This window comes from Solanum verrucosum, unplaced genomic scaffold (genome assembly GCF_900185275.1).
Source record: "Solanum verrucosum unplaced genomic scaffold, falcon-dt-bn FXZP01000015.1, whole genome shotgun sequence".
NCBI classification, from domain to species: domain Eukaryota; kingdom Viridiplantae; phylum Streptophyta; class Magnoliopsida; order Solanales; family Solanaceae; genus Solanum; species Solanum verrucosum.
Window position 1 is genome coordinate 2,334,771 of NW_026020070.1, and position 72,089 is coordinate 2,406,859.

At 35.3% G+C, this 72,089-nt stretch overlaps 4 protein-coding genes across 8 annotated transcripts in view; 1 reads left to right on the forward strand and 3 right to left on the reverse strand.

The window, feature by feature from the left end:
• Positions 1-5,439, forward strand: part of LOC125823851 (alpha-ketoglutarate-dependent dioxygenase alkB) — a 10,795-nt gene extending 5,356 nt beyond the window's left edge. The window contains exon 7 of the mRNA XM_049503224.1: positions 5,130-5,439. Within this exon, the coding sequence (XP_049359181.1) occupies positions 5,130-5,269 (140 nt within the window). The 3' untranslated portion in view covers positions 5,270-5,439. The remainder of the gene's footprint in view (positions 1-5,129) is intronic.
• A 358-nt stretch (positions 5,440-5,797) lies between these two features.
• LOC125823838 (probable receptor-like protein kinase At1g80640) lies at positions 5,798-8,291 on the reverse strand. The gene is made up of 9 exons (XM_049503215.1): positions 8,144-8,291; positions 7,838-8,055; positions 7,624-7,756; positions 7,489-7,552; positions 7,319-7,415; positions 7,144-7,246; positions 6,391-6,509; positions 6,224-6,313; positions 5,798-6,120 (listed from the first exon to the last, which is right to left on the reverse strand). The coding sequence occupies exons 1-9, from the start codon at positions 8,247-8,249 to the stop codon at positions 5,968-5,970; spliced, it is 1,083 nt and encodes a 360-aa protein (XP_049359172.1). The 5' UTR covers positions 8,250-8,291; the 3' UTR covers positions 5,798-5,967.
• A 13,249-nt stretch (positions 8,292-21,540) lies between these two features.
• Positions 21,541-33,379, reverse strand: LOC125823849 (uncharacterized). Its single transcript, XM_049503223.1, has 2 exons — positions 33,057-33,379; positions 21,541-21,750 (listed from the first exon to the last, which is right to left on the reverse strand). Exon 1 carries the CDS (start codon positions 33,325-33,327, stop codon positions 33,064-33,066), a length of 264 nt encoding a protein of 87 aa, XP_049359180.1. The 5' UTR covers positions 33,328-33,379; the 3' UTR covers positions 21,541-21,750; positions 33,057-33,063.
• Positions 33,380-35,878: 2,499 nt separating this feature from the next.
• LOC125823846 (uncharacterized) lies at positions 35,879-42,046 on the reverse strand. 5 transcript variants are annotated; one of them, XM_049503218.1, is made up of 8 exons: positions 41,818-42,046; positions 39,743-39,935; positions 38,956-39,098; positions 38,724-38,820; positions 38,514-38,624; positions 38,111-38,386; positions 36,825-37,162; positions 35,879-36,340 (listed from the first exon to the last, which is right to left on the reverse strand). In XM_049503218.1, exons 2-8 carry the CDS (start codon positions 39,894-39,896, stop codon positions 36,122-36,124), a joined length of 1,338 nt encoding a protein of 445 aa, XP_049359175.1. In that variant the 5' UTR covers positions 39,897-39,935; positions 41,818-42,046; the 3' UTR covers positions 35,879-36,121. The 5 variants fall into 5 exon arrangements, with proteins under 5 accessions (XP_049359175.1, XP_049359176.1, XP_049359179.1 ...); XM_049503219.1 differs by having other exon boundaries at positions 41,814-41,841; XM_049503222.1 differs by lacking the exon at positions 41,818-42,046 and having other exon boundaries at positions 38,111-38,380; positions 38,514-38,621.
• Between the last annotated feature and the right edge of the window lie 30,043 nt (positions 42,047-72,089).

The window sequence follows — 72,089 nt, forward strand, 5'->3', positions numbered from 1 at the left end:
TATTTACAAACCGAAAACCGATAAACCGAACCAATAACACCTAAAACCGAACCGAACCGACCGATGCGCACCCCTAAACATAAGTCTCAATAAGCTATCTATTACTACAAGGAAGTGATTGGGACGTAACTCATACATCACATACAAGTTTGAAAATTGAAATAAAGAAAGCAATAAAAGTGTCTCGGTCCTCGAAACATGAGGACTCACCAATCCTTGAGTGCCAAAGATCAACTAGCCACGAGTGTGAGAGGTAGGAGCGTCTGGCCTACATTAGTGAAACAATGTAGGCACAAGTATGCATTAGTACATGGAACGTACTAAGTATGATAGCAATGCATAAAAGTTATGAAATCATGCTAAAAAGGACTTATGACATGCAATGACCAAGCTAAATCAGAAGATAAGAAGGGTTAGAAAACATAAATCATGATCATGGTCAATGCAAGCTAAAGATCTTTAAATCACTATGAAGATACTTTAAAAGTAACCTTAGTTCATATTATGGGAAGTTTACCATGTAACCGACATAGACCATGTGAGCTATAACATGGAATCCAGTGTCTACCCCATATCGAGAAGGGGTGCCCTTACTTGCCAAGGTAAGAACCATAAATCTGAGCTAAAGTGGATCCACTAGCTAATGTCTATCTAAGACAATCATCCTATGGTGGCACATAGTTATGGGATGAGCAGATTGCTACTAGAGACCCGGCCTCTACTAATGGGAAAGCCTCCATCTCAATATCCTTTCGGTGCTAAGCAAAAATCCTACGGAATAGTCATCAATCTTATTCATTTCATCATCCATGGAAGGACACAATTTAGCAACTAATCCAAGCTAAAGTTCATTTAGAAGAGCTCCTTAATCTCGATTCAACTTAGGTGAGTAAACCTTTCAACCTTATTAATCATTTTGTGAGAAACCCTTTTAGAACAACAGCATTGATGTTTTACTCTCAAAATATCCTTAAATCATTTATATTAATTTCATAAAAGAACATGCATATCTTCATAAATTCATCTTTCATAGTTCATAATCTTCATCATATGATTATAGTCTAAAAATCATGGATCATGCATGGGTTCATATGAATTCAACTTTGTTAGAATAGGAATAGGTTTATACAATCCTATTAGAATAGGAATAGGTTTATACAATCCTATTAGAATAGGAATAGGTTTATACAATCCTATTAGAATAAGAATAAGTTTATACAATCCTATTAGGATAGGAATAGGAATAGAAATAGAAATAGGAATACTAAATAGTATCCTACTTGGTAAAGGATTGTATTCTAGGGTCTATAAATAGGGTCTCAATGTAATAATGTAAACAACAACAATTCAATAATATTCTTTTCCTATATTTCTCACATGATATCAGAGCCTCTACGATCTTGGTAAACGATCAAAGTGATTCCGCTGCCGGCGGGCGGCTATTACTCATATATGCCGCCCGTCTGGCCAACAATTATGTTAGCAAAAGTTGGGTCACCATGTATCTTTCCGGTGACTATTTTCTCATATTTGATTTATTTAAGCACTGTGTCATCATTCCGGTGACTACTTTCTTATATCTAACTTGTAGCACCGTGCCATCTTTTCAGTGACTACTTTTTTATATCTAATTTGTGTAGCACCGTGCCATCATTCCGGTGACTACTTTTTCATATTTAATTTTTGTAGCACCGTGTCATCATTCCGGTGACTACTTTTTCATATTTAATTTGTGTAGCACTGTGCCATCATTCCAGTGACTACTTTTTCATATATAATTTGTGTAGCACCGTGACATCCTTCCGGTGACTACCTTTTTTTGCATATCTTATTTGCGTAGCACCGTGCATCTCTCCGGACTACTTTTCATAATTAATTTGTGTAGTACCGTGGATTTTACCGAACTACTTTCTCATATCTGAGTTGCATAGCATCATGTCTTTTTAGTGACTCCTCAGATTTGATTTGCATAGTTCCATTCGTCTTTCCGGTGACTCCCCAAATTTGATTTGCGTAGGGTTGTGCCATCATTCCAACCATACCTATATAATTTCTCTTTTTCATTAGGGTTGTGCCATCATTCTGACCCTACCCATATTATTTCTCTTTTTCAATGGGGGTCATTCCATCAATTCGAACTATCCTATATAATTTCTATTTTCTAGTTGGGTCGTGACATCATTCCAACCCTAGCCATATAATTTTATTTCTTAGATTGTGACCACTTTTATCCATCAAATCAATACTCCGGCATATAAGCATGTTCCGGCCAATTTTTCGGTGACTTTCTTGTTAAATATTGACACGTCTATTGATTCCAACATGATCCATACACTTTATACTAGATTTTGAGCACTTCCGGCGACCGTTGCATTGTGAAGAAGTCTATATGGAGCAACCACCTAATTTGTTGCTCAGGGGGAGTTTAGTAGCCTTGTATGTTGATTACGTAAGTCACTCTATGGTCTGAAATAGTTTTTGCAAGCTTGGTTTGGGAAGTTCAACACTGTAATTTTATCACTCTCTGTTTTATCGGCATTATGCATCAAATTCAGTATTTCATGAGAAGACCAAGCCCATTGAGATTGATTGTCAAATTTGTGAAGTCGAGTGATCAACTTGCAGATATCTCACCAAGCCCCTCATCGGTCCTCATGTTAATTACATTTGTAACAAGCTAGGTACATGAATTGTATGCACTAGCTTGAGGGGGAGTGTTAGAATAGGAATAGGTTTATACAATCCTATTAGAATAGGAATAGGTTTATACAATCCTATTAGAATAAGAATAAGTTTATACAATCCTATTAGAATAGGAATAGGAATAGAAATAGAAATAGGAATACTAAATAGTATCCTACTTGGTAAAGGATTGTATTCTAGGGTCTATAAATAGGGTCTCAATGTAATAATGTAAACAACAACAATTCAATAATATTCTTTTCCTATATTTCTCACAAACTTAAAATCATGTAATTACTTCAATTCATGCATAAAAAGATAGAAAACAATTAATTGAATCATGATTGATAAGAACCCATGAAGATTGGATAAAATCCTAACTTTCATTTAGAATCTAACTTTAAAATTGGAGAATTTAGGAACCCTATGGAGGAAAGGACTCCATAGGTGAATACTAACATACCTTAGTAATCAATGCCCACAATCTATGGTGGATTGGAGTTCTTCAAGCCAAACCCTAGCTTTCTCCTTCCTTAGCTTTTGAGAGGAAATTTAGGGGTGATCTTGGAGGGAATTTAGGAGAATGGCTAGTTTTTAGGCTTAAAGGACTTATATAGGGCTTAGGATAAGGATCAAAACAACCTAGTTTAGACACTAATCACTTAGAGAAAAGACCTAAAATCCTATAAAATAACTGCCAACCCCTTCTTACGGTTTGGACCTACGGTCCGTAGGACTTTCTACGGACCGTACTGGTCAACCCTAGAAAAGTTCAGAAACTTATAAAATTGGACCAACTTTGACGAGTCTGGTCTACGGCTCGTAGAACCTTCTACAGTCTGTAGACCCCAACTGTTGAACTCAACTTGACCCTCAAAATTTCACCAAGTCTGGGACCCACCTATGAGACCTATCTACGACTTGTACAAAGGTTGACGGGCCATCCTGGTCAACCGTCGAATGTCGAATGAGGTACTGAAACCTTATTTTTCCCAAAACTCTACCGTAGGTCTACGATTCCCTATCTACGGCCCGTAGGACTTCCTACGGTCCATAGGTTGGACTCGTAAAATCAGTCTCAGACAAATTTGCTGCATTATCCTTTTCCTTTCGACTTTCCAACTTCCGAGGTGTTACACTAATCTTCCGAAGCCGTGACATGAGCAGGTGGGGTGCCCTCAACCTTCTTCAGTTCTTAGTTTTCTTGACTCGACTTGCACTAAATCATCCCTTCCTGCCCGCTTTCGTCCAAAGCTCTTCCTACACATATAATACGTAATGGGCTCAAAATCCCCCACCAAAAATGTAATCTGCGCAAGTATGTACAAGATATGAGGTAATAATCAATGTAATATAAGCTTAAGCTTTGAGCCAAATATCAATATGTAAACAACTTTGGTCCAATTGTTATTTTGGGTAGTAGCTCAGAATGGGGCTAAACGACTTTGGTGCATTTGCTATTTTGGGTAATTACTTATATCTGGGGCTAAAATGTGTTCTTTATGTTTCCTAATAGCCAGACCATGTAAGAATCCCAATACCATTTCAAGTTAAAGCTGAAACAACGAAATATGTATTGATAATGGGCCCTTAGTTTCTTTTTTTTACATTGGAAATGCTAAACATTTTTCTGAAAATGTAACACTTTTCGACGACCCTACTGTCAAAAAATCAAAATATTTTTCAACACATCGAGCTTTCTACGGCCTGTTTGTCGAAAAGGTAAAATAATGTATCAGATATTTTAATTTTTTGACGGATCACCATCGAAAGAAAAAATAAATAAATTCTAATATACCGACAATAAGGTCAACGAAAATCTTTTGGTACAGAAGGTCATTGGAAAGTGTTAAATCGTCAGGTTTTTTATACACAGAGGTTATTGAGAAATGCCATTGAAAAGTATCAACTAAATCTTACTCTCATTGAAGATTCATTTCTACAAGCTGGTTTCTATCTCTGTATTTTTGATGACTTCCTCTGTCAGAACTCTAGCAGTGTGCTTTTTGAGTTTAACAAGGGAGTAAAATGCCTTAAGTTAATGATATAAGATTACTCTATTGGATGTGGCAAGTAGGCACTGTGATTTTTATATGTAGTATAATTGCTTACTGGAAGTTCTCATTGCTTAGTGTTGCTAAAAAATATAATTTTGTTTAAAACGAGGGGGTGATTTTCAATTTTCCAAGGGATTATTGAAGCAATGAGCTTTCGGAAAGTGTGCTCGAAAGAATGACTAGCAAAGTGATTCAATAGAGAACTGGTCGATTCATTGAATCTTTTCGCTTTTGAAAACATTGTCAGGGTTATATGTTTTGTTTCCCATTTGACCTTTATAGAAGCCATATTGTTTCGGTTTGTCGGGAGGTGTGCTGGAAATGAGGAAAAAAAAATGCCAAAACCCTTTATACTTTTTGAAATGCACTGTTGATGGTTGTGCTTTGCAGGTGTCCCTAGGATCTTCACTGATAAAGAAAATGCTGAGATATCCTCCCTTGAATTGCTGTTTTCTGATGAAGAGGATTCTGCTTTGTTGGAGTACATTAAGACTTCTAGAATCAATATCAACATTAGACAAGTATTCTAGACTGAGTTCTCTTTTGAAAGTTTTGTAGAGATGTAATAGGAAGTAACATTACATTGCATAAACATGAGAAAATGTTTTCCTCTGTACCAATTTACACCCAAAATTTTGCAAAGAATTCTCTCATATTTGTGGATATGCTGCCTGCTTTGTTGAGATTTAAAACCTACCCCGACAGCCACACTCGTCATTTGCATTTTCAGTTTACTTGTTCTCTTAACGGTTAATCCATTGGATCTCTGATTGTAACATGAAAGGTCGTGTAGCATGTGAGGGTAGAAAATGTAGTTCCTGAAAAAGAGATTCAAATTTGTGGATAAAGCTTGCTCATATGGTTTAGTCTAATAGTGTAGAGAGTTCAATCCTAAAACATATAATAAGATAATTATAACAATCATACTGATGGTTTGTCCAAATTCTCATCTTAGATTGTGAACAAAAACTTTGGTGATTTAACCCTCTGTGGATAAGCTAAAACTCTAAACACTAAATCATGAAGTAAACAAAAACTCTATACATTAAATCATCATCTTCTATAGAAGTACAAATATATGATGTATTAAAATTGAATAAACAATTATTTATACCTAACACATGGTTAATAGTATACATCCCCTGGGGTGAGTTGTATTATAATAGCCAAAAATGTGTAGAGAAGTGATGAGGCGAATTGCAGACACCATATATAATTGGAATTGGAATCAGCTGTCAGAAGGCGGCAGCTGTTGTGTAGTAACTCGGAGCGTCCCACCTAATTCAGTGGGAAGAAGGGGGATTAAGGAATGTAATACATCGGTTATTAGGGGACGATAGCTTGGCTCTGGCTGAACACATAACACAGCAACTGCAGCAACCTACACATTACCACCCTTCAGTCTCAATTTCAGAGCTCTGAAAATAACAAGTTTTCAGCTAATATTGAACCCTAAATGAAATCCAACATTAAGTATGATAAACCTGATACAAATGCTTTAAATCCATTGTATTTTGTATGACAGGATCCACAATGTTTGGAAGCTTTGATCTATCTGTCAGCTGAGGCATGGCCTACAATTCCATAAATACTTTTAGACAAGTTCTATTTTCAAAACATAAATTAAAATAGATCTCAAACCATTACTTACCCATGTGACTATAGACTGGCATTCAGTTGGTTCCTCTTTTTCTACAGGCCTTCTTCCCAATAACAGCTCCAAAAGTACGACTCCAAAAGCATAAACATCACTTTTATCACTTAATTTTCCTATAAAACAAAGAAAGAAATTCCCAACTCTTTCACATTGATTTGAGAGACAGAAGAAAATGAAAATCAAAGTGGCACTATTTTAAAAGGATCTCAATTGGTTAAAGTAGTTATAATTATACCTTCTTGTTTTTGACAAAGAGAGAAGTATCGAAAACACCTCTAAACTTGGCGGAAATTATTAGTTTCATCCTCGAACTATTGACAGCCTTAAAAATACTTTTTTACTTGACTAACTGAACTTAAATACAACCCGATCTTGCAACATGAGTGAAATACACCCCTAAATTTTTGCCAAGCTTACGATATTTTCAACACTTCTCTCAACTTTTTATTAAGAGTTTCATGCTCCTACACGAGTTTGAGACACTTGCAATGTCATGTGGCAAATCAAGGGGGATCAGGGGTGGGGTGTATTTTAAGTTTAGTTAGTCATGTAGAAGGATGTTTTTAAGGCTGTCAATGGTTTGAGGACGAAACTAATAATTTGCATGAAGTTCAAAGTGTTTTCAATACTTGTCTTTTTACCACTCTTTCAACCTTTTGTTGAAAAGTGATTGTAATTTCTATAGAAAAAGGAAATGATAGGATTTGTAGAGTAAGTAAAAGCTGAGAGAGAGTTGATAATACATACCATCTAACATGTATTCAGGGGCTACATAACCTAAAGTTCCAGAAAGCTTGATATTATTTTTGTTTTGAGCCCCACCCAACACAGCAAGACCAAAATCTGACAGCTAAAATTAAACACAACACACCATTAATAGAGGGAAAACTAGTACTAGTATAATTTTTATATAAAGTTTTACCTTTGCATTGAAGTTGGAATCTAAAAGAATATTAGATGATTTCAGATCTCTATGGATCACTGGGGGATGGCACTGCTCATGTAAATACTCTATTCCTCTGCTCAAACAGTTATGTTAATATCATCAAATGTCAATCATTCAAATTACTCCTAATAAACTAACTAGTCTACCTTGCTGCATCAAGGGCAATTTTTATTCTGCGGTGCCACGTTAATGCTGATCCACGGGAAGGCCCTATCAAATCAAGAAAATGAAAACTAGTAGAGTAATTAATTTTCATGAGTTAATTCAAATTTATTAATTACCATGTAATTGAGTTTCTAGTGATCCATTGTGCATGAGTTCATACACAAGCAATCTTGTTTCACTGTGGATGCAATATCCCAACAATGAAATAATATTGAGATGTTGCATTTGACTCAGCAACTCTACCTCAGTCTGCAAATAACAATTACTTAATATTTTTGTGAGAAAGAAAGAGTAACAAGTTATAAATTGTTTGATAATGATGGTAGCTACCTCGAATTCTTTAATGGAATTTTGGGTTAGTTTCTTGACTGCTACATACAAATTGTCTTCCAATTTAGCTTTGTATACACATCCGAAACCCCCTTCACCTAAAATCTCAGTTTCTTGAAATTTGTTGGTGGCTGATTCAAGTATGTTGTAGTCCATTAAAGAAACCAATGTTTTCCTGGACTTGGAAAAATTTAATTTACACATCCCCTTCACAACATCTTCAGAATCAAAAATCATCATTAATTTAAACATAGGAGTATTATATAATTATAATTGTGTGAAGAACTGTATGTATGTAGTAGGTACCTGAGGTGTGAAATCTTTTTGTGTGATAAATCCAGAATAAAATGATTAGTCCCAATGCAGTAGAAGCTACAATGAGTGCTATCAACAGCCTTCTATTTTGATCCATAGGGTGGGTGTGTGCTTCTTCTCACTTCTCAATTCCCACTCCAACCTCTGAATAAATAAATAAATATATAAGTCAAAAGTATAAAATTGAGGACTAAAATGGGTTTGATTAAACAAGGGTGGGTCCATAATTTATGTTTTGCATCAAACCAGAACAAACAGATAATTGGGTCCACCAGAAACAAGATAAAATTTATTTTATTCTTTCTTCTTCACTCCACTCTATAAAATTTGAACAAGGATAGACCATTATCTTTTTGAAAAGATAACTGTTTCAGTCTTGGTCTGGAGCCCAACAAAAAATAATACTTGCTCCTTATTTGCTCCATATTAATTACTTGATCATTTATTATAGAATTAATTAGTATTTTTTTTTCATTTTATCCGTATAACAATTAATATACAAATTTTGAAGATATCAGAATTTCTTTTTTCAAAAACTAATTAATATGAATTAAGGATAAAATAGTAAAGTTGATCGATAAGAATGATTGCACATCCGCAAATGAGTCTCTAGTGGGTTTTGAACCCACATACTCTGAAAAGAAGGCACTCGTTGGGCAATCAACCATCTACCTATTTATTATGGTGGGTTCGTAGACAATAATTATATATTTTTGTATTTGATAGTTTAATATGAATATAAAATTTATATACAAGTCCGCTATCCGCTCGCGATAGACAATTTATGATGTTTGTTAGGATTTAAACAAGGAAATTGAATTTATTTTGTTTTGTGTCTGATGGCCTAATGGTGTGCGTAGAAAATTGGGACCACAAGGCCAAAAGATAAAAATCTCATCTTTGGGATATGAAAATATCACAAAAGTTTCTCTTATGATGATGATAAAAAGGAGTTCTTAAAAGTTCATTGAACTATAAGAATTTATCTAGTAAAGTCATTAAATTTTGTTTTATATCAATAAAATCACTTAACTTAAGATATTTATTTACAAAAATCATCCAACTACATTTATTATTAAAATCAATTTAATATAACAAATTAAATAATTTTTTAGGCCATGTAAACATGAACCCCATAAATAAATAATTTTTTAAAAAGCCATTTTATCCTATTTACCAATGATTCAGTTCTTTGTTTCCAGTTACAAATGAAAAAAAATAAAATTTGGGTGTAAAATTCATATTCCACTATCACATTGCAACCAGCTAGCAACATAAATGTAATGAAATTCTATAAATCACATCAAGGAATTGAAAATAAAAACTACACGTTATTACTCATTAATTGTTTTGGGTTATACACTATATTACTCATTTGTTTATATTATAATTAAATTAATATGTTTGTATATGGAGACTGGAGTATCTAATCAAAGTAATCAATAGATGATTACTTTAGCCAAAAAAAACGTTTACGAACAGTGGCGCAAAATGTAGAAAATGAATATTGAAGCAACGTGGATATGATGCAGGCTTTATGTGTTGCGAGTTGAAAATATAAAATTTCAATTTGTGAAATTCATATTTACATGGCATATAAAATAATTTTATTTGTTATGACAAATTTATTTTGATAATAAATTAGAAAAAAAAAACATAATGTGTTTTTGATCATTTATTACGTCTTGTTAAATTTATTTAATGATAAATGTTATTGAGTAATTTTTGAAGATAAAAGCTTTAAGTTGAGTGATTTTATTGATATAAAATGAAGTTCAATGACTTTACTTGATAAATTCTCATAGTTCAATGACTTTTTAAGATATTAACTTTGATAAAAAGACAAGCAAAAAATCAATCTTTTCTATCCTTCATAATCGCCTACTTTTTCTATTTATAATTCTGTTTGCTTTTCTTTAACGTGGGTATATATATTCTGATTTTACATACACAACTGATCATGACTCTAAAAGAAAAATGACATATCCTTATCACTCACTCTATCATATTAAAAATGACATATCCTTATCACTCACTCTATATATTTATAAAAGGGATTTGAACTTTAACTTGTCAAATGTTATCATATTAAAGGGATGGAAAAAGTGAACAAGTAAGCATCCAATAAAGCACAAAAAGTAGTGTACCTATGCTATAGCATATGTTTAGTTTGTCTCCACAAAACTAAGCAATATAATGCAACACTTATAAATTATGCTTTTCGAAAAGCAAGCAATTAGGAGACTCTCACTTACCTACAAATTAAATGCTTCTTCTCTACTCCCTCCATATATATATATATATATATATATATATATATATATATATATATATATAATAGTCTTAAATAGACACACTATTAATAAAGGGCATTTTTGTTTATTTCATATAATAAAGTTTTTTGAGTTTATCAAGTAATGATTTTGTGATAGTGTGTATGTACATGAAAGTGAGAGATAAAATTAGTTATTTAGGCAAGGATTAGAAGGGGAATAGGTGGATTCATAAATCATAAACATAATGAAAGAGAAATTAACCGATGGAGTAAAATGAAATCAACCAATTTGTACGAAATTATAATCAAAATGATATATACCATGCAGATGAGTTTAGAGATCATGTATGAAAACATAGTAATCAATCAAAATGATGCATGGATGTGGTGCCACAATAAGTAGTGATGAGTTAATTGTTTAAATTACAACAGCTTCTTAAACCCATTAATTACAAGTAGAAAGCATAGAGAGAGATATTTTAAGTTTTGAGAATGGAGAGGTAATGGTAGTATCCTTTTGTTTGACAAATTAAATTAAAACAAAAGGAGAAGAAGAAGAGAGATACCTGAAATTACAACATGGTTACTGAAACCCTTCTTTAGTTCCAACTATAAACAAAGACAAACACAAAATAATTTATTTCCCCAAATTGATAACTTTTATCCTTTAAATTTCTTGCACCATTCCCACACTTACCTTCTAAATTTTGTGGAGTAAAAATTTTCAAAAATAAGAAAGGCTTATAAATTTTGTGGTCTAAAACACACTTTAAAGTTAGTGTGACTATAATTTTATTAATGGTAAATGGAGAATATTAAAGTTGATTTATTAGAGAATTATAATATATATATATATATTATTTTTTTTTTTTTTTTTTTTATGACTGATTAAAAATAAAAATGTATTATTAGATATAAAATAGTAGTAACTTTTAACAAATTTAAAGGAGTAAAACGATTAGGATTAAGACTGTTTCAAACTTATCCGAAATAGAAGGGGACCATTTTTGTTAGTAAGTCTATCTAATTCACCTACCAAATCTTACCTGTCTTTCAACCCAATCTTCTTCTTTTTACATTTTAAAATTGAGTTTTTTTTTTCAATTAAATTTAAATTTTCATTAGAAAGTTTAATATTGAAGGGTAAAAATATAGGTGACTCTCTATTCAGAAATAAGAGGGACACGAATCCGAGAGTTCTGATTAAAGATAAAGAAGTACTTATCAGTTACCACTCCATCACTCGGTAAAAATTGAGTTGTACTTTCTCATGCCATTAATGTCCACACTCCACACTCAATTCATTCATCTTGATGCCACTCATATCATATCGTTAAATCGATATGTATTTACACCCACAACAATTACCATGAGATACATAATATTTCTTGATAATGAATAAATTTCAATAGAGATTGATTTCCTTTTCAATTAAGTTGCATTCAATTTGAAAATATTGAATTATTTTGTTATTCGCTTCTTATATTTATTTAAATTTCAAATTAAATAATTTTAATGGTCGACGTAAAACTTTGAATTGCTAATCTCTAATCTATCTTTATGAATGCATGGCATAAGGGAACTTGTTTTATCCACTTTAAATCTCAAATATATTAAAGAGTAATCTATGGAGCAAATTGAATTTAGTCTCATGTATGCCTGCAACATTGTGGTTTGAGAGACTAGAAACATGGCTACACTTAATTTCTTACTTATAAGTGTAGCCATTAATAGGTATTTTTACTTATATAATTTTATAAAAAGGTGTAGATATTTTACTTATAAGGTAGATCAACTTCAATGACAACATAGTTTAATGTACGGACAAAATAAAAGAAGCCATATAAAAGCAGACAGTCACATGTTAGGTAGAGTATAGGTTCATCTATATGCACTAAAAAATTATTAAAGGAACTTCTTTAAAAAAAAAATCTAAAAATGGCCAAAGGTTTTATTATTAAAACCAAAAATGGTCATAAATGTCCTTAAATTATAGTATAAAATTAAACAAAAATATTGTGCGTCAATATTTTGATTCGAAAATACTCTTGATGTCAATATTTTGACCTAAAAAAGCTCCTATTATTACTTTTGGGTAAAAAAATGCCCGTTCCCTAATTAACATAGCATTTTTTTTCTTTTTAAACACATTTTCCTAATAAAATATTGCTCTTAAAAGAACTTTTTTTTCTTTTAAAATCCCTTTTACTAATATAAATTGGAAACTAATTTTTTCTATTCTTAGAATTACCTCATATACTTTTTAAACTGATATTATAGGTTTAAATCGAGTAGACAAGTGGCGATTATCCATGTCCCGTATAACACCCTGTACATTTCAACATTATACGACTAAGTTAATATTGATGAAAGTCTTTAAACTCGAGAAGTAAGGTGGTTATTAAGCTTAAATTTTAGAGTTGAGTGTTAAGTTTAAATTAAAAGATTAGAATTTGGAAAATGAGATAAAATAAGTGAGGTGCTTGCTCGGCTAAATTAACCTAGCAGGTGACAAGTAGGTGCATCACCTACTTAGACTTTTTGACCAACTTAATAAGAGTAAGTAGCTGCATCACCTGCCATAGCTAAATAGATTTAATAAGAAGAAGTAGTTGCATCACCTAGTTTGACATTTGAGCAGCTTAAAAATGGCCAAGTAGGTGGATCACATACTTGGCAATTTGTGGACAAAAATGAAGAAGATAGAGGCGGTGGAGTGCCAGCAATTATAGGGTCATATTTGGCTCATTTATGTCGTAGTTCTTGCATAGAAAAAAATGAATTTATCTCCAGCACTCTCTCTTTCCCTCAATGATTATCACAACCACCTCAAAAATACTCCATGGGTTCTTGAAGAAACCCTCTTAATTTTCATTCAAGGTAAGTAGAAACCTTATGGTTTAGCTTGATTGTCCCATCAGATTTCATGTTTTTCATGTTTAAATATGGTGCAGACCTTTCCCTAAGTTTTCTGCTCGTGTATGTTATTAAGAGAGTTTCTCTTCTTATTTTGTTCTAGTGTGAAGGGTGATTAAAACTCTTGAAGGAGTACAAGTTAAGAGAACAATTTTCCATAATTTGAGGTAAGGTTACTGCCCCATTTTGTCTCACTATAGATATCAGATTGGGTGAGATTTCTCTACGTATTTTACTACAAATTCATGAAACAATGATCGGAAGCAGTGATTCAAAGTTTTATTGATTATTTTGGAAAGGTTTGGGGTTGTCTATACGTGGTGAAGTTTGGAGAAGTACTAGGTGGATGGTTGGGTTTTTTAGTGGTAAAAGGCATGGTTTTATTCCTAAATATGGTAGTGAGAGTGTTGTTTGTAAGTATGAGGTTGTTGGGTGTTGAAACACCATTTATGAATTGTAGAGCTTTATGTTTGCTAGGTGTTCGACAGAATGTCATAGTGGTGCATTACTTGACCTATTGACCCGATTGTGATGTAATCAATATATTTTGTAGATTATCATTTGTAATATTGGCTAGCCTTAAGAGAAAGTCATGTGAAATGTTTTAGGGAAGAAATGAAGATATACCATTTGAATTGTGGGTTGTGTGGGCGTGCTGCCCCTTAGGTGTGTATTTACTATTTTGAATGTTGTAAATCCAGGTAGTGTCGGATGACCTCAAGGGAAGGTCATGAATGGTGTAAACATGGTGATAAAGGAATTAGTGAAAAGAACACCCATTAGTAGAAGGGTTTTGAGCTTGCTGCCAGACTACAGTTTTGATAAATCGAAGTGATCCAACCTTGTTTATTAGCTGTTAATATTAGCTTTATTCTTGCCATTAATGCAGAGTAACGCCTCAAAGAAAAGGTTGATTCATGGTACCACATAGTATTGGTCGGGAGATAACATATGTAAGGCTATTTGATCTCATATCTTTTGGCATGAAGTCCTATATTCTGTGTACCAACAAATTTAGATCTCTAAGTGATCCTCATGGTAAAAGATACAATGTGAGGGTGTACAATCTCCAATGTAGCTAATGGTATTCCTTATACAGTCCAAGTCTCAAAATATGTCAGACTACTTCTATACGTGTTCATTATCCAATATTGGTGTGTTTATTCTTCCAAGTACTAGTTACAAAGTTACTTTAAACATAAGTTTCATGAGTTATCCACCAAGTCAAATGAAGTTCATTGAGTCAATTAGATCCTACATTATACATGTTACAGGTTTTTATATGTCAGATGCATATTATGTCCATTGTTCATTTTATGTCCCCTTACGTGGAATGTACAACCCTTATTTGGGTTCTGTCACAGGCTTCATTAATTTAGATGTTTATGCACTCTTTCATTTGATATCATGTACTAAGTGTTTAGCTATCATATCTTATATAGTCCCTACCTCTACATTTGAGAAGTTACAGTCTCTACTAAGTGCTAAGTTATCGTATTCCCCCATGCGAAATGTCCAAGCGTGTTTCAAATCCCAATCTATATTATGATGGGTGGCAGCCCAGGAGCTAAAAGTCTAGCATTGGTCGATCCCGATTTGTATTTATGAGGAGCGCATCCCAGGGGTTAAAATGTCTAGCATGGATCATCCTCTCCTACCACTGATCAGCTGGTCATTGTGTCACATGCTACAAAGTCTATAAAGAAAAGATGAGTAAACTTAAAGCCAAGAATGTAATATACATGATTCCTCAAGTATAGCCAAAGAATGTAATGTACATGATTTCACAAGTATAAGCAAAGGTGAATGTAATGTACATGATTCCTCAAGTATAAGCAGAGAATGTAAGGTATGTGATTCCACAAGTATGATCAAAGGTTGACTCTTATCCTTATCTATACAGAATAATTGTGCATTTGTACCTGATTTCAGTTGAGCTCTTATTTTACATATGGTTACTTTATGCCTTACATATTCAGTACATTCTTTTGTACTGACGTCCCTTCTGGGGGATGTTGTTTTCATGCCACAGGTACAGGTACTCAAGCTAATAAAATCTCTCAATATAAGCATAGGATATTCAACGACCTTTGGTGAGCTCCAGGTTGCTTCAAGGTTTTTCCGAGTCTCTAGTATATTTTTGAGATTATATATTAGTTAAGGGGTATGATGGGGTCCTGTCCCGTTATAAGCTAAGTGTCTATCTTTTAGAGGGTTTGTAGACCAATGTCAAAGTGAAGCGTGATTATATCTTGTTTTCTAGTAATTAAGGCATCAATGACCAATCAAGTATATTTATTTTGGGCCTATCTATGTTGGTATTTTATCAGGATATTTTACGTATACTCATCAAAGATTTATAACTTCATTTGTTGCATGTATGATAAGCAAGAGTTATATGTTAGTTCTCTCGGGCCTTTAGGGCATCTGGTGCCTGTCCATCTCAATGGGACTTGGGGTGTGACATCCCGTAAACTATGTGTTGGGGTGTGACATCCCGTAAACTATGTGCCAACATAAGATTGTCTAGATAGACATTAGCTAGTGGATCCGCTAAGCTAGAAGTTCATGGTCTTACCTTGGCAAGTTGGACACCCATTTTCGTTGTGGGAGACAATGGATTCCATGTTAACAGCTCACATGGTCTTACATGTCGGTTAAAGGTAATTCTCCCACATTAATGAATCAAGGTTACTTCTAAGTATCTCACATGAGTTTTAAGACGATTTCTACTTGCATTGACCATGTTTTATGACTATATTTTCTAACTATTTCATATCATGTTTTAATTTGGTTATTGCATACTATGAAAATGTCCCTTTATCATGACGTTTATGCTTCATGCATGGCTATCTTACTTAGTACATATTTGTACTAACGCATACTCTTGCCTAAATTTTCCCCAAATGTAGGGACTGACCATATAGATTTGCACTTCCGTGGCTAGGGATCTCATATAGAAACTTGAAGATTGGTGAGTCCTCATGTTTCGAGAACCGAGTTTGATTTCCCTTTTGTCTTTACTTTCAGTTTTGGATCATGATGTACGGGCTACGCCCCGATCATTTCTTATGTACTAGATGGCTTTGAGACGATGTTTAGACTTCCGCTTTTCTCTATAAAACTTTTATATGTTGAAACTGTCTTATAAATATCTTTATTCTATTATCTTGTATGATGAATGATAAGTGGCTTGTATGGGGTATCTCGGGGTCTTATACGCCATGTTACGCATAGGGGCTACCTAGGGTCGTGACAATAACCCTCCACGAGCCGTACAAATGCCCATAAAGGGCAAGATTCCTGAATTCTGAGAGCTTGGTTCAACGTACAACGGTACAAGTATATATTTTTAAATACTTTGTCACTTGAAAATCAATCAATATATTTATTATATAAAATAAAGAAAGATTTTTGAAGTTTATCCCAAAGTCGAAAAGAAAAATTAAGTTTGTTTCAAAGTCAATTATTTTTGGACCTCTAAAGTTTGAAGCCTTGTAAATAGAAGGAAAAATTACGTGGATGGATATCTTTTAATAAATAATTACTGATTTTAGCGATATTTTATATCTATTACTATTTATAGCAATAGATAGCAATACTATGTTAAATTTGTAATATGTATTAAAAGTGAATTATGTATGCAATATATATGTATTATAATTATTTTCTTAAATATATTATGCTTGTTTGGTAAGAAATTGACACATTGTAATTATAACGCATGCATTAGGTGTGTGTATTAGTAGTACCTTGTTTGGTATACTTTTTCTTGACATGTATAACTAATGCAAGTATTAGTTATACACTCTTTTGTGTATTTAAGGGTCGTTTGGTAGAAAAATAAATAATGCAGAGATTAGTAACGCAGGGATTAGTAATGCAGGGATTAGTAGTGCTGGGATTAGTAATGCAGGTTATATTTTTTATCAAGTGTTTGGTTTATTGCTTCCCAACTCATCTTGTGTTTGGATTAAAAGTCTACAAAAAGCTTCTTTTCAATTATACCCTTGAATTATTATGAAACTTTCTATTTTATATAATCGGGACAAGGTAGCTAATTGCCGGACAATATTATTTTTCTATGGCAGTCTAACTAGCTAAGAGAAGAACAATTTTGTTGTCATGTTTGCAATTTTCTCACTTGAATTATTAGAGGGTAAATAATTATATTGTCATCTTAATAAATTAATCACTTAAGAAACGTTAGTTTTCAATTTAGAATAGATAGACCATCTACTTTAAAACCGCAAAAATGGTAAACAATAGTAAAATCGAATAAACCATCTACATTTATACATAAAAATTGCAAGTTGTAGTTTTAATTCGTATGCAATTTATAAATTGTTCAAAATACAAATAATTAGAAACCACATATAAATCAACAAATAATATATTCAATTAAGATCACAAACGCCATGTGGTGATATATTCATGACCTTTACTAGTAAATGTTAAACAAACCACATTTTAAATATTATATTAATATGCATTGCATTTATTTATCGACAAACAACTTTCTAAATAATAAAATTTCTAAGCAAAGTTTTTTAAAATAAATTTACTAGTACAAATATAAAATCAAGAAAATAAATAAAATGACTCTATATTTTTGTCTTTACATAGATAATCTCATGGTATTAAATCCAATGTATTACTAATACCACCAAATGCAAGGTATTAGTAATACATCCTATAATACCATGTAGGGTGTATAACTAATCCATGGATTAGTTATACTTAAGCCCAAAAATTCTACCAAACATAGTACTAATTAATATCATACATAATACATGGACTATTTCTTCTAATACTTCCTACCAAACGATAAGTAAGGGTCGTTTCGTAGAAAAATAAATAATGCAGGGATTAGTAACGCAGGGATTAGTAATGCAGGGATTAGTAATGCAGGGATTAGTAGTGCTGGGATTAATAATGCAGGGTATATTTTTATCAAGTATTTGGTTCATTGCTTCCCAACTCATCTTGTATTTGGATTAAAACTCTACAAAAAGTTTCTTTTCAATTATACCCTTGAATTATTATGAAACTTTCTATTTTATGTAATCGGGACAAGGTAGCTAATTGCCAGACAATATTATTTTTCTATGGCCGTCTAACTAGCTAAGAGACCAATTTTGTTGTCATGTTTGCAATTTTAGGTATTAGTAATACATAGCATTTAACATTTGCATTAGATTAAATAATTACAAAACTACCCTCAAAGCCTTTTTAATACATTTTCTCTTCTTTTCATTTTCTTTCATGTCATATGTTATTATTTCTATTTTTATTTGTTTTTCAATATTTTTTAATTTGTTAGTGTCTTAATAGACTTTATGGCCTCTTAAGTATCTTCTTTTTTTTAAATCTAATTTAACATAGTTAATCGAAAATTTTACTATTGTGGCGATAATTTGGTAAAAAAATTATTTGCCAACTTTTCACAAAAATAGTTTGACTCAAATAGTACAACTATTTTAATATTATTTTAAAAAAAGAATAGGAATTAATGATGTTTTAGTAAAGAACTTTGTTGTAAGGAAATGTAAAAATAAATAAAGTGTGAAGGGTATTTTTGTAAACATATATTTTTAAATATAAATTATGCAAGTTTTGTTATTTCTAATACATCAAACCAAACATTGTATAAGAAATAATGCTTGCATAATTAATGCAACCACTACTAATGCAAGCATTACTAACCCTATTTTACATTATTCTTATACACTCTACCAAATGACTTAAAATGTATGATAAATGTATTATCTATCAATAAAACTTGTATTGCATGTGAATAATAAATAATTCTTTGTAATATGTATTAAAACTGTATTATAAATGTATTAAAAATGATCAAGTGAAAAAAAATTATTGCTATAAATGGTAAATATTTTTTTAATATAATATATTTATGTAAGTTTGCCCTTAGTAATTATATCTGCACTATGACCCAATTTTTTTTTTAAAATAATCATGTAATCATAATTCTTATAACAAATATTTATAGTAATTAATAGATATAGTTACAGCATGTTTAAGAAAGAATTTTGTATTAAATTTAAAAAAATCGTTGATTAATTCTTAACTCATTGAGAATGAAGATGGTAATTGAACTCATCGCTTCATCGCTGATCTTTGTGCATTTGCACCAAAGTAAATAATTTAACAATAAGTTATATTCATTAAACAGGTTTTTTTGTATCTTTTGATTATTTGATTTGTTGTTGTTTTTTTCTTTTAGAAAAAGGTGGGTCATGGGAGTTGTATATTATTTTGTATCAAATAAATTATAAGGAAAAGATGAAGTTTTTGGCTAAAATCATCCCTGAAGTATGACTTAAACCTAAAGTACATTTTTGTGTTATATAAGTGGACAAAAAACATTCTTGTACTATCAAAAAAGTTGCAAGATTCATCCTTCTGTCTATTTTTTTTTTTTTTAAGAAAATCACGCCACCAACAAAAAATGTGCCAAATCGAATGAAAATATATACACATTGTTAAGCAAGTCAAGTTGGGTGATTTTTCTAATTTTTAGAATTTGAGGGTTTAAATCATATTCAGACAAAATAAATTCAAATTTTAAATATTCTTTGCAAAAAGTATGGTCAAATACAACTCCAACTTCAAAATTTTCAAATAAAGTAATTATTTTTTTTATTTTCATAACTAAACACCTACGTAATTTATAAATTTCCAGCATTTCTATACATTGTATAAAATGTGAATTGCATTGTATATAACATCATACATACTAAATATTTTATTAAAGAAAATCTCTAACTAGTTTGAGCGTAATATTTTTAAAATGATTTTTTTTACATAATCTTTCTAACCATCAAAATCTACTATATAAATATTTCAAAACTTATGTATTGTGGCAAGTCAATTTACTTGATGATGCAAAAAACATATAAACTAACAACACACTAAATATCAATTATGGGAATGAAAGATTCATTTTCTATCTATATCCTCGTTGTGGCTAAGACATAATCAAATTAAATTATTTTTTATTGGTTCAATCAGTTTATTAACAAAAAAAAGTAGACTGAAGCATGATTTTTGTTATTTTTTCGATAGCATAAGAATGATTTTTGCTCACTTAGATAATATAAGGATGTACATTAGATTTGAGTCATAGTTGAGGAATGATTTTAGCAAAAAAACTCGGAAAAGATGTAATGGAGATAGATTACAAGGAAAAAGTCTAATGGATGTAGATTTTTTAGGTCACCCTATAACAAAATGACAAGTAATAAATAGTATTGTTTTAAAAAAAAAATGAGATTGTTAATTTTATCTATGAACTTGACGCAAATCATTAATTTCGTCCCAAAACTATTTGACCGTCTTAAAAACACCCCTCTACTTGCCTAACTAAATTATAAAACACATAAATGTTACGTCAACAGAAAATTCCACATGTAGGCTTGTGAGCAACACAATTATGTGTATGACATGTGCATTTAACTTGATTTAGTAAAATAGATGATTGTTTTTAAGACTACCAATAATTCAGAGATAAAACAAATTATTCATGTCAAGTTCAATAGTATTTTCAATACTTTTGTCTAAAAACAAATGAGGGTGCAAAATAATCTCTCCAAGACGTAATAAAAGGTTGAGTGAGCGTAGTAGATGAATGAAGGGAGAATTTTTAAAATTCAGATGAGGTGAAGGCATGTGGTAGAACTAACTACAACTTCTGATAGTAATTATTATCTCCAAAGCAAATAGTAATGATCACCTTCCACGCAACATCAACCCTTTCTTCTAGTGGAATAAATATTATAGGTTACTCACAAAGTAATGCCTGCTACTTATTTCTTCATAGAAACAACATGCTTCAACAAGTAATGTGAGAAACTTATATATCCTCATCTATAACATTTCGCTTCCCCTGTTCACCATTATTCTTTCACCCTCAAGACTAGAGGTGGTTACAGGACCCAAGATTTTCGCCACCATCATCTGTAGTCGCTCGTCAAGGCCATACTTACATGTAATAACTACTCATGAGTTTGATCATGTCCTTCAAACCTAAACAATTTGTCTTTGTGGAAATTAAAGTTTTCTAACAACTTAATTGACTAAATTGTACCTTCTTTCTTTCTTCTCTTTCAAATACTGCTGCACACATTCAACTTTTAACATCATGAGATAAGCGGAGCATCACACACAGCCTCGCAGGTTCTTCAATTTAAGGATTCAAATGCAACATTAAAAAACCAAAATGTTATACCCTTGTGAAAACAAGGTGCCTTAGACATCATTGTTTAACATTACAATTTATTCAATTGTTCCAACAGTCAAGCACGGAGAATGCTCGGAAACAGATAATATGCATTAAAAAAATTCAGGTGCTGTAAAAGAGCTTCTTTGCTGACCTCTCCTGGCTATCCTGCAATTAACACCATAACTTGAACTTTAATGTGCTTGCTAATAATGTTGCCAATCATAAGTTAATACAACAACTACTATGCCTAAACCTTGTTAGGTCTTCCATGTGAATCCTCATTATCATTACATCCCATGCCCCATATGGACCCGATTCTTTATAATATTCGGTAAATTGAGGTTCTTTAACACTAGAGGTTCTCAATATTTCCAAGAAAATCAAAAGCCACTAACAAACACGGGAACCCTAGAGCAAGAGTAGCATCATGACTAAACCTTAGTTCCAATTAGTTGATACCATCTAATGGATCTTTCGCTTCCTTTTAGGTAAATTTTTTGCTAGATTTGCATGGAATCCTACAAATTATAAGTAACTTATTTCCATTTGATTTTAGGTCTACACCTGCTATTATGGTTCTACTAATGTTTCAGGTTAATTCTACTAATGATTAGGAACCTACAACTACACAACAAAAGTGTGCTTTTGAAGTGTCTTTGGAGGTTTGGACAGAATTAGGCAGGTACTGGAGGAATACAATCAAAGCTAAACATGGTATTCTTGATCATTGGAGGCCAACGAGGGGCAGGGATACACTTGGTGTAGGGGTCTGGAAACACATCTCCAAGATGAGAAAACAAAGAGGAAAATAAAAGAATGTAAAAAAAAAAAATGCTCCCAGACACAAATACCGAGATAGTTCTCTCTCCTACTTCCTAGGAGGGTAGAACCACCATTTCCGGTGGCCTCGGCACCGGAAAACTTCCTTCCCTTACATCAGTTAACACCTTACGTGGTTAACCATCAACCCTTTCTTTCTCTCTCCTCGTCCCATATCATGAAAAACAACATAATGTACTTTGCGATGGGATTCAAATCCTTTGACAACTCGAGAAGCTGTGCTCGCGGAGAAAGCTGGTATGACTGGATTGAACGTGGAAGAAAAAGGATGAGCAGGCCAAGTTTTAGTCAGAACACAATGGAATGGCTGCGCAGGACTCTCAAAGAAGCTTCAAAGGTCAAAGGAAATTCTGTTTGCAGATGGAAACGACAGGATCTATCAACACAGCTCTTTTGTGCAAGAAATTTCAACAATAGGGGGAGATATACAAGTATAATCAGCGTACAGGGCAAAAATAGAGCAGTATTAATTATCCCAGAAACAGCATTCAATGTAGGTTGGTGGGATTTGGCAAACAAAATTGAGAAGTTCATTTATTACAAAAACACAAGGATAACCAATAAAACTCCCACATTGGTTGACAAGAAGATTCCTTATGCTGAAACACTCAGGAAAAGTAAATGGACCTCGAGGGGGATAGAGGCTGCAACTACAAAACAAGATGGAGATATAATCCGTATTGATAGTGACACCAATTTATCTCAGAATGAGACCTTGAGCAGGAGCCTTTATGGTCAGGTTACAACCAATGGGTCCGACTCACCGACCCTTTCGGAGATTCGCAGATGGGCCAATTCGAACTGGAACCAAAGCCATGGTCTGAACATCTATGACATGGGAAAAAATTGCTTCCTTTTTGAGTTTGCCTCCATGGAAGCTGCAGAACATGTACTCAGAGGTAGCTGGTCGTGGAAGAAACAGAGCTTGCAACTCCAATGGTGGACACCAACTGTAGGTGCTATCCAATCTAGAGCAGCCATCAAGCAGACTTGGGTCAGACTGGTAGGTTTACCCCTGCACTTGTGGTCAGACAAGGTCTTTAAGGCGGTAGGGGAATATTGTGGAGACACAACTCCGAAATCACCTAAAATGGGTGAGAATTCTAGTGAAGGGTGGAGGAAATAGCATTCCGAAAGAAGTGAGAATCGAATTCGAAGGAATAGGGTATATCATCCAAATCTGGAATGAGGCGCCAGTGAAATTCTATGTCGGAGAAGAGAAGGAGATTGTCGGACCGGCTGTTGTGGGTAATTCTTTGAACCAGAGGATAATATCAGGCTTTGAGAAACCTTTTCCTGCACTGGAAACAGCTGTACAGACAGAGGAGCATGTGGGCAGCTCAAATCTTTTTGATCCTAACACGTGACTGGTCACGTGAATGCCCTTTTAAAAACTCAAAAAAGGTCAAACAAGATTTGGGCTTGGACCCGCTGGTCCATTCTAGCAGAAGTTATTTTAAAACAAGTGGGCCCAAGGCAAAAAAGATCTCAGACCCATTCCAAATTGAGATTGAAGCAAACATAACAACACCAAGGGTGATAGAGGCTGAATTAGTACTCAATCCAGGAACCTTTGCTGAGGCATGCAATGATCGGGTTGCGACAGAAGAGCAAGTTGATGATGATGCAATATCTATTATCCATACAGAGAACAAAGAAAATATGGAGATACACACAGGGGGCTATTTACAGTTGAAAGAGAAGGAGGAGGGGAACGACACATTAGAGGATATTCTACCTCTTAATTCAGCAAAAGACGAAGGCATAATGGACCACGAAAACATGATCCCCATTTGGGTCCAGCAGAACATAATTGTAACAACCCAAAAATCGTAGATTGAACTAGAGCCTAAACGTAATGTCAAGAAGGCTTGAAATAAAATTCCCCTATGTTAGTAGACCATCTAGGTGTCCTATGGGGGGTTTTATGAGTCAAGGCCTAAGGGAGGAGTGCCAAGCAAAAAGGGGCAAGCCAAGGCAAAAGGCCAAGGCTGCCCCAAACTTGGAGCTACTGCCTCAAGCTCCACGGCCATCACCACGGCTCGTGGTCATGACCACGGGCAAGTGGGAAGCTCCGTGGAGTTTCCTTGGCCAAGGGAGAGGGACCTCCAAGTGTCTTAGACACTGCCTCACCCTTCACAAGAGGGACCACGAGTCGTGGTCCACTTCACGACTCGTGAAGGTGGGCGTGGAGTCCCCTTAGAGTTTTGGAAGTTGGGGGCGTTAGGAGTATCTACTACCCAAGGCACCACGGGCACCACTACGGGCCGTGGTGCACTTGACGAGCAAGGGGGGGGGGGGGGGGGGGGGGGCTCGTGAAAGTCACTTGGCACCAAGGCTTGAAGGCCTTGCCTCCACAAGGCCAAGTCATGACCAAGGCCATCACCACTGACCGTGGTCCTCACCACGGATCGTGGGAGGCTCCGTGGTCTTGCCTTGGCCAAAAGTTAGCTTGTGCACGACAGAGGGGCTATTGCCTCCAACACCACGGACAACACCACGGTCCGTGGTGCACTTTCACGACTCAAGAAGTGATGGCCGTGGTCCCTGACGGGGACCATTTAAATGAGGAGTTTTGGGACTTTTCCTTTTAAGTCCAAATTAAGTGGGGGTGTTTTGGGTATTTTAGGGGTTAAATATATATTGGTTTTTAAGTCTAAATTCATTAGTTTTGGTCATTATTCACAACCCCCAATTGAAATCAAAACTCTCCTACTTCTCTCTAAACTCTCTCTCTAAAACTAAAGAAGAAGAAGAAGACATTGGAGCTAGGGTTTCAAGGTTCTTCCCCAAATTACTAAGAGTTTCTCCATTTATTCTCAAGGGATCAACTAAGGTATGGTGGCTCTTCACTCTTGGGATAGACCCCAAGAGGCCCTCTCAAAATTGGATTTCAAAGTTCCCCAAATTCTAGTTTTCTCTCAATTTCATGGGTCACTTTCCAAATGTGTTTTCTTTGATTTATAGTGATTAATTATGGTTGTATATTATGGTTTATGGATGAATTAATGTAGTGTTGTTGGTTTTTGAACAAATCCCCACAAGACCCATGAATTTTCCCTTCTTTCTCACTTTAAACCCTAGTATGACTTTAATGGTGAATGAAGGATGAGAATCTAATATGTAATTGTGGAATTCATTATTGTATTATGATGTTTCTCTATATGATGAATGATTACCAATGTATTAGGGTTGAATCTTGATGGGATCCTTGAAGGCTATGAATGTTGTCACATTGATGAATGTTCATATATTGAATTGTTGATCCACTTATGGTGGAGGTGCTACTTGATTATGAATTGTAGTGATTGAGTTATGTTTCCTCTTCCTACAACCCCAAAGTGTTGACAAGTATGCTATGACACGAACATGAATGTTAAGCTATGATTATGGTAGTGTTGGTATGATGAATAGAAGGTAAATCTCATGAACGCTATATGACTATGCTATGAATGAACATTATTATATGTTGAGGGTTTTATGATGAAAGGTTATTCTCATCTTAGAACTTATGAGCTATATGAAGAATGATGGGTTGAATTCCTAATAAATTCCTTATTGAATTAATGTGTAAGTAAAGGCCTAATACTACATTAAACGGGATATGAGCGTAGCACCGAGTGAACATGAATATGAGATGGAAGCTTTTACGTTTAGCAAGTTCGGCTTCCCATATGGGTTCCTTCTATGTTTAGCAAGTCCGGGTTCCCAATATATATGTTGTCTCATGAGATGGAAACCTTCTACGTTTAGCAAGTCCGGGTTTCTAGTAGCAATCTCCTTGTTCCTTAACTATGTTTGCCCACATAGGTATTAGCTAGTGGATACACTTAGATGCTATTATGTTAGTTCTACCGTGGCAAGTAGAACACTCTCTTACGGTGTGGGAGTAGAACACCGGATTCCATGTAAGCTCTCATGGTCTATGTCAGTTAGTGCTAATATCCCTATGTTTTAAGAAGATGATCTAAGGTGTGAACATGACTTATGTAAATGACTTATGAACTCTAACTAGGACTACTTGAGGGATACTACTTAGTATAGGTGAGGGTATGGGACTTTACCTATGCATTGCACACGTGGGTTCTTTGAGGAGTTCTTGTGTGAGTCCTTTATATGTGGTAAGGTATGAATGAGGTTAAGGTTGGATTCACGTATTATGATGTTGATTTTGTATGTGACTACACTTGTGTCTTCTTAATGGTTTTACTTAGTGTATATGGGGGGTATGGGACTTCATATGTACATTGCACAAGTGAACTTGAAAGGGGGTTATGAGTGGTGTCTTATGATGGTATGATATAAATGGGACTCAAATATGTAAGGTATGGGTTGTGACTTCATGTTATGATCATGAATGTCTCTTTGTCTTGTAATGTGAATTGGCTACATGTTCCTTGAATATGCATTATGGCTTTTAACTTGAAATAACATGTTTTCAATTAAAGGTCCCTTTTTGCATGATTTAAATGGTTTTAATTGCATGGCTTCCATACTTAGTACAATTTATTGTGCTAACCCATATTTCTTCCTTCTTCTACTAAGTGTAGGTTCTGGGAAGTGATTGTGCTACTAAGAGACTCAAGCTTGGACTTAGACTTTCTCCAAGACTTTTTGGTATGTCCTCGAGTCCCGAGGACACACATTATGACACTTATGTTCCTCATATTGTAATAGACTATTAGACTTCTTATGTACTTGTCATTTTGAGACAATTCTATTGTAAAGGGCTATGGTCCCTATTTGAGACTCTCATGTGTACTTAGATGGTTTCATAGAGACGATGATGTCTAGACATTCTATTTTCTATTCTCTATTATGAGACACTTTGACATTGATGTTGAAAAGTTTTCAAATTTCCGCTTTATTCAATGTCTATATGCAATGACGAATATGCTAAGGGATTGTATAAGACCCCTTCGGGGTCAAGTACGCCGTGTTACGCCTAGGGGGTGCTCTCGGGGTGTGACAATAATCAAATTAAGCAAGGAATTTGGAGTTCACTTTCAAGGTTGTGAGGAGGTAGCCTTGAGCCTATTCATGAAAATTGATGGCAAAAGGCAAGTAACATGAGGAGAGGCTCCAGGTGCAATAGTGCCAGTGACTCCAAAAGAGAAGATTCCAAATGAGCTTAAAAATCTGGAACCAAGCAGCAATTTCATTAGTTTTGGAACAAGAAGCAGGGGGGATGTTTCGTGAATAATCTTAACGAAGGTTAACATAGTGTCATGGAATGTGAGAGACCTCAATGATCCTAGGAAGAGGCTATTGATTAAGAACGTGTTACATATATGGAGAGCAGATGTATACTGTTTTCAAGAATCCAAATTAAAAGGTGACATAAGGGAGACAATCAAAGAGCTATGGGCCAACAGGAGGGTGAAATTCGCACAGTTGGAAGCCAGGGGCACTAAAGGAGGCATTATCATTCTATGGGACAGCAGTATATGGGAGGGAGAAGTTTGTGAGGTGGGGGCTTATTGCATTACTGTTAGATTCCTGGGCAAAACGTAGGATTTTAGCTGGCACTTATCAGGTGTTTATGCTCCAAAAAACAGAGAGGAAAGGGAAGAGGTACGGTGGGAGCTGGGAGCAGTAAGAAGCCTATTTGATGTCCCTTGGGTGATTGCTGGGGACTTTAATGTTGTAATATTCCCTTCCGAGAAGAAGAGTTGCATCAGAATCACTAAAGCCATGGAGGACTTCTCAGCCTTTATTGAGGATATGGAACGAGAAGATCCACCTCTCATAGGGGGTAGTTTTACATGGAGAAAAGGAGACAACTACGATACAGCAGCAAGACTAGATAGGTTCCTATTCTCAGAAGAATGGAAGTATCTTTCAGGAAAATCAAGCAAACTATTATGCCTAGAGTCACTTCTGATCATAATCCTCTGCTACTAGAATGTGGAACTGGGTCTCCTATTTTAAATTCAAAAATTGGTGGCTGCAAACAGAAAATTTTAATGAGAGAATTAAGGGGTGGTGGGATTCTGAAATTTTTATGGGAAGACCAGACTACATTCTAGCTTGCAAGTTGAAATCCCTCAAAGTGAAGTTGAAAGAATGGAGCAGACTGTTCAAGGCAATCTAGGTCTACAGAAACAAAACATTTTAAACCAGCTTTATGATTTAGATGTGATCCAGGCTCATAGGTGCTTGTCTGATGATGAGTCATTTCTGAGAGCTGTTCTGACAGGTAGAGTTTGAGGAGGTGGCAAAAAAGGAGGAAGTGGCATGGAGGCAAAGATCCAGGGCTATATGGCTAAAAGAGGGGGATAAAAATACAAAATTCTTCCACAGAAGAACTGCCACAAGAGATACAACAGCATTGATAGTCTTCTGATCAATGGAGCTAATGTATCAGAACCAGCAATGATCAGGGAGGAGATCATAGATTTCTACCAAAACCTCTACAAAGAGAATGAACACTGGAGACCTCAGTTCAGCCCCACAGATCAAGCTACTTTGAATGAAGAAGATAATGTAATGTTGCAAAGTCAGTTTGGAGAACAACATATCAAAGAGTGTGTGTTTGCTTGTGCAGGAGATAAGGCTCCTAGCCCAGATGGTTTCACTATGGCATTTTTCATACAGTATTGGGAGGTGGTGAAGACGGATGTGATAGCAACCGTTCAAAACTTCCATAGTCAAGGCTACTTTGAAAAAAGCTTTAATGCTACTTTCATAGCTTTGATCCCAAAAAAAATGGGTGCAACAGAATTGAAGGATTTTAGGCCCATTAGCCTGGTTAGCAGTGTCTATAAGATCATATCCAAGCTACTAACAGAAAGACTTAAGAAAGTGATGTCCAAGCTGGTGGATAAACATCAAATGGCTTTCATTAAGGGTAGGCAGATCATGGATGCCATACTTATTGCTAATGAATGTGTGGATGTGAGAAATTTAAATAAAGTCCCTGGGTTCCTATGTAAGTTGGACATAGAAAAGGCATATGATCACCTCAATTGGAACTTTCTGTGGAATACACTTTTTTTTTTTAGAAATAAAGGAGGGATGCAACACGAGGACTTCCCGGGGGTCACCTTCTGTGGAATACACTTGTGAGGATAGGTTTTGGAAATAGATGGATAAACTGGTTAAAATACTGTGTGAGTACAGTAAAATTCTCAGTATTAATTAATGGTACTCCCTCTGGCTTTTTCCATTCTGAAAGAGGACTACGGCAGGGGGACCCCATTTCCCCTTTCCTATTTATACTCGCTATGTGACATTCTGGGCTTAAATATCTCCCATCTGCAATATGCTGATGACACCTTAGTGTTCTGTGGGGCAGAGAAAGAGCAACTGAAGTATCTAAGGGTCATCTTTGTTTTGTTTGAAGCTGTTTCTGGATTGCACATAAACTGGGGCAACAGTTTTATCTACCCAGTGAATGAAGTTTCAGCCATCAACAGTCTGGCTGATATTCTAGGAGGTAAAATGGGAGAATTGCCTACTACCTACCTAGGGATGCCTCTCGGGGCAATGAGTAAGTCAAGGAACATATGGAATGCAGTGGTGGAAAAGTGTGAAAAAAAGTTCGTAAATTGGAGAAGTCAATACCTATCTTTGGGTGGAAGACTGATCCTAATTAATAGTGTGCTTGATACTATGCCAACTTATATGATGTCTCTATTTCCTTTGCCAGGGAATGTCTTAGAGAAGCTAGACTCCATCCGGAGGAATTTTTTATGGCAAGGAATGGAGAGGGGGAAAAGAAGTATCACTTGGTGAAATGGGAAGTTGTGACCAACAGTAAAAAGGAAGGGGGAATGGGCATAAAGAACCTCAAAGTACAGAATCAAAGTCTCTTATTGAAGTGGCTATGGAGGTTTGTCTCAGAGGAACAAGGTTTGTGGAAAGATGCTATAGTTTCCAAATACACAATGGAAGGCCTATGGATCACTAAGCAAGTTAGAAGCCCTTATGGGGTAGGTCTATGGAGAACAATCAGGAATCAGTGGCCTAAAATGTGGGGAAACTTAAGAATTGTAATAGGAAATGGAAGGAGGACATCATTCTGGAATGATGTGTGGGTTGGTCAATATCCCTTAAAACAGTTGTACCCGGTGATCTATAATTTGAACCAACAGAAGGAGGCAACAGTAGCAGATGTCAAGGACAACCAAGGATGGAACCTCTCTTTCAGGAGAATATTAAATGACCGGGAGATTGACAGCCTAACAGATTTCTACAATACTCTTGAGCAGGCCATCAACTTTCAACCTAATAAAGATAATCTACACTGGTTGAGGGCCAATAATGGGAAATTCACCAGACACCTTGATAGGTCAGCTGCAATGCTCTTACCATGGCCTTGGAAGATGATATGGAAAGTTAAAGTACCTCACAAGGTGGCTTGTTTCACCTGGTTAGTAGCTAGACAAGCAGTACTAACTCAGGACAATCTAATGAAAAGGGGAAGACAATTATGTTCCAGATATTTTTTTTGTGAAAGAGAAATAGAGACACAAACCATCTCTTCATCCATTGTAGAGTGACAGAGAAACTATGGCAGGTGTTTTTTAACTTAGGGGGTATCAATTGGTCCATGCCAAGGCATACCCCCGAAGCTCTAACATGCTGGAATAGAGAAGGAAATATATCCGGCCACAAAGAGAGATGGAAGATTGTCCCTGTTTGCATCTGGTGGACAATATGGAGGGAAAGGAACCAAAGATGTTTTGAAAACAAGAGCATCCCTTTCCAAAGTCTGAAGTTAAATTGTCTTATGACCTTTTTTTTTGGTGTAACTATGTACTCCCCAAAAAGGTGGAGGATATTACTCAGTTTCTAGATAGTTTAGGAGGGATATAGGTGGTAGATTTCTTTGGTTTTGCTTACTGTAAACTCCAGATGTAACTACTACTAGAATACACTATTGATGTATTTTGTCTATAAAATGTTAACTTTCTCAAAAAAAACATCTCCAAGATAACTTTTTCCAAGTGTTTTTCACAGCTAGTAATGGACTCAAGATAAAATTTTGGCAAGACAAATGCTTTGGTGACACTATACTAAAGGAGTCCTTTCCTATGCTATACCTGATAGCCACTAACAAGAATGCTGCAATTGCCCCAATACAGAGTAGACAACATTTGGATCCCAATTTTCAGAACAAACTTGCAGGACTGGGAGATCAATGAAGTCCTCTCACTACTACATACTCTGGAGGAATGCAACCTAGATGAACAAACCATAGACAGATTACTTTGGGGCAACACCAAGGAAGGGAATTATACTGTGAAGGAGAGCTATAATTTTTGGTGTTCACGGAATGGCATCCTTGATGTTTTTCCCTGGAAACGCATCTGGAGAACCAGACAACCTAAGGTTTCCTGTTTTACCTGGATAGCCATCCATAAGGTCTGTCTAACTCAAGATAATCTTAGAAAGAAGGGGATCATCCTCATCAACAGATGCCACCTCTGCGGGAAGGATAAAGAAACTGTTAACCATCTCTTTTTACACTGCCCTACAGCAACTGACTTGTGGCATTTTTCCCACACTGTGTTTGGTCTTCAATGGGTTATGCCTTTCTCCATTAAAGATGTATGTGCTAACTGGATAGGCTGGAGAATTAACAAGACTTTGAAAAGGCTATGGAGGGTGATCCCAGCAGTTATTTTTTGGAGTCTTTGGAAAGAAAGAAATTGCGCAGTCTTTGATGGAATCTCAACTCACACTAGCCCCCTCAAGACTAAATGTTTATCTACTCTCTTCAATTGGCACTTTCTTTCCCCTGTAAACAGTGTGGATAACTTTTTGGATTTTGTTAGTTCCCTAACTCTAGCATAGTAGGATTTTGGGGATTTCCCTTTTGGCAGTTTACAAATTTTTGCTCAGCTAGCTTCATTTTTATTTTGTTTTGATGCAGCTCTTTATTTTCCTTGTAACTTTGCATCTCCTTGATGCCTTTCTAATATAATTTCATTACTTCACCAAAAAATACAACAATGGCACTTCCTACGTAGTACTTACATTTCCACGCTTCGAAAGGTAAGAGTCAGACTGACCACTCCCTTTTTGCCCATATTTCAGTCGAAGGTTGGTCAAAATAATAATAGATAAAGCTATTCATAAAGTTCCAGGATGAGTAGTTTAGAATCTTTAATGTGGGAATGATGAAAAATATCTTGCTAGTGCATCAGAGTAAAAACAAATTAAGCTCTAGAGGAATGCGCTACAGGAAACATACCAGTGTTTTTTTTTCTTTTTTGGATTACAAGAAACCAAATCAATGAATTTGGTATCAACTGTCTAGAATTCTAGATCTGACAATTCTCTCTTTCAGTAAACTGCAGCATGATCCTCCAGTCCGTATAGTGGGAACTTGTATTTAAAAGAAACAAAAACCAAAGTAGAAGGCGGTGTGTTTGGTATGGAGGACAATGTTATCCAATTTTCTAGGAAAGGTTTTCCAATTCCTATGTTTGATTGGTCAAAATGTAATGAAGAAAATGACTTCCCTAATCAAGTTGCATAAGTGACATTCCAAGTTTATTGTCTCCACTCAATCCCGTCCCTGACCATCCCAACCCCCAGCACCTCTAGACCCCACTTCCCATAGTGTATTGCTAGATAACATATAAATGCGCAAGTGGTGGTGACAGAGGTTTATCGCTGACCTGAAAGTCATTTTTCATGCTGAAGGAGGTCGTCATAAGGATCGCGACGGCCTTGGACTTGGCTGATCTGAGGGTCCCAGAAATTCTGAGCATTGTGGCGATCAAAGGTCCAGAAACCATAGGGACGGAGAGGATAACTCCACATCTCCAAAGTCTTGTCGCACCTGGCCTTAGTTGCATAGACATGTTGACGAAACTTGCGATCTCGTTCCTTTGGATCCTCCATTAATCTCAGAATCAAGTTCTCCGCAAATTCCATTATGAATCCCATTCTTCTGCAAATCCAACTGTCAGACGAAAACCCTACAACTTTGAAATCTGAGAATATACATACATACCTTAGCTGCTCCACCTATTCGCCAATGTGATTTGAAGCCCCAACTCCTAACCCTCACAATTCCAAATGCTTAAATGGGCCAAATCATTTCGGGTTAATGGGCTATTCTGCTTATGTCCATGTGCCAAACTTCATACATACATCAAATACTAAATTAAAAATAAGTAAAAATTAGGCAAATGACATAGTATAAGAAAGAAATTACTTCATTTCCCTACTCTTTCATTAATTACCAAAAATCCTTTTTTTTAGTGTTTTTCGGATACATAATATAGCAGTGTGGATACTTAATATAGCAGCGCGAATACTTTAATTAATAACGGGCGGATACTTAAATTATTAAGTTGTTAGCAACACAGATACTTAATTAACGGGCGGATGCATAATATAGCAGCGCAGATACTTTAATTAATAACGGGCGGATACTTAAATTATTAAGTTGTTAGCAGCACGGATACTTAATTAACGGGCGGATACTTAAACTAATAAAGTATCCGGTTAAGTTGAATTGGGGGAAAATAAGGGATTTTTGTATTTTAGTAAAAGAGTAGGAAAATATTGAGAATAGGTAAAGAAGTGTTGTGTATTTAAGTAATTTTTCCTAAAAATAAAGGTAACAATAATATTTTGAGTAACTTTCACATATAGCAAACACAAAAATCATATTTGTATGTTATAACTACAGTTTGCATAATTGCGTTCCATAGCAAACTTTATGTTTGCTATGGCTATTTCGCTATACATATATACAAAAGAAGCAATTGTATAATGTGTTTCGGTATACATATACAAAAGAATCAATTGTATAATCTTTGTTTGTATAAAGCGAGAAAGAGAGAAAGACAAAAGAAAATTGGCCAGGGAAGATCGTATTTGTATAATCATAAGTGTATAGGATGAAAATATATGCATTTGTATTTGTATATACAATTTTCTCTTGCTTTATACAAAAACAAACGCAATGTATACATTTGTGTTTGTATAAAGTGAGAGAGGCGAGAGAGAGTGGTGATCGAGATCTGGGAGAGTGGCAAGCGAGATCTGGGAGAGTGGCAAGCGAGATCTGGGAGAGTGGCAAGCGAGATCTAGGAGAGGGGAGAGAGGAAAACGAAAATATATGTATATATACAATTTTCTCTCGCTTTATACAAACACAAACACATTTTATACATTTGTATTTGTATAAAAGCGAGAGAGGCGAGCGAGACTGCCCAGCAAGAACGAGAGTGGCGAGCGAGATTCACCAGGGAGAGAGGCGAAATAGCAACAGTTTGCTTCGGGGTACAATTAAATCAAACTATGGTTATTGCATTTAATTTGAATTAATAGTTTGATATTATATACAATTTTCCCTAATATTTTTCTACCATTAAATTATGTAGAATCCTTTTTAACAAGCAATACGTATTATTTTTTGTAGAATGGTTTTTCAATTTATTTTGCTCCATATTTTTAATTATATTTAAATCATCATGTTAATATTATATTAATATTTTATTTATTTATCTATATATAATATTGATTAAAAAAATTAAATATTTACATTTAAATTTAATTAAAAAATTTGTAATGGATATTTAAAATATTATCTCTCTACAAATTAATCTTAATATTAAAAATACACTCCTTTTTTCTTTAATTTGACTCTTAAAAGCTTTTTTTTTTTTTAAAGATCAATCAAATACAATTTGCTTATCAAAAGCACATTTCAATGATTTAGTCAAACACAAATTGTTTTTTTTCTCAAAATCACTTTTCTGAAAAGCTATTTAAAAAAAGTGCTTGCAGTTTAGTAACAATGTCAAACAATCTCTAAAAGTCCTACTCCTAACATTTAAAACTTTAAATTTTATTAACTTATAACAATTCTTTTCTTTATTAAATCAACTAATTAGGAGTCCTTATTTTTTCATTTTCGTCCCTTTATTAACGAACCTTGTGTGCAAAGTGTTTTCCATGAAAAATCTTATAAGAGTATTATCTTCTCCTAAAAAGATGGATCAATTTTACATCCCTTTCATTCTTTGAATCTGATCCCTTTCTCTTCTAGTTTTGGTGCATTTCAGGTAACAAATATTGTTCACTACTTTCCTTTTTTTGAGCTACTCCATTAGGATTAAGTTATACCTATTTAATGTATCTTCTTCTTCTTCTTTGTTTATGGTTTGTGGAATTCTTAGTTAGAAATCTTTGGAAGCCAACGCTCCAAAGGCATAGTTCTTGATTACTAAGAAAACTAGTATAATTTTCTTAGTAATAATGTTTTAAAACAAGGAAACGCACAAGAAGGATTTCTTTTGTTGTCCCCTGAAGTGAATAGTAACAAACTAAAATTTCTGTAAGTCAGCCCAGAGGCAAAGCAATATCACACTACAGATAGGCGATATCACATTAATCACCATATTGCATTCTCACCTTGACCCTACCTGAAATGCTATGTATCTCATACACACAACAAGTACAAATAAATGAGGAAACACATTAATTAGGCAACTCAATATTTGAACAACTAATGTTCACCACAAGGTTTCAAACATAAACTTATTCAGAGAGTTTTTTCCTCCATTCGTTATGACACAATTACAAGATAAATGAGAATTACATAAATTAACCAACATAACAAACCAACCTCCCTAGCAAACTGGCTTCCACAATGGCACTTCACAACTGATTACTCTAACTCATCTAGAGCCATTGAAATCTAAAATTCAAGTTACCAAGACTGAATCTATACAGGCACGGCCTTATCTCCTCTAATAGAGTTAAAAGGACAAACAGCAGCAGCTATTCTCTCGCGAAGGTTGAATTTGCTTGAAATAATTGGTCTAACATCTTCCACTCCAACTAAGCTTTCCAGAAATGGGAGCAGTGACGGTAACTCTTTGTCATAACGGTCATCAAACCAGCTCTCAATTGGAATACCATTGTCCACCTGGAATCCAAATGCCTGCAAATAAAACTCTCTACACATCAGGGTAGCAAAGTGGAGAATGACATTCTAAACAGGAGTAAATTGCCCACAAAAGCACATACAAGTGCTCAAGTAGTTGTAAATTATTAACACATTACCAGATAAGATGACGCTCAACAAAAGTAATCCAATAGGAAGGCGATACATAAACTTTCATCAACTTTTGTTTTTAAATGGTAAGATTTAAGCTTTCAGCAATACTACTTAGCAAGATTATCAGTTCAATCATTTCAAGAAACAGGGGAAGAAACCAACTATAAACATGTTTCTTTCCAGCTTTTATGAACATAAAAGTTTAATAGCTCTTGTAATTGCTCATGGTGCAGGTTGCTTGAGAAAAAAGAAGCAAAGGACCAGAACTTAATGTGTGAAAGAAATAAAGATGGAAAAGACCAGGTAGAGCATGGATCAATCTTATTAAAGGAACATTATTTAGCAAAGAGGGATTCTGACACAGCACCTGAGGAGAGTTGTCGATGATAATCACATGTGCTAAATCACGGCCAAGAACTGAAAGATCTTTAAGGTAATTGCCATCAACAAATATACAAGACTCACGGTAAACACGATGCCTAAATACTTTTCTCTTTGGATCAAGCACATTCAAAAGCTGCTCAGCATAAATGCTCTGGCTTGCAGTAAATATGATAATCTCAAATAGGCTGGATACTCTATCCATAAAATCTCGGAGATGAGGACGGCATCGAACATATACGGTATGATCTTTCAGATTGAAATTCACTGAGAATGTGAAATCTGCATCATCACAAGGTTCAAGTGTAGAGTGCACCAAAGTCTCTGTCAAATACAAAAGATTGGACTCAGCTTAACATGCCCAATAAGAAATGATGAGCACATGCTACCATTTAACTAGGAAAGCTGAGTAGATGTTTGAAAAGGAAAACAACAAGCATTGACTATAGCACCCATGTCGGATGTACAAACATAAGAGCACAATTCAATAGGCATCACATATTCACTTGGGCATGCGGCAATTTGCATGTGTATGTCCAACACAATTTCCTAAAGGAGGAAATGGCATCATCTTCCACTCTTGGTTTTTTTTGTAGTAATCGGAGTAGACTCCACAATGTAAATGGTAAGCATATACAGGACAGATAGCCTTGGTAGGAGATTAGGAATATCTTCTCTTTCTTTTAAATTTAATCAGAGGAGAGAAGGAATATCTATCATAGAGAATCCCCATCACTGAGAAATGCAGTATGACGGTCAACTAAGCTCAAGGGAGAAAGAAGTAACACAACAGTTATAAAGATAATCACTATATAAAACATATTCGGCAAAATTGATACATATATGAACTGTATATCCATCCGCAACCAAATATCCTTTCTTTTTGGACATATTCTAGCCAGTTTGGCGTACTCAGCTATTCCACTAGGTAACTCAAGCTTAGGTAGATGGTAAGAGATCACCTTGTGTTCTTTTTTGCCCCTGTTGGGATTTGAACCACAACTAATATCTTGTTTTGGCTCAAAATTTTTTAAGAGGAGTTGATTATACTGATTGAGGAATGCCTATGGACCACAATTACTTGAGGAGAAAAGGACACCACTTTCCAGAGAAGAAAAAAGAAAACCATTTTACTTAAAACCATTTTACTTTTGGGATATGTACTAAAAGTCTAAAACCTATCATTTTCCCTTGTTGAAACTGAACATTACTGGAACAGACCACAAAAGAAGGAAACAATTAGTTTAGCCTTGAGAATATAGACTGCAATACCATCCAAGTCCAAAACAAGAGTGGTTGATGGGCAACTCCGTGTCTGTTTAGGCAACAACACACGCCGAAATGTTGGAACAACTGAGGACAAGTCTGGTAAATTCTTAATGAAAAAATATGGATCGAAGTCATCAAACTCTTCAGTTTCCTCTTCCTCCATATTAACATCAGCAGGCAACTGAACTTGATTAAATTCATCAATGCATTCCAGTTTTGAATCTTTGATAGAGAGATGCACAGCTGAAACTTCAGATGGCATATGCTGGTCCCCTAAATCTGTAAAAAAGCCAAATGCACATAATTGGCAATTGGAAAAAGCATCAGAAGTCATATTCAATTTTGACTAATCATGACTATGTCTGACATTACCAGCAGCATTTGTACTATCACATAAAAACCTTACCTGCAGCCTCGTCTAGCACAAAATGACTTGTCAGCAAATCAACCTCTATATTTTCTTTTCCAGGCTCCTGCAATGGCTGGTCTGCTTGCTGGAAGAATTTGAGGAAGTCTGCTGAGGAAAAAATATGATAGGATTTTGAAAGATGAACAATTAGTCAGAATGTTAATTCAGAAACCTTCTCAACAGTTAATTGCCAAAGCATCTACCTACCACAGTTAGAAATTTCCCCTCCAACACTTCTGGATATATGGAAGGTGGGAGAAAATATTGTATCAGTTCTGCAACTATCACTTTCACCATCATAGTCCTACATTAAGAAAAATAATTAGATAATACATAACAACAACCATTCTATTGCAATTCTCACTTTAAAGCATCTACATTTAACAGGGTGAGCTAAGACTCCCAAACAAAACCACATAAAGCAAATGTAAATCATCACCTTATTAATAGTAATGGTATTATAATCATGAACAACATCATGAGCGTCTGAAGCAGCAGAAGTAGCATCAGCCACCAACCCAAACCTTATATCCAAATCTGTACTGACGACATGATTCTCAATCTTTTTGGAAAAATTGCTTCCTATAAACACAAATATAGCAAATGAGAGGTGAGTTGCCCCAGATAAACAAATGTGCTCTTCCAGGACTATATGAATATAAACAAGGAGTAGAGTCAACACCAAGGAAGTTAATTAACTGGGAAAACATTATGCATTGACTAGGACCATGGAAGGTTAATTCCTGCACCATATTTCAGTGATTGTTTCCAAGGAGTAACGGAAGCATGCAGAGGGATACAAAAGGTGGTGAAAGCATATGGAAAATCACTTCAAATTGTACCATTTTTAGATTTTATTTCTTGTTAGATGGTTTTCCAGGAGAGAACAGTCACTTCTCTATGTGGAAACAACTGAGATCAAAGAATAATATAGGGAAAACAACAAAAGAAAGCAGGAAGCAATTACGGATATAAATACAGAAAAATTCTAATTAAATCATTTCCGCATCTCAAACACTTTGAATCAGAAGCTTTCTGACTTGGTAATACATGCAAAAAGAAGTATAGACAGATTCTGATGAAGCTTGAATAACAGAAACAGCAACAAAACCTACTTAACTATTCGGAATATGCCCCAAATATCACGTCAAGTGGGCATCTTAAGCTAAAGATCAAATAAATCAAATTACTTGGTCATCATAGGATGAATTCCATATAATACTTACCTGATTTTTGCTTCCTTACTGAAGATGTTATAAGTTCCTTAACTTGCTTTGCCTCAGTTTGCACTTTCTCGGACATCTTTCGCTGCTGCCTTGAAACCTTTGGACTAGCCAGCTCTCGTGGATTTCTCCCATTTAGTTTTTTCTTAGTCTGCATATCTAACTACAGCAGAGTCCACTCTACAGATGCTTTATCCTGCTTAAAGAATTGTGACAGAGAAGAATTGAATCACTCCTTGTTCAAGGACACATAGTCTCCTGGAAAGAATTGCAGTTAAGAAATAGATATAGACAGTGTGTTACAAGTTTTAGCGAAGTAAATACAGAATGACCATGAAATCTCTCTGAATAATTGTATAAAGCCACAGAAGTCTCTCTGCATGTACAACTGATAATTCATTGCATATAATGATGACTTGAAAACAGGTTGCATCATTTAGCAACATTTTCTGCAGACAAACCACTGTTACCATGTATAGCAGATATTAATACTTTCAACTCATTGTAGCTTAAAAGGATGGTGCTTTATACATATACACAACTTAGACAACATGCTCAAAGATGGACAGAAAGCAAGTATCAAACAACACATCGATCAACATACCCATAAATTAAATAGGAAAAAAAAATCTAAGCTGAAGGTAAAACCCAACAATTCATGAGTTAAGACTCGGCGAGGTAATAAGACTTTTACAGTCTTTCTCACAAGAGCTTTAAAAATTCAAATACCAATTGTCAAACTCTAAAAGCATTGGTTAAGAGGATTACTCCTTTTCTTAAGAGGGGTCAACAAGTAGCTGTAGTGTATGTGCACAGTACTATGTCATTCCATGCATGAAGGTATATTGCATAAGTTAGTAGGTAGCAATGTGGCCCCAAAGCTTTGGTCTAGTGATAAGAGCACAATGCATGATGTGTGAGTTAGGCACGCATCACAGGTTTGAACCTTGCCGAAGACAAAAAGCCTAGTATTTAAGTAGACAAGGTAAAGGGGTGGCCCATTATCCATCAACTTTCAAACCATGTCACTGTCCTTGGGGATTTCTCAGTTGTCAAAAAAAAGTTAATAGGGAAGAATTCTTAACAAATGCAACTGAATGCAGCACCATAGACAAAATAACATGTGTTTTGAATCTCTCTAAAGAAACTTAGCTTTACCTATCCAGAATAAAAATAAGGAAACTAAACCTCAAAAAGGAAATTTTCAGGTATAGACACTTGATAAGAGTTTAACAATACTAATTCCTTGAGCATCATTCCCTTTATTAGAGGTTTTGACCCAACCAAGCAAACAAGACATCTAAATGGGTGAAGGGCTAGAGTTTCAGGGCCCAGCAGAAATAAAAACCTTGGAGATTAAATGAATTTCACGTTTTAAAATTACTTTTATCATGCATTGACAAATAAAGAAGATCATGAAATCAATTTTTTTACACATATTCTGATAAGTCCCGAATGACTAAAAAAGGTTTATGAATTTCAACTTCCTCGAGCAATAAACTATATTTTGAATAAGTAATCAATTAACTAGTTACCCCAAACATAGAATATGCTGATCTGAAGATCTTTCAAAAGATGTTTGCTAATCTTTTAATTTTGGGAAACTGTGCCTGTTACAATCTGTACAAACCTGCTCTTGGAGATGCTAATGCTATTATGTTTATCATTCACTTGAATCTCCATATATTGAACAACAACTAGTGTCATAGGTCATCCCTGAAACTTTTATACGCCATTTGCAAGCCAAGTCTATTGGAAAAGACTATGGTTTCCTGGATGCTTATTGAAATATAACCAAAGAAGAGTATTCAAAGTCTGGGAAAAAGAAAGACATGTGTATAGACTAAATGCATCAATAGTTGAGTGAATCAGATTTGTAAGTACTCCATAGGTAGCATTTCAATCTTTAATTTCTCAAGATTGAAGAAAAGCAGAAGATTTTCAGACTCGACCCCCAGAAAATTAACTAGTTAAATGATTCTAACTTTCTAAGTAAATGTCATTCAAAACCCTAAAAAGCAAATAAGCAAAAAGGAGAGTTGAATTAAGCTATAAAAGGAGCTGAAACATCCACATACCTAGAGTATAAACTTCAAAATGAGCACAGATAAAGCAATAAATCAGTTCCTGCGAGTAAGGAGCTCAAATATTGAAGAAGCGAGTGAAGCATGAAAACGAAAAATTAGGGTTTTTACCAGCGACACAATCTGAAAAAGAAGAAGATGTTCAAATTAATGTTTGAACGAAAAATATTTCCCTCCAAAGATTGAAAAAGGAAAAAAAGAGGGGGAAAAAGAGAAGAGTACCCACCAGGAATCAAAAATCAAAATTTTTAGTAGTACTACGAACTATATTTTTTGTCCAGAAAAAAGAGGGTGTTCAACATATATATTTATTTATTTTCAGTTAAACTACTATTAATAATAATCTACTTTGTCTTTTCTTCTTTCTCCTCAACATGCACTACGGGGCTTTTAGTTTCTCCATTGGGGCAAAGTTAACATATGTATTCATTTTGGTGTGCAAATAGGATATGTATTAATTTTAAATAATATTCAATTGGTGAGGTTTTAAATGTTATGTAAAAATTATTCATTTGTTAATTTTATATGGTGTTTGCTTGTATTTTTTTGTAATCCTACATAATTAATACTTATATAACTTATGAGAGAATCTACTATAATTTATGTGTGGACAAAAGGTAAAATAAGTTATGTGGATATTAATTATACATGTATTAAAATAGTAAAGAGAAAGGACATAAAGTGACATTTGAAGTTGTTTCGATTTTTCAAAAAGACACCTAAAGTTTGCAGGGGTCCTATTACCCTCATAGAACCATTTCAAATAACAATAAATAAACACTTTTAACTCGTCTTCACAACAATTGTGTTCTCACGCTTGATAGACCTCAACTTATCCGAGGAAAATGACTCCGCCGCATCAGCCTCTCCCCCGTCGTCCTCTTTTTTCAGAGGACTTTCGGACATGTCCCCTGCACCGGACCTTGGGGAGAAAGTGCAGCAAAAATACACACCCACACCAATGTAAGAAAACATATAGCACTGCCAATTTGAATTTTTTAAATTTTAATATTTATTTAATTAGAAATTCTATTTTCTTTAATTTACTCAATTTATTTTGTTGTATTTTCAATTCTTCCTTATTCTTCATCTTCATAGACCCAAAATTTCCAGACCATTAGCTAAGCCACAATACTTTCACCAGCAAGGAGAAATTGAATTTCAAGCTGAGTTATTCGAGGTAAAGGAGAATGAAAATTATGTCAAAAATAGAGTCATCGACAAAATTTTGAGAAAAATCTAAGATACATAAGGTTATGACATTCAAAAATAAGAAGTAGAGTAGAGTTAATAAGATTATTGAAAAGAAAAAAAGATGAAAGTGAAATAAGATGACAGAAAAATCAGAAAGATCTCGGTGAGAGAAGCGTCGGAAAGATTGAAGGCGACGTCGAAGACAGAATTGTTGGTGTTGTTTCAGGTGATCCTTGATCCGAGGTGGAATCCTGTCCAGACCAAGTAAGAATTACCCATCTAAATTCGGAGAGAGTTTTCGTCGTTGCAAAAATAAATTTTCTTGATTTAGAGCAAAAATCAAATGAAAAGTACACAAAATTGAGATTTTGATAGAGATTTTAATTTGTCAAAATTTAATTTGGTAGGATTTGATTTTTCAATTTTATTTTTATTTGGTGGTGATTTGATGTTAGACACAGTGAAATTAGTGTTATTGTAATGGTGGTGATGGTAATCATGCCACAGAATTGTCAACAAAGAGGGACAAATGGCTGGTTTAAGATGAATTGAAGAAAAAAGAGAGGAAAATAAAGAAATAAATCAAAGAAGATAAAAAATAAAAAAAAACATTATAATATTATTATTGGGGGGTGAGACACACACTCGGGCATTGAGAATACAAGTTGTACAAAAAGTATGTATTTATTATGATTTGAAATGTTTCGTGGGGTAATAGGACGCATGCCAAGTTAAGATGTCTTTTTAAAAATTCAGGATGACTTCAAGTGTTATTTTATGTCTTTTCTCAATATTAGATTGCACATTTATCCCTATCAATTTGCTATCAAAAATATTTTGTTTATGTGATTTTTTTAAAAATTATAACACCTCGAATAAAAAAAAAGATAGAATTGCATCTTTTTGTAGAATCTGGTGCCAGTCCCAACGAAGCCACCAAAGGCCCGTGGACTGACACACAGACCGTAGGTCGCTTCGTGGGTGGCAGTACAAAAGTTTTTTCAAAATGTCAAGTTCCAATACTTTCCGATGGTTCACCAGGGATGGTCCGTCGACCTATGTACGAGTCGTAGGTAGGTCTAGTAGGTGAGTCTCAGACTTAGTGAAATTTTAGAGCCAAAAGTAAGACCCACAACTGGGCATGTACGAACCGTAGGTGGCCTCACGGACTGTACATGGGTCCCGTCAGTCAAAGGTCTAAAATCATAGTTTCTGAACCCATCAACGATCGACCAGGACGATCCGTAGGTGGACCCACGAATCATAGGTCCCCGTCGACGGTCATTTTTAAAGGGGCTTTTGGATCTTTCCTAATTATTCTATCCTAATGCTATATCGTTTTATCATCTATTTGAAGCCTATATAAACGTTTTTAGAGCCTGTTTGGATGGGCTTTTAAGCTGGTCAAACTGGCTTAAAAGCCAGTTTTTGACTTATTAGAGTGTTTGACAATTATCAAAGTGACTTATTTTAAGCCAAAAGCTAAAAGCTAGGGGAGGGGAGCTTCTTTTTTTTTTAACTTAAAAGCCTTTTTATGTTGACCAAGTATATTACCTTTTTGCCCTTAATTCTTTTATACAATTTCCAAATTGCCCATATTGAATTATTATTATTATTATTTATTATTATTATTATTATTATTATTTTATTTTTTTAATTATTATTATTATTTTATTTTATTATTATATATTTTTTTATTTTATTATTATTATTATTTTATTATTATTATCATCATTATTATTATTATTTTATTTTTTTAATTATTATTATTTTATTATTATCATTATTATTTTATTATTATTATTATTATTTTATTATTATTTTTTTATTATTATTATTATTATTATTATTTTATATTATTATTATTATTATTATTATTATTCCTCTTATAAATAATTTGTGGTGGTAAAGAAATATGTGATATTTTATTATTATTATTATTATTTTATTATTATCATTATTTTTTTATTTTATTATTATTAGTATTATATTATTATTACTATTTTATTATTATCATTATTATTATTATTATTTTATTATATTATTATTATTATTATATTATTATTATTATTATTTTATTATTATCATTATTTTTTATTATTATTATTATTATTATATTATTACTTTTTTATTATTACCATTATTATTATTATTATTTTATTATATTATTATTATATTATTATTATTATTATTATTATTATTCCTCTTATAAATAATTTGTGGTGGTAAAGAAATATGTGAATGATAGGAAAATATTATTACTTATGGATGTAAAATATAAATTAATTTTGTTTTAATTTTTTTTAAAGTATAAAAACCTTAAATTAATCAACTTTTCATCATGTTAACAACTTAAAGGGTATTTCAGACATTTTGATAAAAAAAGTGTTTACCAGCACTTATTTGCCAAACACATCAACAACTTTTTTTTTCAACTGCAACACTTTTATCCAAACACATAACTACTTATTTTAAAAATAAGTTCCAGCACTTTGAAAAATTACTTTTTAAAAGTTACTTTTTTTAAGTCAATCCAAACGGGCTCTTAATCCCCCAAAGTCTTCTAAATCAATTCATTCTCTCAAATCTCAAAAGAAGAACAAGTTCCTTCTCTCAAATATTTCTCTCTCTAGAAGGTTGAAGAAGAAGGCTAGGGCTTCAAGAAAATTCTCCAAGTCCTCTATTGAAGTCAAGCTTTTGGCATGATAGTCTTCATCTATGGAGCCCTTTCCTCCATAGAGTTCCCAAATTCCTCAATTTTGAAGTTAGAAATCTCCAATTGAAGTTAGGGTTTTGGATTCTTTTCAATATTGATTTATTTGATTGTTTTATGAACCATTATGCATGCATTGAGATAATTCCATGATTTTGAGATGAAATCCCATGAACCCATGCATACCCCATGTTTTCCAAGTTATGAGATATAATGTGGGTTTTGAACTATTAAAGATGAGTTTATGAAATTATGCATGTTCTTATGAAATTGATGTAAATTTTTTAAGGATGCTTTGAGAGTGAAGTATCAATGTTGGTGTTGTTGTGTTATGAAAGGATTTCTCATATACATATGAAAGCATGATTGTGAAAGGTTTTCTCACATAAAGGATTCTAAGGTTGAAAGGTCTTCTCATCTAAAATGAATCAAAGTTAAGGAGCTATTCTAATAATGAGGCAAGCGGCGATTACCTATGACCTCAAAATGCTAAGAAAAGGGGTGATTACCCATGTCTTATTAATGATAAGAAAAGTTAAGACTAATCAATATTTCGTGAGATTTATGCTTAGCACCGAGTGGACAAGTGACGATTATCCATATCCCATAAACTATGCGTCATTATAGGTTGTCTAGATAGACATTAGCTAGTGGGTCCACTATAGCTAGAAGTTCATGGTCTTACCTTGACAAGTTGGATACATCTTTTCAGTGTGGGGTAGACACTGAATTCCATGTTAATAGCTCACATGGTCTTACATGTCGATTAAAGGTAAAATCTCCCACAATAATGAACTAAGGTTACTTTTAGAAGTATCTCATGAATTCTTTAAAGAAGTTAACTTGTATTGACCATGTTTTATGACTTATGTTTTCTAACCCTTTTAATTCATGTTTTAGTTTGGTCATTGCATATCATGAAAATGTCTCTTTTAAGCATGATTTATATGTTTTATGCATTGCTATCATACTTGGTACATCTTTGTACTAACGCATACTCTTACCTACATTTCTTATAAAAATGTAGGGTCTGACGTTCCAGATTAGCAATTCCATGGCTAGGGATCTCTTAGTCGACGTTTGAAGATTGGTGAGCCCTCGTGTTTCGAGGACTAAGCCTTTATCTCATTTTGTCTTTCCTTTTCAAATTGTATGTGATGTATGGGTTATATTCTGATCACTTCTTATATACTAGATGGATTTGAGACGATGTTTAGACTTCTGCTTCATTTTATAAACTCTTATATATTGAAACTGTCTATTAATTCTTTTACATTTCTATTATCTTGTATGATATATGATAAGGTGGCTTGTATGGGGCCTCTCGAGGTCTTATACGTCATGTTACGCCTAGGGTCTACCTTGGGTCATGATAAACTTGGTAATCAAGTCACAAGGTTTAGAAATGTCCTAGGAAGTCTCATAAGCCACGTCGAATAGAGTCTTGTTCATGAGTGTGAAGTGCGCCACATTTATTAATGAGATGTTATAATATGTTTAGGAAACTCCACTTCTTTCATTACTCTATGTCGTGCGATAGAGTTTAACTCTATAATGTCTCTCTCCTAATCCTTATCCTATGCTCTACAGGATATGGCCACTCAAAGGACATATGCTAGAAGGTATGTGGGAGAGAATGTGGAACGAGAAGCTCCTCCTCAAGCTCCTCAAGTTTCGGTCGACAAATGCGGAGTTTAGGGCTACTTTTCAAGTGTTGTCTCAAGCCATGACGGCTCAAGCCAATAGGGAGGTTGTGGTCCCCATCGTGAACACCTAATTTTTGACATGTTTAAATTTACTCCTACAATATATAGTAAGGTCTTTTCTTACGTTTTGTTTTGTATTTTATATTTTTGGTTTGTTTGTATTATTTTTTTAAATTGGCCCAAATGACTCAATTTTGATTGAATTGGGCTGATTTAGACCCAATTCTGATAGCCCAATCAATTTTAGACCCGGTCCAATAGCAATGGTCAAGATTGAATCTCAACCATTCATAATATTTTGATCAAAGGACTCTTATGTGACCCTACCAAAAATACAAAACTCCAAAAATCAGAATTTTGGCCTTATTTTGATTTTATTTTTCTTCTCCCCTTGCTTCCACCTACCACCATCACCGTCGGCGGCCACCACCCCATGGCCGAAAAATTTCTTCAAAATTTTACCATTTCTTCCTTTCACCCTCCTCTACACAAATCCACAAACCATTCATCTTTATCTGTAGCCAAACTTCATAGATTTAAGAAAAATTGAACACAAATCATCACTTTTTTCTTTAGATTTATGAAGTTTCGGTTATCCCTATCCTATACCATTTACATAAATGTGTAGAGCTCTTCAAGAGCTATCTTTTGATGTAAATTTTATGTCAAAATTCCGTCAAAAATTTTCCGGTGAAGTTTTTCGGCGACCCCCATTCACCCGAAAATTTATGTTAATCTTTTTCCCCTCTCATCCTTTATCCGAATCCGCCACTATCACAACCTTTTTTAACCATATAAGTTATTTTTGGTGCCGGGTTTTGTATTATTTTGTTAGTGTTCTTTAAATTTTATCATGTTGAAGTTTTTGCTTGAATCTTATTTCGAATTTTATTTTATTTTATTTTCATTTTATTTTCTACCTTATTTGTTGTGTTTGATCTTCAAGATATGTTAGAAGTTTGAATTTTTGTGTTAGTGGGCTAATTCTTCTTTTGAATTTTTGAGTCTTGACCAAATGGATCTACACTTTGGGCCTATTTTAAATTTTCAGATGACCCATTTAGCTATTATTCAATTAATGAATAAAAGAAGGAAAAATTACAATAATTTACATTCTAAGACCATAATTTACATAATATTATTTTAACCTTTTTATTTGCAAAAATAACATTTTAATTACAAACAAGACAATTTATTAAAAAATAATAATATACACGATTTAAGAGGTTCTACCTGATATATTTACTATTTTTTTGGTTAGTGATGTCACGACTCAAGATAGGAACGTGACCGACACTAAGGGGGAGAATCCCAAAGCAAGCCTTACATTCTACAGAAAATTGGACAGAGTCTCCTTTGTTTTTAGGTCTATCCTGAATTTTTATGTCCCAGAAATTCACAACACAACTAATATAAACTATAAACCACAACATTATAGCCATCAATGATCCAATTGTCATGCAATAAAACCAATTCATCTCCAAATTACGGAAAAAGTTCCAAACTAGTCACTTGACTACAATTCGAAGGACTAATCTTGACTCAAATCAAAGGAATGACAAATGGAGCGACTCTAAGAGTTTTTAAAAGAAACTAAATAAATATAACAAATCAATAGTTCTCTTGCCACGCGAAGCAATGTGGGGTCACCAGATGCTACCAAACCACACACTAGTTAATGAAATCCTCTTCAATACCATCTGAGTTCTCTGTAAAAACAATTACCGAGGAGTGAGACGCTAGCTCAGTGAGTAATAATACTTAACCACAACCATTTTAACGAGGGACAAGTCAAAAAACATGCTAGTATAATAATCATAATGATGAAATAGTGCTCTTTCAGAAACAATAACAATATTCAATCTTATGTGCCTCATATAAGCAAAATCAATGTAAATACTTAATAGTAAACTCAAAAAAACATTTTCATATCAAATCTTGTAGCTGAGAGGTTTCTAAGGATGAATCATGTAATCAGTGTGGCCTTCTCTTTAAGAAGTAACTAATAACAGTGAACTCCTCATAAAAGAGTTAAATATTCATATCAGTAGATCCCTACCCGAGGGATATCCGTAACAATATACTAGTTCTATCTTCCCACTAGCAAGGGTTTTATCAGTAATCAGTAACTACAAGGTGCACCAAGTCTAACGAACCCAGCGTTAGCTACGGGATTCATCAAGGTCTACTCCCATTTATATTTTTCTTGTAAGCAGTAGAAGAATTTCAAAATCGAACAGAGCATTTAAATCTTATCAAATCATATCATTTCAAAGTTTAACAATAATCACCTGTCCAAATACTATTTCTCAAATAAGTGTAAAACCTTTTCAATAACAGTAATCATATCTTGTAAGAATGAGATCATCTCAAATAATCTTTTCAATATGATATCCAATAAAAGACTTGTCCCACATGCAAGTTCAAAACATTCGGTAACACATTTACTTTATAAACCATGTGAAAATCCCGCAAGTTATAAAACATCAATTGTGGTAAGATTACTACTCACAACACTCCGGTCGATTTACCAAGCTTGCCTCTCGATTACTCGTACGAATTCCTTTGGTCAATCTATAATCACATTCATATATATCTCGAGTTAGTTTTCTCATTACGTCTAATTCATAGACTAAGATAAATATATCTAACCCTTTTGGACTTTCTGATTGTTCATCAACTTACTATATTCTAATTATTCAGGTCAAGAGTAATCTGATGCTTAATCTCCTAACTTCAACCAATTTACATAACTTATCCATCTACCTTTGTCTCCAAATTACACCTTACTGTCCAAATTAATGCCTCTGGTTACAAAATTACAGCACCCACAACAAATTTTCTAGATTAAGAGTCTCTCATGGTGAAGCTACTATGGATCAAGGTAAAATCGTACAGGAAAGGGAAGGATTTACCCCAAATTCGTGATATAAATATATATATTTATATCTATAACGAAGGGATGAAATAATACCTCAGAATTTTTGCTTAAACATGTTGGGTTTTCTTTTCCGTAAGTTACAATAAACACTTGTTGCTTCTTATCGATAAAACTACACTAGTTGTTGCTTTTCCCTCTCCCAGATTCACCCTCTTCTTTTTCTTTTCTTAATTACAGCGTTGTTGTTGCTTCTGTTAGGGCTCCCCCCCCCCCCCCCCCCCTTTTTTTTTTTTACCAATAAGTGCTAAATGACCTTTATGTCCTTACTTTAATATAGGGTATTGCAAGTGAGTTGATTTTTTGGGACTCATATTTTCTTTTTATTATATTTACTTTTTGGAATCCCAATCAGAATTGTATTTTGATACGTTTCTTTAGTAAATATCTCACTTTCTCTCTCTTATTAATCTTCACATGGATGAATACCATTGTTACACTGGAAAAATTGCACTCTTATTTTCATCGATATTGACACACTGTTTACTCCACTTTTCATCTTTTTCTATTTTTCATCCTTTTTGATGTGCACTGATTACTCCTTCTCTCATTCTTTTTTTTCTCATCCTTTTCAAAATCATCCTTATCAACAATAGGTTTGTATCTATTTCTATATTAACAAATTCATGTAAAGTCTTTTTTTCTTTTCTAAAGATTATCTATTATAACACATAATTGTTCTTGCTTGTAATGACCCTTCAGGTCATTTCTGTGTAACCGCCTTATTTTCGTTGTTTAGAGCATTCCTATAGTGACCTCAAGTCATTTATGACTTGCTGGCACTAATTGTTCGGTCGTTCGTTTGGATTTTGTGCAGCTTTCCGTGTTTTAGAGACTTTAAAGCTTAAATAGTTGAATTTAGTCAAAACGTCATGAAAACGACCTCAGAATGGAATTCTGACGATTCCATCAGCTCTGAAATGACCAAATTAGGCTGGTAGTAAGGCTGGCATGAGTATCGAGGCCTTCGGTGCGAGTTTGGACCATTAGGCATTTTAGCCTTTGAAATTCGGCCTAAGGTTGACTTTGGTCAACATTCTTGGAAAATGCGCTCGTATGAAAATTTTGTTAGCGTGGTTAGCCTGAGAATGTCGAGTTTTGTCTATAACGACCTTTCGTTTGACTCCCGAGGCCTCCAGACTCATTTCGAGCCCCTTAGTGGATTTTGGTTAAAATGGCCTATGGGAGTGGGACCCATTTTTTATCGAGATGACTTCTGATGAAAATTTTGATTGCGCCATTGAGTCTGGAATGTCGAATTTAGTAGGGTAGCATATATATTTTATTTTTATCGGGTTCCAAACGAATTACGAGCACCCTATCGGACACTTTAAAAAATAGCAAAAGCTGAAATCTGGTGCAGTCCTTTTACCGACCAAATTTTGGGCTTTTAATGACCAGATTTTTGGACTTTTTAGCGACCGGTTTCGACTTTTAAAAGCCTCATTTCAGCCTCATTTCTCAACTTCAAACCTTCATAACTCTCTCATTTCAAGTCTGATTCTAGTGATTCTTGGGGCTATCTTGAGTGATTTTTTGAGGAAAACGCGTTGACGTTGTTGGAATTCGTATTTAAAGCTTCATTGGAGGTAAGAATTATTATTTAGCTGCCATAGCTCATTTTCAAGCTCAATTTTTGGGAAATTTTGGAAGATGATTTCTTGGCCATTTTAGGTCCAAAATTGTGGGGTTTTTCGTGAGGATCATCGTGGTATGGTTAGTTTCAGCATTTGGACCCTCGTTTCTGGTAATTTCTTGTAAATAACTACTGCCATTGTTGTCCCTTTTAGTGTAACTTTGAGTTTTTCGTTGCATGTTCGTGTTGGGACTATCCGAGTCTTGAATTGTGTTCTAATTTGGAACACAAGTTTGGGGAGGTGTTTAGGACCTATTTTTGGGGTTAATTCCAGAATTTCCAGCGCGGGTCCCACTTTCCCCATTTTGACTCCGAAATTGGCCTATCTCTGTTTCTTGCAATTTTAGTGTCTAAACGACCATAATAACATTTTGACTCTATTTTTGATAGCGTGGAAGTGTTTCGAGACCGTTCGGAAAGGGAAAGCTTCAGAGAAGTGATTTTAGAGCGCGCGTGATCGGCCTACAGGTAGGCTATGGCCTCCCTCTCTTAGATTGAGATCCATCATGTGAATGTATGTTGATTAGTTGGGATTTGGGTAGGGTAGTTATTGAATCTTGCATAGGTGTTTAGAAATCATGTTTTCGGCCTATTTTAAGAATTAGCGGGTAACTATGAGCATGCTATGTGTTATTAATTGACCCTCTTTGCTATGTGGAGTACTTGTATGCTTGATTACTGTTTATTTGAAGCATGTTGGGCCTTAGTTTAGGTTTGGTTAGGGCTTGCCTTAGAAATGCAAAATTCAGAACTGATAGGCCTTAGTTTTGCCCTGACGTCGCTCGGCCGGCTTAGATCCCTGTAGACTGGTGTAGCAGACTTGAGTCTGATAGTTTGGGCCTTAGCTAGGCGATACGCTTGCTCTGATGATAGTTATCCTTATCTTTCCGATGCTACGGCTTCACGAGTTATGTCGGCGACATTGGGTTTCGCTTCGCGATTTGAAGTTGGTTTTTGATCCCTTTCCAAGGACTTACATTGATTGGCTAAGTGTGGACGGCGTTCCACGGGAATTTATGATCATGGATCGATTGAGACTCTTTCAGTAGCTAAATTGGAACCTTTGTCGGGCATTCGAATTCGAGCTCTGGCCTCAACCTAATTGATATTTTCGAAGAGCATCTGGTTCAAGGTCCGACCTCGATCAGCCGAATACTTATTTAGAACATCCTGTTAGAGGTCCGGCCTCAATTACTCGATTCTTGTGATTGGTTACTTGGGTACTTCTGGTGAGCATCCGGTTCGAGGTCCGGCCTCCGTAATTTCAGATTCTACTAATTGGGTTTGAGGTTCTGGTTCGATGTTCTCCGGTCTTGGGTTCTGTACTCTTTAGTTATAGTTAATCTGTGTACTCATCGGGCTTTTGGTGGTCCGTTCAGGTTTTTATTTAAACTTGCGCACCAGTGTACCTTCTGGGCTTATGGGGGTCCAATTAGGTGTAGTTAGCTTATAAATTACTTTAGTTAGTTCTTTCTACACTCGTGTGCATTCCATTGTTTACTTAGACTTTCGCTCTTGACCTCTGTTTGTGCTATTCCTTCTTTTCATATTGCCTTTACTCTTCAAGCTCAGTCGGCCTATGATGCCTACTAGGTACCTGTTGTTTTGGTACTCATGCTACGCTCTGCATCTGTTTTTGTGATGCAGGTCCGAGCACTAGTGGCCAACATTGACATCATTCTTAGAGCAGTCTGATCCGGAGACGGGGGTGAGCACACGACGTTTTGTACTATTTCAGTCTCCATTTGTATATATAGACTTGTCTTGTACCTTTCGAGACAGTCCACTTTTCTGTGGTCCACTTTTGGGACTTGTACTCGTTTTGTTAGTAGCTTTGTACTAGTGACTTTCAGGTTCTGGGAGGGATCTTTATTTGTATATATATGTTTTGGTTTGCTTTCGCCTGTTTATATTGTTATCTTAATTTTTGCCTATTCTTGTTTAGTTTCTGCCCTCAGACTCATTACTTGCTGTTCCGGGTTACAGGTTGGCTTACCTACTGGTGGGTTATAGTAGGTGCTATCATGACTCGAGAAATCGGGTCGTGACAGTGCTTCTTGAAAAAATTGATTATGACTACACCCCGAAAGGGTCCTTCGTTTGATGATGAATAATACCAATGTCAACATCCTGATTCTATGTTCAACACCAAATTTTCAGTTGATTGCTTTCACCCCTTCTCCCAAAAGTAGTGAAGTTCGTATAATTGAGGTGATTGAAACAAACAATGAAAAGGGTAAAGAGAAAGAAAATGATGTCGTTAAACCCAATTATGGAGGAAAAAAGGGTAAAGAGAAATTCTTTACGAATATTGAGGGTCCTCATGATAGCGATTTTGAAGACCATATACCAATTGCAAAAAGAATCCGTCTCAACAAGGTACCAAATCAAAATCGCAAAAAATTACCAAGGTACATTTTTTCCCCAAAATTTTCATACTATTTGGTTTCTGATTCTAAACATGCATAATATATTTTAGTTATTTTTTTTTTTGTAGAAATGTGGTGTGCATCATGGGAAAACAAAAGTCGTTAAACACGGTAACACGAAAAGGACAAAGTTATCCAAGGTATGTTATCTTTTTTTTTTTTTGTTTTTTTTGTTGTACTTCTTAATGTTCATTTTATATTGTTATTTTTTAATTTTGCAAGTGATTTACTTGTTTACTTGTATAGAATGACATATATTAGTTGTTTTTATTTGTTCAAATTATATACGGAATTTCATACTATGTTGGTATATAAAATGATATAAATCATGATTCGGAATTATATTTGTAGTTATGTCTGTATTCTAAGTGACATTCACATTTTACAGTTTCCATAGATCTATTTGTAGTTCTTTGACTTAAATGAATTATTTACTTTTTCTAAAAAAACAATTATAGCCAAAGAAGAAACAATCACATTGGTGTTCATACGCCAATGTTAATGTGTTCAACGAGATAACTAAACGTCTTTCCAAAGTCAACATGCTTCACTTGTTTAAGAAATCCCCTTTTGGATTTCTACTTGATTTGCCTTCGATAATGGTTCAACCCCAACTCATCAGAAGCTTTATGTATGTTGAGCAAAAAAATGATCACAACGATATGTTCATCGTGATCTACATTTTGGCATAAAGGAATTTGGCATTGTAACTGGTTTCAAATATGGGGGACATACAAATTTTATTTTTGTCCCCGACAGTCCATCAAAGCTTATGAGTTTGTACTTTCATAATTCTTCGATCTAATTAGAGTTTACAAGGAAGAAGGGTTGATTAAGGATGAATATATTTTCAACATGATCATTCTTTACTTTATAAGTACATTCATTCTTTCATCTCCACCAAACCTTTCTTATTTTCCAAAAGATCATTTTTATTTGGTGGAAAGTGGTCAATACAGTAGTTATCCATGGAGTAACTTGTCCTTTTATGATCTGTTAAAGTCGATATTTCATCAATTGGATAATGACCCTGAACCAGTATGTCAAATTCTTTGGATTTCCACTTTCATTGCAAGTTTGGTTTATAAAATTGCCAACAAAGTTGATCAATCTATTGCAATTTGTACAAGCCATATTACACCTCACATTTTCAAGTGGAAAATTTCAAAGAACAAGATTTTTTTGACTTTCTCAAGAAAGGAATGTTCAGAAAGTACAGTAATCAGGTAAATATTATTTTCTTATTTTAATGACATAATGGTTAATTATTGCACACATACATTTGTGTAACCATATATTTGCTTTCATTTATGATTGCTAGTATAAATATAAAGATCTTGTTTTGACGGCCGATGAGTTGCTTGTTATTGAGATGGAAGATCTTATTCAAAAGAATGAATCATTGTTGCCTGATAAGCAAGATACTTTGAGTTATGTACATCCAAATGAGAAGAAATTGCCTCATACTTCAAAACTTCACACTGAAAAGGATGCCAACAATTTCACAAAAACAGAACATTTCCAAAAGCTTTCTCAGGAAGTTTCACTAGTTTGTGTTATGTCTTCATATTATTATTATTTTTTGTCATAATTCTAATCTGATGCATTATTTTTTTGTTATTAGTTTCGTAAAGAGTTGAAAGCATTTGAGGATAAAGTTGATGGACAATTGCTGACATGAAGAAGTTCATGGATTTGCAGCATTAGAAGAGTTAAGATCATTTCATAAAATGAAAAAAGAAAATGAAGATGTTGAAGAACCTAAGGTTAGTATGACTACGTTGAAGAAATAGTAAATGTTATCACCATTAATAAAAATAGTATAGTATTTGGTGTATAGAATGGTGTAGAACATGATACATTATTGATTTTCTAACTGTGCTTATTCATTATTACGTATTCTGCTATATCACCAATTTATTTTATCATACAATGGTGCATAAAATGAAGGAAAAATTACCTAACTACACATAATTTATTATCATATTTTCTTATTTTTCCTACCATTTTAAAAGATATCAAAAATCTCATTTTTTTGCTCCCATCATTTCTTTTTTCGGATACATTAATTTGAAATCTCCTACCCATGATTTTCCTTCCTTTTTTCACTCCACAAATCTCTCTACAATTACTTTCATCAATATATTTTTGAATTTCTAATTTTTTCTCTTTCCTATTAGCAAATTTAATAGTATAACTCCTTACATATACTCCCTTTCTTGTTCCACGTTACTGTGAGTCATTTTTTAATATATAGTTGTAAGATTTATATCAAAATTGAATTAAGTGAGCGTTTGATAATAGATTTTGTGTCATATTTTAAAAATCTATCATAAAAAGAAAAAGTTTCAGTTTCAGTTTTAAAATTTTAAATTTTTTCCAAGTAGAAATGCATGTCCAAATAAAATTTCAAGCTTTAAAAATTACAATTTTAAAAACTCAAATTTTTAAGTTTCAAATTTCAAAATGTACGACAAACCAAAGCTCAATATCCATGGGTACGTTTTAAACCTTGACTATAGCTCATTATAGACTTGCTCATTTGCAAGATTTCCAAAGAGTACATTTTTGAAAAATTACTAATGGAAAGTGACCATTCAACAATTTTTTATTATTAGCCTTTAAGGCAGGGAGTTACTCCTCCAGCTGGGAATCCTCCAAAATTTCTTGTAAATCCTAACTCCCAAAAATAATGTTTATCTCTTCCTTATTTCACTCCACAAATCACTCCCCATTTTTAGTCACACAACCTTAGCAATTATTTTCTCATTCACGTTTAATATTTAAAATCAGTTTCTTAATTGTCAAAACTATTTCCACTTCAATTTAGGTACCTTTTTCATCATCTTCAACTCTCTGTAAATTGGAAATCACCTTGTCATGCTCTTCTCGCTACTCTGATCTTATACATTCAAGCCGATATCATTCCCGTTCGAATATCATACCGCATTTTCAATTATAGGAGCTTTGTTTGTTCCTAAATCTAAAACTACACATGTCCTGATTTTTGTAATACCAGAGATATGTAGGCGTCTTAATTTCAAAGTCTCGGCCATACCATTTTCCAACTTTATATTGTTTCAATTGATCCCACTGACATCTCTCGTCGGTCGGACAAAATTGGCTACTAAGTCAACGTTGGTTTCCCGACAACTCATCATTCATTCTCAAGCCTCCAAGGGGCAGATGTTGACACCCAATTTGGACCGACCTATAACCCTTTCGGGAGTGCTATTCGGTTAAGTACATATTTTTAAAACATATTTTGATTTTAAAATTGCAATCGATTTTGTCTAAAAATTATATATTTTAGTAAGTAATTTATAAAAATTATTGTAATTATTATTAAATAAATTATTATATTTATCGATATTTAAACTCAAAATAATTATTTTATTTATTTAGTCAAATGTTTTTAAATTTAGGTGTCATTAATTTATATTAAAATATTGTAATATGTGTAGTATCTTATTAATCGAATGGCATTTCCTTAAGTTTCCCTTAAATCAGTTAAATCGCAACCCTTGCTATTCAATTTATTTAGATTATAGCCCTTAGTCATATCCAATTTAATTTCAATTATAGCCACCTATCCATTTCAATTTTAACCTATTCAATTCAACTCTTATTTCAATTTTAGCCAATTCATTCCAATTTTCAGATTTCCAATTCCAATTAATCTCAACCTTGAATAAATCCCTTGGTTTGATCAGACGGACTAGATCAAGCCCACCCTTTATTTCCTATTCTAAACCTAAAAAAGATCCAAAACCCTAAAAATTGTCTTTCTCTTCCTCTCTTTCTCCTTAGCGCTGCACCTCTCTCAGCCCTCCACTCCGTCCATCCTCTCCGGCCAGCGCAATCGATGAAGTGGCCGCCTGGTTCAAGAGAGCACCGCTCGGAGCAACCGCTCCTCTCCATGAAACTCTCATTCCTCATCCCCTCTCCCTGTTGCCTTCTATTCTCTTTCCTCTCCTCCTCTCATTTCTCCTTTTTCCAGTGAGCAGCCAAGAACCACCAGTGGCTGGCGAGAGAGATCGCCGATCGTCCTCTTCTCCTTCTATTACCCCTCTCTTCTCCCTCTCATCTTTTCCGGTGACAACAACAACATAACAGTAGCAGCCACCGGCTAACAACAAAGGCAACCACCGGTGAAATCCTAGGCAACCGGAAGCTCGACGAGAGCATCCAACAATGGCGAGCTCCGGTGAGGACAAGCCATGTGGACAGCAGTAGCCAAGCACCGCCTTCGCTTCCCTCTTCTCCGATCAGCAACCAAAAATAATAACAACAACAACTCCTACAAAACGAGGCAAGCAAGATGGATTATTAGTCGTAGCTACAAGGACCCTGTTTGCATACTACAATTTCAATTAGAAGTTTTGATATGCCTTTGTATTTTTCTGTAAGATCTGTCTGGGTATGTTGCTTCTCACTAAATTGCTACTAGTCTACTCATTTGTTTGAAAATTGCTTAGTTTCATAATTTACCTACGACATTACTCACTTTTGTGATTTAAGTCTGAGCATCTTGTTGTCAATTTATTCGTTGGATCCTCTCTTTCTCATACATTGACAATCTCAATTCAAAATAGCTCGGATGAATTGCACCTTTTGAGATTAATATGTTCAATATGTTATTGTGAAATATCCATGTCCGCCTGCTATTACTTTGTTAATATGGATACTTGTTCCACTCCGTTAATTGATTCTCACTCACTACTACTATGTATAACTTTTAAAATTGGTTTATATGGTGAGTTTTATTTTGAATAGTTGATTTAGAGTCTTAATAACCGTATTGCGGTAATTTTGGTGAAATTAAGTATAATAATTGATTCTTATTGTATTACTTAATTTAGATGGTTTGTTACTTAGTTTTAATCTCTAATTCCCCCAATGGTAGTATAGGCTCAATCATGGTGACTAGGAAGCCTTCTTTCTCCTGATAACTTTTATTTATTCTATTTAAATAAAGACCCTCATGATTTGTGTATTATTCCCTCTGTAATTCAATTAATTTGGCTACTAATGCATATAACTTTGGAATGTGTATCATCTTCTTTCTTATTTATAAGTGATCTGTGTAAAGTAAAATGTCATGATTATTCTTACCTTAAATAAATTTGGGCAAATCTTTCCTTAGTTCATTTACGGTAATATTAATAAGTGATTGAGGTTATATGTTTACTTCTTTCCTTTAGCATAATTGCTGCCCTTTTTCTGATTTTACATGTGTTTAATATTTCATTGATTTTGGATAATTGATCTCATGGTGTAATTAGAATTTAGACCGGATCTTATTACTTGCTTATATTTGATAAAGTATGAGGCTGATTTTATACTCCTTTTGTTAAGGAAAATAGTATCCCATTAATTTTCCCCCTAAAATTATTTTTGTTACCCCCCGAGCCTACACCCTGGGCGGGACTGGCATCGAGAACCATTGTTGGCCCCAAGCGAACCTTTGGCCTGACTTACTTACTTAGCGGAAGACTTAACTTAACAAAGATAAACCTATATAACTCAAGAATGTTAATAAGAAAGAAGTCAACTAGCCAATAAGGCAAACTCAAGTCTTGAAACAACATCTGAAATGAATAAGACTAAAGAACTATAACTATCCGTCTATGAAGCCTCTAAACAATGAGGGATGTCGGGACAAGACCCCCGATCATCCTAACAACTGAAATACTAGAAAGCAAAGTAAAAGGAGTCCTTCGGAAAGCAAGGAGGCTCACCAACTGATTCTGAGTGTTCAACTTGATCAACGAGAAGTTGGATGCTAATCTTGTTTACTTGTGTTTGCATCATAAAATTATGCAGGCCAAATAACATCAGTACATGGAATGCACGAGTATGCGAGGGGAACACTAAATAGGAAATAAGCTTGAAATGAATCTGAAAAGAATACTTACCTTGGCTTTACTCAACTCATGAATAAAAGAACACTTACCTTGGCTTTACTCAACTCATGAATAACTCAACTCAAATGCAAAGTAAACAACAATAGTGGTGCAGTTATACAAAACATTTAAAACAGTAGCAGCAACTCAATTTGTTAAAGAAATGCAGTAACAACTCAGTGTACATGTAAAATAATATAATATTGTGGGAGTTTCTCCAACCGAATACCACCACTATGAGCCTAAGTGATGATATAACGTCTTGCCCACGCTGCTAGAACTGTCCTAACTTTATCGTCATATAGAACACCTTAACTAAGTGGATCCACTAGTCTATGCTAAAAAGCACTAAGGAATCATCTAAAAAGTATGATTCTTTTCTACCCATGATGGCTACATGGTTTATGGAGACTTCAGTTATTATGAACTCGCGTCCCCATTTTGGTTCTCAATACTACTCCCAAAATATACTCAGCTCATATGTTTTTAAAACAAAACTCTTTCTTTGGTTTGAGATAACTCAAAACTTAGCTTAAAAGCTCTCTTGGAAATCGATGTTTCCTTTCTTGCTAAAATGTAAAAAAACAATTCGACTCTTAGGAATACTTAGTTCCCGTATAATCTTTGAAATAATGAACTTTACAATTACTATTTACTCAACTCAAATCTTAAGTCTTAAAACAAATTTAAAATGTTTGTGAAAGACTTTTGGAAAACTTTATGAATTTATCTTTAATTGATTCATAACTTCTTAACTTTCCTTGAATTGAATTATGGATTCAAGGTTCATGATCTCCTGTTTATGGATGATTTCATGATGTTTAGACATACCTTAGAGTGTTGGAATCAACTAGGAAACATAGGCATGTTGCTAAGGAACTAGTACGGAAAGAAAGGGGAAGAATGGGAAGAACTAGCGTCCCTAGCGCTCTGAGGCGCGGGGCGCTAGAGGGTGAATTTCAGGGGCTGGGTTGGGGTGCTCTGGCTGGTGCGACGCCCCAGAGCCCAAACTTTAGAGCCCATTTTGGGGCACTCTGGCTAGGGCGGCGCCCCAGGCCCTTGCCCAGGTGCACTACTACTTTTCTTGCTCGTTTTTCAACTCTGAACCCCCTATTTCCACTTGGTTCTTTCCCCAAACACTTAGAATCAACTATATCCACAATATACATAAAATTCTACTCGAAATCACACCTAATTGCATGAATCAAACTCAAGAGACTTCAACAACAAGAACCCACAAGATTTCAAACGAATTCCATCAAGAACTCATTATCTTATCTTTCAAAGAACATAAATACGCTGAATTGAATCATGATTGGCGTGTGGGTGAACTAAGCCTATGCTATGTGATCTCACATACCTTGTAGGTATCACCTTTTGACGAAATCCATGATCTTAGCTTTGAGAATTTGACGATTCTTGCTTCTTCTCCTCTTTTTTTCTCTTCTCTAAAACCCTAACTCAATTTTTCAAAAGCGTAAACTGACCAAGTTCAGTTTAGAACCCTAAGTAATTACTAAAAATGAATTAATTTAATTGGGTATGGAGAAGACCAAAATACCCTTCCAAAATTCGGATTAGACTTTCCTTATTTGAACAGCCCAACTTCGAATGGGCATATCTCACTCATACGAACTCGGAATCACGCAAACTCGGCGGCTTTGGAAATATAATTCCTAGATATTTCCTACGGTATCTGGAAGAACACCTAACTAATTATGAACTAGGATATATGGTCATTTGAAGTTGACAAAAAACTCAAGCTTAACTTAACTTAACTTAACAAATTTCCAGATTTTTTCATTCTTTCCTAAAATGACTCTTTCCAATTCTAATTCCTTTCTAGTTCTTTCAAATAGCGAGATGCTACAATATATCCCCCTTGGGAACATTCATCCTCGAATGAGATTACTCTTACTAGGCTAAGGGTGTAACATCTAACATCAGCTCAAACACCCAACAATCAAATCTAACAAATCAAGTATATAAATTAAAGAGTACTAACAAGAGAATTAGTACCTTGGTCTAGAATTTCTCCGGGTTCGAAGAGATATGGATATCTATTCTTCATATCCTCCTTAGCTTCCCAAGTAGCTTCTTAATAAATTGGTTTCTCCAAAGAACTTTGACCGATGCTACTTCCTTGGTTCTCAAGTTGCGAACTTGACGATCTAGAATCTGAATCGAAATCTCCTCATAAGACAAGCTATCCTTGATACCAATATCTTCAGCTAGTATGATAAGTGAAGGATCTCCCATGCACTTATTCAACGTGGAAATATGAAATATCGGATGAACCGCTGCTAACTCTTGAGGTAGCAATAACTAATAAGCTACATTGCCAATCCTCTTGGATATTCTGTCAGGGCCAATATACTGGGGACTAAGCTTCCCATTCTTACCAAATCTCATAACACCCTTCATGGGTGAAACTTTCAAGTATACCCAATCATCTACCTCGAACTCCAACTCCCTTCTCCTAATATCAATGTAGGATTTGTGACGACTCTACGTTGTTTTCAACCTTTCGTGAATGACTTTAACTTTCTCCATAGCTTGATGAACTAAGTCTGCTCCTATCAACCCAGCTTTACCAACTTCAAACCATCCAATAGGAAATCTGCATCTTCTCCCATAGAGAGCTTCATAAGGAGCCATCTGTATGCTAGAGTGGTAACTATTGTTGTAAGCGAACTCAATGAGAGGTAGGTGATCATCAAAATTCCCCTTGAAATCAATCACACAATCCCTCAACATATACTCTAAAGTCTGAATAGTGCGCTCTACTTTCCCATCTGTATTAGGATGAAAAGAAGTACTTAAGTTTACTTTGGAACCCAAATCTTTTTGGAATGACTTCCAAAACTGTGCAGTAAATTACGCACCTCTGTCTGAAATAATGAAGACCGAAACTCCATGAAGTCTAACTACTTCTTGAAGATAAACCTTGGCATAGTCCTCTGTTGTATGGGTAGTCTTTACCGGTAAAAAGTGGGTTGATTTCGTCATTCTATCGACAATCACCCAAATATAATCATGCTGCCTAGGAGCCCTTGGTAAACCTGTGATGAAGTCCATATTGATCATCTCCCACTTCCATTCTGGAAGTTCTATATTCTGAGCCGTACCACCGGGTCTTTGGTGCTCTACCTTAACTTGTTGGCAATTCAGACACTTAGCAACAAACTCTGCAATGCCCTTCTTCATACTACTTCACCAATAAACTTCTCTCAAATCACGATACATTTTTGTGGAACCCGGATGAATGAAATATCTGGAGCTATGACCTTTCTCCATGATCCTCTCTTGGAGTTCATCCACCCTTGGTACACACAACCTACCTTGATACCTCAATACACCACCTCCCCTTTGTTCGAAAGCCAAAACTTTTTGCTTATGAACATTTTCCTTCAATTCAAACCAAATAGGGTCTTGGTCTTGCTTCTCTTTTACTTCAGACACTAATGATGATTCAACCCCATTCATCACCAATACTCCTTCTTCTGTGGAATTTATTGGTCGAACTCCCAATCGGGAAAGTCTATACACATCTCTTACCAGGTCTTTCTTATCTTCCTTAAAATGGGTTGTACTACCCATAGACAACCTGCTCAAGGCATCAACAATATCATTAGCCTTACCTGGGTAGTAAAGAATACCCATGTCATAATCCTTGAGTAATTCTAACCACCTCCTTTGTCTGAGATTAAGCTCTTTCTAAGTAAACACATACGGAAGATGTTGTGATCGGTGAACACATCCACATGAACACCATAAAGATAATGGCGCCACATTTTCAAAGAAAATACTACGGCAGCCAATTCTAGATCATGGTTGGGTAGTTCCTTTCATGAACTTTTAACTGTCTTGGGTAAGCTATAACTTTGTCATTCTGCATTAACACACAACTCAAACCAACTCTAGACGCATCACAATATACAACAAAGCCTTGCGTACCTTCTGGTAAAGTCAATATCAGGGCAGTAGGCAACCTCTTTTTCAATTCCTGAAAGCTTTTCTCACAATCTTCAGACCATTGAAACTTCACTATTTTCTGAGTTAACTTGGTCAACGGGGATGAAATAGATGAGAACCCCTCTTCGAACCTTCTATAATATTCAACCAACCCCAAGAAACTCGTAATATAAGTTAGAGATGTGGGTCTAGGCCAATTCTGCACTGCCTTTATTTTTTGAGTATTAACTTTAATTCCCTCTCCAGACACAATGTGGCCTAAGAATGCCACAGACTCAAGAAAGAATTCACACTTAGAGAACTTGTAATACGCATCTCTATCCTTTAGAGTTTGGAGAACTATTTTGAGATGCCTAGCATGATCTTCTTCATTCCTAGAATAGATTAGTATGTCATCAATGAATACGATAACAAACATATCTAAATAAGGTTTGAATACTCTATTCATAAGGTCCATAAATGTTGCAGGCGCATTGATCAAACCAAAGGACATAACTAAGAACTCATAATGACCATAACGGGTACTGAATGTTGTCTTTGGAATATCACATTCTCTTACCCTCAACTGATGGTAGCCCGATCTGAGGTCTATTGTAGAGAAACAAGTAGCACCCTGAAGTTGATCGAAAAGATCATCAATTCTCAGAAGAGGATACTTATGCTTGATGGTAACCTTGTTCAACTAATGGTAATCTACACACATCCTAAGGGAACCCTCTTTCTTTCTCACAAATAAGACCGGAGTGCCTCAAGGTGAGACACTTGGTCGAATAAAACCCTTATCAAGGAGATCTTTCAACTGTTCTTTTAGCTCTTTCAACTTTGTTGGAGCCATTCTATATAGCGGAATAGGTATTGGACAAGTATCTGGAAGAATTTCTATACCGAAATCTATTTCTCTCTTAGGAGGGACTCCGAGAAGATCATCAGGAAAGACTTCTGGAAACTCTTTTACTACTGAAACTGACTGTATAGGAGGTATCTTAACACTAGAGTCATTAACTCGGACTAAATGATAGACACACCCCTTGGAAACTAACTTTCTCGCCTTAAGGTATGAAATAAAATGACCCTTAGGCACTATTGAACTATTACTCCACTCTATACTGGCTCATTAGGAATTTGAAACCTAACAACTCGAGTTCTACAATTAATGGAGGCATAACAGGTATGAAGCCAGTCCATACCAAAAATGACATCAAAATCTACGATGTCTAATTCAACTAAATCATCCATGGTGTTCTTGTGATTGATGGAAATGACACAACCACGATATACTCACTTAGCTAGAATAGACTCCCCAACAGGTGTAGAAACACAAAAGGGTTCACAAAGTTTCTCGGGAATAACATCAAAATTATTTGCAACATAAGGAGTCACAAAATATAAACTTGATCCTGGGTCTAGCAAAGCATAAACACCAAGAGTGAAGACTTTGATCATACTAGTGACAATATCTGGAGAATTCTCTTGCTCTTGACGACTAGTGATCCCATAAAGGTGGTTTTCTCCTCCACCAGTACCGGAAGCAGCTCCTCTAGGTGTAGCCCTGTTTGGTGGAGCAACTGATGAAGATTGGGCTCTATTTCCCTGATTTCCATTACCTTGCCGATTTTTAGGGCACTCTTTCATGAGGTGACCCTCTTGTCAACACTTGAAACAACCTGTAGAGACATCGCGACATTTACCTGGGTGGGTTCTACCACACTTAGCACATGCAGGAACCCAGTTACCCCCTTGTGCCACACTACCTTGAGATTGGACAGGTCTATCCCTGAAGTGCTAGGAATTCTGACTAATATACTCACATTTGTTTCTGGGTGCAGGTGCACTAGCAGCTGATGGAGAAGGTCCCTTTTCCTTTTGTTTGAAAGAAGACCGGTTCACATTATTTATCTGTTGCCCGGATTCATTCCTTGTCTTCGTCGTCTTGTTTCTAAACTCCTTCATATCCCTCAACTTCTCTTTCTCAACCTGCTGCACATAAACCATCAACCTTGCTATATCCATGTCCCCAATTAGCATGGCTGCCTTGCCCTCTTTGCTTGACAGACGGGACAACCCAGCAACAAAAAGACTCATCCTGCTCCTCATATCCACAACCATCTCTGGAGCATATCGGGACAGCTTGGTGAACTTCAAACCATACTCATGAACACTTAGTGAATTTTTCTTAAGGGTGAGAAACTCTCATACCTTGGCCTATATCTCAGTTCCCGAGGAAAGAAATGCCCCAAGAAGCCCTCCTAGAAACAAGCACAACTCACACGTGGTGCTCCCTAAGCTCTACCCTTCTTCCACTGGTCAAACCAAGTCCTAGAAACATTCTTGAGTTGATATGCAGCTAGTTCTACTCGCTCAGCATCGGCAACGTGCACAACTTCAAATACCTTTTGCAGTTCCTCAATAAAGTTCTTTGGATCCTCATTAGTGATTGAACCAGTGAAACTTGGAGGATTCATCTTCTCTCGGATCCTCGAAGTATCAACCACTTCCTATCTAGCTCCTCTTTGTTGCCTAACCTGGTTAGTCACAGCTTGGCTTAACATTTGAATCGCTTCCCTGACCTCAACATTCGTGAGTTCTCCTTGGGGTTGCACTTTAGGTGCATTAGGTACCCCGTGCTCCTCAACGTGTCTCCTAGCAGAACAACCTCGGACAGCTCTTCGTGGAGGCATGATTAACTAAAATACACGCGCAAGCATGAATCAGAAGAAACATTTTAGAGGTTAAACTCTAATGCACGAAATGAGTGTGACAGAAGTTAGGTAATTTCCTAAGTGTTACAGCCTCCTAATTATAGATGTGGCACACTTCACACTGATAACTAGGACTCTACAGCCTCCTAAGACTCTTAAACTTTGTGCTCTGATACCAAGTTCTTCACTCCCCGAGCCTACACCCTGGGCGGGACTAGCACTCAAGAACCATTGCTGGCCACAAGCGAGCCCTTGGCCTGACTTACTTACTCAATGGAAGACTTAACTTAACAAATATAAACCGATATAGCTCAAGAATGTTAATAAGAAATCATTCAACTAGCTAATAAGGCAAACTCAAGTCTTGAAACAACATCTGAAATGAGTATGACTAAAGAACTATAACTATCCGTCTATGAAGGCTCTAAACAATGAGGGTGGTCGAGACAAGACCCCCGATCATCCTAACAACTAGAATACTAGAAATCAAAGTAAAAGGAGTCCTCCAAAAAGCAAAGTGGCTCACCAACTGACTCTAAGTGCTCAAAAGGATCAACGAGGAGCTGAATGCTGATCCTAGTTACCTGTGTCTGCATCATAATACGATGCAGGCCAAATGGCATCATTACATTGAATGTACGAATATGCGAGGGAAATACTAAACAAGACATAAGCTTGAAAGGAATCTGTAGCGAACACTTACCTTAGCGTTACTCAACTCAAATGCAAAGTAAACAACAATAATGATGCAGTTATACAAAGCATTTAAAACAATAGCAGCAACTCAACTTGTTAAAGAAATGCAATAACAACTCAGTGTACATGTAAAATAATATAATACTGTGAGAGTTTCTCTAACCGACAACCACCACTATGAGCCTAAGTGATGATACAACGTCTTGCCCACGCTGCCAGAACTGTCCTATATTTTTTCGTCATATAGAATACCTTAACTAAGTGCATCCACTAGTCTATTCTAAAAAGCACTAAGGAATCATCTAAAAAGTATGATTATTTTCTATCTATGATGGCTACATGGTTTATGGAGACTTGAGTTATTATGAACTCGCGTCTCCATATTGGTGCTCAATACTACTCCCAAAATATACTAAACTCATATATTTTTAAAACAAAACTCTTTCTTTGGTTTGAGATAATTACTCAAAACTTAGCATAAAAGTTCTCTTGGAAATCGGTGTTTCCTTTCTTGCTCAAATGTAAAAAAACATTTTAACTCTTGGGAATACTTAGTTCCCATAAAATCATTGAAGAAATGAACTTTACTATTACTTTTTAATCAACTCGAAGATTAAGTCTTAAAACCAAGTTAAAACGTTTGTGAAAGACTTTTGGAAAACTTTATGGACTTCTTTTAACTTGATTCTTAACTTTCCTTGAATTGAATAAGGGATTCAAGGTTCATGATCTCATGTTTATGGATGATTTCATGATGTTTAGACGTACCTTAGAGTGTTGGAATCAACTAGGAAACATAGGTATGTTGCTAAGGAACTAGTACAGAAAGAAGGGGGAAGAATGGGAAGAACTGGCGTCCCAAGCGCTCTGAGAGGCGCGGGGTACCAGAAGGTGAATTTCAAGGGCTGGGTTGGGGCGCTCTGGCTAGAGCGGCACCCTAGAGCCCAATCTTTAGACTCTGGCTGAGGCGGCACCACAGGCCTCTGCCCAGGTGCACTCCGACTTTTCTTGCTCGTTTTGTAACTCTAAACTCCCTATTTCAACTTCGTTCTTTCCCCAAACACTTAGAATCGATTATATCATCAAAATATACATAAAATTCTTCTTAAAATCACACCTAATTGCATGAATCAGACTCAAGAAACATCAACAACAAGAACCCAAAAGATTTTAAATGAATTTCATCAAGAACTTATAATCTTATCTTTCAAAGAACACAATTCGCTGAATTGAATCATGATTGGCGCGTGAATGAACTAACTGATGAGTCCACGATTTGGACTCATTTAGGGCTTTATTTTAATAGATTTAGTGTGCTCAAATGCATATTTTGTGCCAATAACTGACGTAAATCCTTGAATTTTAGGTATTTGGATTAAGGAACAAAGCATAGACACTATTGAGCAAAAAAGAACAAGGCAGCTGAAAGAATAAAGCAAAGAAGGCCTAAGGATCTCCTAACCCATTGGGCGAGTCGACGAATGGCCATGGTCTTTCCTAATATTCTAGTGTGCCAAACCCTGAAGGAGAAAATCAAGTCGGCAATAGAAATGAGCAGTCGACAGTCATCGAACGGTTCCGCTATGCAGTGCCATATCGCCCAAAGCTTTAGCACTTGAAGATGCTGAAAGCCAAAGCGAAAAGGTGATGGAATTGATCGCCGAGTGGACCGGCGATCTCGACTTACTGCCCCGAATGGTCCTTCGCAGCATATTTTTGGGAGACTATAAATAATTTTTTAAATTCTTAGTTTAGTATCTACCATTCAATAGTTTTCATTATTGTTCAATTTTCAAGTTTGAAATCTTAGAACTAAGTTTTTGGAGACAATATTTCCTTAGTTTTGAAGATTTGAAGATTTCCATTTCTAGGAAATTGGATGTGGGTGTTGAAGATTCTTCATCTTAGACCTTTGTAAAGACAACATCAATCTTACCAAGTTGATGGAAACACAATTTGGTAACGATTTTTGCCTTTTTATGATGTCTAGCTAAAACCCCAATTCTTGGGGTGTGATTATGGGTTGATTTAACTGCTAGGTATTGTTAATTGATAGTTTAATTAATGTTTAAAGGTATTTTCGTTCAGTAATTGTGGTTGAATTTAATGGGTTGTAGTTGCAAATACAATCTTAACTTCGTGTTTTTGGCTTGCTCGAGAGAGAGGTTTTAAAACCAAAATTACTAAATAGATGGCCTGTGGGTATTGGGTTGTTATGCGTTCAGCTCGAGAGAGTTAACCCTAAACCCTTTTTCCACACATTCATCTCGGAGTGAATGGACTAAAGCGAAGGTTGTGCTTAATTGCTTCTTATTGGTGTTCGAGAGAAACCAATTTGATTCGGGGTAGATTGTTCGAGAGAAAGTTTATCCCCACAAAAGTATATCTTAATCACTGATTTACAATTGTTTACTATTAATTGCAATTACCCGATTGTTTACCTTAGCTCGTAATTCAATCACATCCCAAGAATCCCCTCTCTATATTTTCTATTTTAGTGTTATTTGTTGTTGTAGCTGATAGTTGAAACCAAACCCCCTATTATTTGACAGTTGTGTCACCCCAAACTTGAACCATTCTTTTATTTGTAAATGTTTTTAGCTATGATTGACTTAAGCATATTCATTCTTTTCTATTGATTCACAAATACGAACCACTCTCTTGGGACTCGACCCCAACTCACTTAGTTGGGTTATATTACTTCTTACGATTGTTGGCACTTAGTATTGTATGAAGTGTCCTGATACGTGAAATCAAAATGGCGCCGCAGCCGGGGAGTGGTGTTATTTGAGAAATTTTAGTTAAGTATAATGTTTGTTCTTGTTAGTTATAGTGATACTTAATTTTAGTTTTTGTTTTCTTATTTGTGTGTTGAAACAGGAAGTATTAATGTGAACGGCAGAAATGGCAGCCAAGTAGGCCATCAAGATGACATCAGAAACCTCAACGATGTCAACGAGCCTCATGCTAATGACCTCCATCTCATGAGATGTATTGGTGTCATTCGTTAGCCCTCGGCCAAAGGGAATGCGATGTTCCACATCATGAGTACTATGTTGCAACTCTTGTAATTAAATGGGCTTTTCAGTGGTCTGGCTGATGAGGATCCCCATGAGCATATTAGAAACTTTGTGGATGTATGTGGACCGTTCTCCTTCAAAAACATATCCCAAGAATCGGTTCGATTGAGGTTGTTCCCGTTCTCTTTGATAGGAGAAGCGTGTAAGTGGCTGGCTGAATTGCCACATGAATCAATCACTTCGATTTTTCCCTCGTTCAAAGATGATGACTCTTCGGGACAACATTCAAAGCTTCAAGCGTCTAGAAGGCGAGCCAATTCATGAAACTTGGTTGCGATTCAAGAAGTTGGTGCTTCAATGCCCAACTCATGGCTTGCCTGACAACGTGTTGCAATAGTATTTTTACCAGAATCTTGACTCGGTAAATAAAGGTGTTGCTGACCAACTTTCTCCGGGAGGTTTGATGCACCAACCTTATCTGATAGCTGCTCAGCTCTTGGATGGCATGACTACCATAAATAGGGCATGGTATACCCGTGAAGACCATGTATCCCCTCTCACATTCAAATTGACCAAAGAGCAAATGGAGAAAGACCAAGAGAGGGACTAGAACATGGCCAAGATCATGACACAATTTGACATTTTGTCCAATAATGTCATGGGACCTGGTGCTCAAAGTGTCAATGTCGTGGGTGTCGGGTGTGCTAATCCGAAGGAGTCCAAGTTTAAAGCCTTGTATAATGAAGAGGTGAACTTCCTAGCCAACCAAGGTGATGGTTATCGTTCAAACTACCCGAGGCAGTATGGTAACCAAGTTTGGAATAGGCATGAAGGTTGGAAGGATCGCGATAGAGAATGGAGGGACCGAAATCTTTATTGGAAGGATGGGGAGAAGGAGAGATATGTGCCTCCCCATGAGCGCCAAAAGCCAAAGGATTCGGAAGGTGGCCGGTCGAAGGATATGCTTTCTCGTATCCTCAACAAAGTTTAAGGGTCGGACAAGATCTTGAAAGAGATGAAAGTAGATGTGTCGACCCTTAGCCAGACCGTTACCTCCCATTCAGTGTCGATCAAGCAGTTGGAGACCCAAATGAGTCATATCTCATCTCATTTGAACCCGAGACAACAGATGGGTTTGCCTAGTGATACTATGGCTAACCCCAAGAATGAGGTTTAAGTGTGGACTTGCGTCGTGTCGCGACGTTAACTAAGAAGCTGCTTTGGAGGCAACCCAGGTTTTTTTTTTGTGTGTTGGAATAATGGTGTGTTGAATGTGAAGGTTGGCGAGCTAAGCGTCCAATCGGCTCATCGCCGAAGAGGTGAGCGACCCCGACCTACACCGCCCTTGGACGCA

Bases quoted from the DNA above. Each gene is read 5' to 3' on its own strand.
- LOC125823838 (XM_049503215.1), bottom strand. From the start codon at position 8,249: ATGGATCAAAATAGAAGGCTGTTGATAGCACTCATTGTAGCTTCTACT. The intron at 7,757-7,837 runs GTAGCTACCATC...TGTTATTTGCAG, and splicing joins ATTCCATTAAAGAATTCGAG to ACTGAGGTAGAGTTGCTGAG. The intron at 7,247-7,318 runs GTAAAACTTTAT...GTTTAATTTTAG, and splicing joins ATTCCAACTTCAATGCAAAG to CTGTCAGATTTTGGTCTTGC.
- LOC125823849 (XM_049503223.1), bottom strand. From the start codon at position 33,327: ATGGGATTCATAATGGAATTTGCGGAGAACTTGATTCTGAGATTAATG.
- LOC125823846 (XM_049503218.1), bottom strand. From the start codon at position 39,896: ATGCAGACTAAGAAAAAACTAAATGGGAGAAATCCACGAGAGCTGGCT. The intron at 37,163-38,110 runs GTATTGCAGTCT...TGTATTTGACAG, and splicing joins TCTTGTTTTGGACTTGGATG to AGACTTTGGTGCACTCTACA. The intron at 36,341-36,824 runs GTGCTGTGTCAG...TTTTATTTGCAG, and splicing joins TCATCGACAACTCTCCTCAG to GCATTTGGATTCCAGGTGGA.